At 39.1% G+C, this 72,089-nt stretch overlaps 1 protein-coding gene across 3 annotated transcripts; it reads left to right on the forward strand.

The window, feature by feature from the left end:
* The first annotated feature begins 5,218 nt into the window (after window positions 1-5,218).
* LOC133126346 (V-type proton ATPase subunit H) lies at window positions 5,219-59,575 on the forward strand. 3 transcript variants are annotated; one of them, XM_061238488.1, is made up of 15 exons: window positions 5,354-5,374; window positions 7,532-7,642; window positions 9,036-9,159; window positions 11,979-12,078; window positions 12,862-12,951; window positions 15,478-15,591; window positions 20,830-20,934; window positions 22,330-22,377; window positions 26,522-26,619; window positions 27,824-28,016; window positions 37,828-38,006; window positions 39,477-39,602; window positions 40,922-41,023; window positions 49,868-49,981; window positions 59,244-59,575. In XM_061238488.1, the coding sequence occupies exons 2-15, from the start codon at window positions 7,609-7,611 to the stop codon at window positions 59,305-59,307; spliced, it is 1,491 nt and encodes a 496-aa protein (XP_061094472.1). In that variant the 5' UTR covers window positions 5,354-5,374; window positions 7,532-7,608; the 3' UTR covers window positions 59,308-59,575. The 3 variants fall into 3 exon arrangements, with proteins under 3 accessions (XP_061094474.1, XP_061094472.1, XP_061094473.1); XM_061238490.1 differs by lacking the exon at window positions 7,532-7,642 and having other exon boundaries at window positions 5,219-5,374; XM_061238489.1 differs by lacking the exon at window positions 22,330-22,377 and having other exon boundaries at window positions 5,357-5,374.
* The last annotated feature ends 12,514 nt before the right edge of the window (window positions 59,576-72,089 follow it).

Below are 72,089 nucleotides of genomic sequence, written 5' to 3' on the forward strand. Positions count from 1 at the left end.
AGAAAATAATTAAGCAGACACACACATACTATGTGCTTGTATTGTCAGTTGTGATCACGAGAATGAGCTGACTGAGCATTTTTTACAGTGCGCCAATAACCTTGTTATACCACTCATTTCATTAGTTTTTATGGATACATACGGACATGGGTAATATACATTTTTAATTGAGTAATTTTGGTAGTAAACTAAATGTATCCAGACTGTAAAATCTGTCAGCATAAAGCTTAATTATGTTTGTTACAACAAGAGGAGTGAAAATGAGAATGAGTGGATAGAAGAAGGACACTAAAATACATTTACTATTTCCTGCCAGGGTAATGGATGGTCTGTCAGAATGTGAATAAAGGACCACTGACAAACCAGTCTCCACTAGATGGCAGTAAATAACTATATATTTCAGGATTCCTTTTGAACGTTCCCGTTTTCTTATTGCCACAGTTCCTCTAATTGCTGTGGGTACTTTCCTTTAATAACATTGCATTCAAACAAAGTTTTCTATTATTCTGTGTATGAAGCCACATCCAGACAGCCTCTCGGAGTACCAGACAAAAGATATATTCATTCTGCCCTCTCTGACCTTGTATTTTACCAATTGTGAGGCTCTTTTTCAACTCCATTGACCTCTGGACTCATTTCCAGATGGGTATGAGTGAAATTGAAACCTTGTGTGCGAGTGCTTCCTGAGATCCCAGACTGCCACATCTATAGCACTCCACCAAGGAGACTGGAGGCCACTGCAAGGGTCTGCCCAGGAGTGCACAAAGAATCTAACAAAGAATACAGCAATGGAAAGTTGTAAAAAATATATATAATATAACTAACTTAATAGAATTGTCAAAATCTTAAATCATAATTGTGTACGCTTAAAAGTAAAGACACATACATGCACACACTCACACATCCACACACACACACACACTGGGATTCTTCAACTCATACGATTCCAGATTCCCAGTCAAAGATACATCAAATATAGCAAGCACAAACAATTCTCCCAACAGACTTATTGAGAGTCAAGTGCAATGTTTTCTGAATGCATTAAAATAAAAAGCAAAATAAAGAATAATACTTCCAACAGTTGTTGGAGAGACACAACCACAACACTCATTCAGCAGCATTCAGAGTTCTGAGAAAGCCAATCAAGGTAATTGAAACAGCTCCATATTGCCTGAAAAGGTTACAAGGTACTCCACATTGATTGTAATTCTGCATTCAGCGTCTCTTCCATAATTACATGTGAAGATGGTTCCTAGCACTCTGTTGAGTAATGTTTTTTTTTATCAGCTGGGCACCAGAGCCAAGATCCTAGAGACAGGACTAAAATTGTGGCGTCAAACAATAGATTTCCCATTCAGTGTTGTCCTTTGCTTATGAGATTTAAATAGAGGCAGTAACACAAATTTTCTCCATCTTGACAATGGCAAGCACAGGGGCTTTTCAATGTTTTAAATGACATGGTTCGAACAGTCCTGAAAGTCAATACAGAAGTGTCATTATAAGAACATGATGACTTAGATTCAACATGACAATGGGGTTTTAATCTCAGTTAATGCACATGCTTATTTGTCCATCTATATTAATTGATTCATTGATCTGTGGTCTGAACGCAGAACTTTGAAAAGCACAAAGAAAAAATGATGTCTTAGAGTATGTTTTGCTTGTTTAAAAATTCCACTAATTTGGCTAGTCAAGTTGACTGTGAGCCTTATAAAATTTGATATTTGTGGCGCTTTGCTAGTTTGCTAATATATCTTACCTTTTTCCTATTTTCTAAAGCTTCATTTCATGCATTTAACTTATATTTCATTTGGGAGGACCAATTAAAGTATCTTTACAAACATCACCTAACACATACATAAACTTCTACTTCCAGCAAATTATGAAGTCTCTGTTTAAAGATGGGTCTTGGTTTGACTGTGTAGAACAGAAGAAGGATTCAGACTGATTTGAGATCACATTCTCTTCAGTCTGTTACTCTTGATTTTAATTTTAAATATTTCACTGGCTAATTAAGACTAATTAAATATTCTGCTGCTGTAGCCTATCTACTTAGAGGTTTGACACGTAGTGTGTTCAGAGATGCTCTTCTACACTATTGTAATGCGTGGTTATTTGCATTGCTGTCAACTTCCTGATGGCTTCAGTCTGGCCCTTCTCCATTGACCTCTCTCATTAACAACACATTTCTGCCCGCAGAACTGCTGCTCACTGGATGTTTTTTTGTTTTTCTCACTAGTCTGATTAAACTCAAGAGACCGTTGTGCATGAAAATCCGAGGAGATCAGCAGTTACAGAAATATTCAAACTGAGTATGGCACCAACAATCATGTCATGGTCGAAATCACTGAAGTCACATTTTCCCCCAATTCTGATGGTTGATCTGAATATTAACTGAAGCTCCTGACCTGTATCTTCATGACTGTATGCATTGCACTGCTGCCACATGATTGGCTGATTAGATAATTGTATTAATAAGTAGATGTCCAGGTGCTCCAGGTGCCACTGTATACATGTATATGTGATTTGAGCAAAAATAAGATAAACAAGAGTGGATGACATCATATGAAGGCATCAAAGGCATCTTTCTTAAAATCTTCTACTTCAGCTGTACAATGCACACAGTCTCTTGTTTCCTGGCAACTGGTTCATAGACTTGCAAAAATAATGTTTCAATTATAGAAATATGAGGAAGGCAGCGAGAGAAACCTTCCGCAATAAGGTCATTTTGCTGCATTTGCTAATGCCCGGTCAATCTGGCAAATACATCTGTAACAAGATTTGTGAGAGTAAGATGTTTCTAACCAAATATATATTGACCTTTTTATCACATATAAAATTCACTCATTTTGTGAGGTTTCAATTATACCTGTAATCTCTTCCATTTAATAATTTCATGTATTTGTTTATTTTATAGGGGTAAATGCATTTTAATTTTGGAGCATTGTTCAATGGAACTATCACATGCATTGTATCAAAATGCTGCAAAGTATGTGCTATATATTCTGCATATTCTTACTATGTGCATGCTCTACTGTATTGTTATGTATTATTATATTATTTGCTAATGACTTATTTTTACTGATCCTAACCCTTTTAATATTTTTATTATGTTTTTCATAAACACTTAAATACAAGTATATACTGTTCACTGTGTAAATTCTTCCAGCACATTCCAACTATTTTGCATCTATAGGAAAGAGAGCAGGAGATTTCAAGGAGCTGAAAAGTCAGCTTGTCCTTGGTCATAGCTTCATTTGTTTGTTTTTTCCTCGCAAGACTCCCTTTTCAATGGAAAGGCCCTCCATTGTCTGACAACCTTCAGCACTGTTCTTAATCTGCACGAGCTGCCTCCCTCTGCAGTCGATACTGAGAGCAAATTCTTCAAATGAATGCCAAGGTCAGTGTTCCCACCTGAGGAAAACCAAGCTCTACTTTCAACTCTTCAAACTTAGCAGGGACAGAGATTTAGTTGCTGGTTAATATTGTAGCAGAGCAGCAATTCTTAAAACAAGCATGAATCATTCAGTGGGGTGAACTGAGAGGGGATAGAATATGCGCTATGCATTTTTGTTGCATCTCAGTGCATCTGTCACTCTTGTAAGGTTGCAATGCAATGCATCTCGAGGTATCTGGAAAGGCACACCATCTTTTCCAATCATAAAATATTGCAATTTTACATTTAGTAAGTCCACTGTTATAAAAATCAGAAAAAAGAAAAATGCAGTATTCTTTCTTCACCAATATTTCAATTATCATAAGTGCATTTTTGCGGTGTGAATTGCAAGTCCCCAAATAACAATAACTATTTATTTGTCATGCTATCTGACTGTTAGGGTAGTCTGGTCAGCACAATGCATGTAGAGGCGAAAATGAACGAGAGTAGATAACTAGTTATTATGAAATTAAGTACTTATGTCTATACCTTCATATACTGAATGTTTGTTTGCTTTTGTATTACTCTGTACTGTTTGAGCAAATAGGTTACTAATTTCACTTGCAAATAATTGATACCAATTCAGTTTAATTTGATGCAAAAATAAGTCATTGTGAATACAGAAAAGTACAGACACTTGCACATCCATTCCTAAACAATGATACCCACAACCTACTTTCAAAGAAAGAAACCTGTAAACTCAAACAAAAACATAAAAAATAAATCCAGCTGACCTTCTTTATTTCTATTCTCTCAATTTCATGGTACAGTAGTTTCGACCAAATCTGATTTAACTCCAAAGCTGAAGTTGCAAATATGACACAAGGAAAATGATAAATGAAAGTAATCAAAATATGCTGCAGACAGCCAACATCTATGCCTTTCTGTTTGGTGTATTGTGCTATAATATATACACAAGCAATATTAAAATGATGTATCTGTCACTCTTTCCGTTATAAGCACACAGCCTGTCTGGTATGAATTGACAGGTGGTTACCACCATGTCAAACTGACTTTCTATTTAATGGGCCAGCGGAGGCCATTGCATGTTAATCAACTCATGTTATGTTGTATAAAAACACACAAACTCTATGTTGTATTTAAGGCCACACAAGGGGAATGTTTTACTTAATAAGCTAATCAGCATATTAGCACTCACTATCAACCAGTACATTGAGCTGAAGTACTGTGATTTATGTTTTTTGAATTGTAATTTCGATCAAGAAAATATTTTATTGGTAGCTGTAAAAATGAAACTGCCTGTAACTCATAATAAAAATGCAGTCTGAGTAGCTAAACAAGATGGATGGAGTTTATCATAACCAAATACATTAATCCAGTGAAGGTTTTGCATACAGTAATTGTACTGTAGGCAACATATTGTAAATATATTACTATAACAAACTATCAACATGTCTGTTTTTCTGTTATGTCTCAATATGTTTACAAATTGTATGGTAAAGTAAGTAGCACTTTGATACAAGTGACATAAAATTAGTCTGAAGTAGGCTATTGTCAGTGCATCAAATGTTCAACAAGCTTATTTCAGGGGGCATGATAATTATTGTCGACTGTTCACGTATACGTTAAGGATCCCATAGCCTACATTGTTACCCGAATGCCACCACAGAATTAATCTACTGGGGATTTAGGTGGTGCCACGGAAAAAGAATACTGATAGTGTCCACGCCAGGGATACCTTCTTGATCAGTTCACACTTCACACATTTAGGCCTGCGAATAATGACGCCAGGGACTTGTTTTCTATGCGGTGAAGTGATTAAGCGCGAGTCACTGCTGTAACTGTACCTAGTTCAGTGAATGCGACTGCAGCGTGAAGCTTCACGGAGCTGAGCTTGCCATGGCCGTCTCCCACCATGTGACACGCTAATCACATGATACGGGTTGCGTTGTGTCAGAGTCAGCTGAGATAAATAAGGTAAGAGGAGCATTATATTCAGTTATATCTTATCATATATTTCTTTGTCTATGTAATTCATGGTGGTTTAGTACGAGATTTACTGAAATTACTTAACTAGATTGGGTATTTTATTATCGGAATATTCTGTAGGTGATATAATATGACAACTTTGATATCAGGTCCTATATGCTAGGCAAGCTAAACTAGCTGTAGCTGGCTAGCTAGCTCGAATCACTGCAGGCAGTAGCAAAACCACAGATTATACATCAGAGATTGAAGTGATCTGAATACAGTGTGTTTTGGCATTTATATGCTATATAGCTATTTTTTACAAGGTTGCCGTTGGACGTAAATTACTTGCCATCTAGCTAGTTGGCTTGAAGCTTATAGCTAATGTTTAAACTACGTTCCTAGTTTAAAGTTAGCTAGCTACTTCTCAGTATCTCAATTTACAGCAAAATAGTTTAACACCACTCGTCCGGTCTTTTTAAAAATGTCTTCCTTAGCAGCGTCTAACATTGATTGAGAAAATGTATCCCTGGCAAACCATTAAAAAAATGCCGCCAACCCCACAGTTGGCTTATATTCATATGTTGTTTTTATTTGATTATCTGAGAATTATGTACAGCCACTGACAACTGCGTTGCAGCGCAATCGCAACTGTCTGTGAAAGTAACATGAAAGTTTGTCATGTGATATTACAAAACTGAACCGGTGACTTTAAATCATGCATTTAAGTGATGTGGCATGCTCCTAGTGCCATTAACTACTGAATTGTTGAGGAATGAGCACAGGCAATCTTGCACTTGTTACAATCTTGTTAAAATCTCACACTTTCATTCTGTAAAAAAACAACCAGAGGTGTGGGAGTTGACCACTCCAATTTTGGCAAACTTTATATATTCGATAAAGAATATCCAAATATTTGCTGTGATTTTGCGACAGGATAATGTGCATTTCTAAACCTAAACTTCACTTCTGCCTGTGGTGCAGAAGAGACTTCTGCCCACTCACGGGTATCAGGAAGTGGGTGCTAAATTCCGGTGTGATTCCAGGAGACTCCCGGACCGGAGACGTGCTGCTAAGGGGAATCCACACACAAACACTCAAACGCACTCACTCTCACAAGCACACATTTTCCTCTGAACAATGTGATGTTACCATGTGATGCTCTTTCTTTTCGCAGTATGGCCCAGGAGCCAAGCTTGCACAGACATGAGAAAGTGTGGCTGTGTGGCTTTACTAAGCAGACTGCACTTTGATCCCTGATCTTTGCACCTGATCTAGATAAGAGTGACAGATAAATGTCCATTAATGTAATGTATAATGTCCTGGTTTGTGATAGTTACTAGTGGTTTTCTGGAATATACACTCACTGAGCACTTTATTAACACCCAAAGGTGTTTGATTGGATTCAGATCTGGTGATAGCCGCTGAAGAACATTGAACTCATTGTCATGTCCATGAAACCAGTTTGATGCCACCTTTGTTTTGTGACATGGAGCAATATCATGCTGGAAGTAGCCATTAGAACAGGGGTCTCCAATCTTATCCTAAAAGGGCCGGCGTGGGTGCAGGTTTTTGTTTTAACCCAGCAGTAACACACCTGATTATACTAATGAACTAATCGTGGTCTTTAATCAAGACCTAGATGAGTAGAATCAGCTGTCTTAGTCCTGTGCTAAAACAACAACCTGCACACACACTGGCCCTTTCTGGATAAGATTGGAGACCCCTGCATTAGAAGATGGGTACATTCAGTGGTGGTTCTAGCTTGTATTGCACCCTGGGCGAACTAACTTTTGAAACTATACATATACAAAAATAAGACTCATAAATATCAAAAAGAAGTAACAAAGACAAATAGAAACAAATTGTACGAGCATCAAAATGCATTGCCCATCCCCCAACTCTGTCAACCAAGAGTCAAGACTAAACCAATTCACCTTGGTGGTGTGCACAGTTTTATGTTTATTCTTAACAATTGTGGCCATGAAGGGAAGCACATGGTCAGCAACAATACTCTGCAACAAAGCTGAGGCATTCAAGCGATGATTGATTGGTATTAACGGGCCCGAAGTGTGCCAGCCTGTACTTTTGGCAGAAGGCAGTTCGGCCCATGGATTCATGCTGTTGGCGCCAAATTCTGACCCTACTATCTGTATGCCTCAGCAGAAATTGAGATTCATCAGACCAGGCTATGTTTTTCCAGTCTTCAACTGTCCAGTTTTGGTGAGCCGTCGCTGACAGAAATGGAACCCAACGTGTTTCCTAATAAAGTGCTCAGTGAGTGTACGGTCTATGTATCTTTTCATTTCATCTTTTTGAAGAACTGAATTATCTTATTATTAATGATTGCTAGGGGTATTGATCGGTCTGGGTTCTTTATTTGTGATTTGGTGTCTCAAATTAAAAAGAAAAAGAAAGTTGAGTTGGTCTTTGTTTCCTTTAAATGTCGCAATATTCGAATGACCATGAGGATGTGAGTCTTTCTGTATTTTTCAATGCTGTCTTTCCACATAGAATACCAACATTGTTCTGTTTCCCCCAAGGTGTCTGAGCGACTCTTTCCAATTGTCATGCTTCCTTTATTATTTGTGGTTCAGTGGGCCTCTGCAGATTGGTCATGTAGCAACATTTGAGCCCAGCCACAGCTCAAAAGCATCCTATTTAGCCTAACACATGAAATGTGTGTTTTCTGATGCCTGCTGTAGGGCCTTCTGCTTTCACCACTGTCTCTGGTTATTTTTGTCGCCGTACTACAGACTAGAGCTCCAAAAACACATGCTACCATCTGCTAGAACGCTACATTGCTGAGAGGTTATAGTTTATTATTGCCCTTAGGAGGTCCTCCTTTTGTAGTTTAGCCTATCAATCTCAATTCCTTCATTCAATTCTGGTAAATGGAAAATAAAACATGATTTGCAGGAAGGTGTTGGAAAGAGTGATTGCGGTAGTTACTGAGCTCCTGATAAACTGAGATATACAACATTAAGCCAATTTACAATGTTCGCTGGTAGGCCTATGCATCCATTTTACGATGTTTACTGGTAGGCAGCAGTTTTTGTAGTTTAGTCTAACAATCTCAATGGCTTCCAATTCTTGGAAATGGAAAAAATATGACTTGCAGGAAGTCTCATTTCAGTAGGTAAAAAGAGTCATTGTGGTAGCTACTAAGCACCTGACAGATTGTGAGATGTACAACATTAAGCCAATTTACAATGTTATGGAAATATGGGCTAGCATATCTAGCCCTTAGCCTAATGGTTGTAATTTGTCGGAGTGAAATAGTGGTATGATGGTTTGGATTGTTTATGCTGCTGTCGCACTGTAGCCTGTAGCCTTCTCCACATTCCAACATTACCTTTGTCTATAGCCTGCTGTGTGCTGCACAGTAAACTACAAAGGTTACTGATAAAATCACTTTGAGTGTTCAATTCTGCAGTATTGATTTAATATGGTTTGCATGAAAGTAATTCTATTTCCATTTCATTGTTCTTGACTATAATCTGTTTAACCATTATGTTTACTATTTAAGCATTTGCCCCGTGCACTGTTTTATGAGCTACACATTTTATTGCTGAAATGCATTTGAAATGGCAGGCTTGTTCAATATATCACAAGCTATTTTCATATTTTTAAAAAATGAATAATGAAAGAAATCCTGATTTTGATCTAGTGCAGAAGAAGCTGATGAACATGGACATCCGAGGAGCTGTGGATGCTGCGGTCCCGACCAATATCATCGCCGCCAAAGCGGCTGAGGTTCGCGCTAACAAGGTCAACTGGCAGTCCTACCTTCAGTGAGTAGTCTAAAGCCCAGGCCTAAAGCCTAAAGCTTAAAGCTGTCCCCGCATAACCGCAGGGTTAGCCCGAGTTTTCAGACTAGTGGGGCTTAAATGGAATGACAGGTGGTTTTTCAGTGATTCTTTTGTCATGGCTGAATGGGGTAATGACATCCAATAGTGCCTTTACATTAACAAATACATGTTGTTATTGTGTCTTAGGCATTTTGTACATGATAATGTATTATTTTCAGTTATTATTTTTGGAAGAGTTGCATGAATAAAAATTGTATGGGTTTGACATTTTTTATCTTAAGAATTCCAGAATGCGACTAAATGTGCAACCATTTAAATTTAACTTATTTTTTAATTTTTTTTTTACAAAAATTTGCAAATAGACAAGTTAACACATTTTGGAAATTATTATCTCAGGCGTTGTTCATTCCCCCAGAAAATGATGCAACTTCTCGGTTCCTCAATTCACTACAGTTCATTAATTTGCGACAGGATAATTCAAATTTCTAAACTTTACTTCCACAAGCAAAAATTGAGCAACAGTCCTTTTGATAGCATATTACCAATTAAATTGCAATTTATTTATCTGTATGATGAGGAAGTGGCCTATTTCATAGCCATATTATGGCTTCCATCTGTAATCATGAGAATCCACAAAAAGTCAAAGAAACAATGGTGACTAAAGTTAAATTGGCCTAAAATAAATAAAACCACTTTGGGCAAATAGCTTTGTACTACCCTATAATAATTGAAGATTGAAGAAAAAAATGCCAGTTTAGTTCCAAGTTGAATGCTGCAGTTTTGCACATTGTTTATTTTTCTTTCTTATGATGCAATATTATTTTCTATTTTATGACTGTGATTTGATGGTTCAATCTATGCAATGTGTCTATTATGCAATTCATTTTGATATATAGAAATTCCCTCAATTTCAATGCACATGTGTAATAGCATATTTTTCAAGTTTTTCAATTTATTGCTTTAATTTAATGTAATACGCTCAATAAATAACAAAGCAAGCAATTCATGGTCTATAGAATATAATAACCTTTTTATTTTCTGTAGATGTCACACTCATATGTTTCTGGTTTGCTGAGAATTGTTTATGGCACCAGCACCACCAGTTGAAAAAGTTAGTCTGGAGCCCTGTGTTATTTATTTTTTTGTTGGCCTGGCTTTCCCTATTTGTGCTCATTATGCACCTGGCTGTCGTGGTGTGAACAGAACATAATCTCAATATGTGCCTATCTCAGTGGACTGTATAAGTAGGCAATTTGGATGCAGGTTCCATATATGGTTATGGATTACTCCTACTCAACCAGGATGAATGTGTAGTAGATGTAATAGGAATGGATTCTTTTGTTTTTGTTTTTGTTTAAAATCTGTGTGGTGGCATCTGCTAAATATGGAAGGGTGGGGACAGACGACAGAGCTCAAATGAGTTGTTCCTTATTTCCATTTGTAAAGTTGCTGCTGAGCCTCAATTTAATTCAATGAATTATTAATGAATTATCAATAAACTGTTCTCTTTTGTACATGATTTATGTGGTTTTGAAAGCTCATTAATAATGAAAAATAAACTCATATTTAAGCGGCCTCAAGATGCAATGGCGCAAAAGGAAATGCCAAAAGTGGAACGGCGAGCATTGGCAGTCCAATGCGTCTCGCACACATTGTCTTGTCACAGGCATATATTATGCTGCAGTATTATCTGTCATGAGAATGTGATGCATGACTGAGTGTACATGTTGGGCTCTGAATGATGTGCCCTCTGCTTTGCCAGGCACTTGTGACTCATTGTCTTGTGTGTGTCTCTTCACCAGCCTTTAAATATACAGGATAAGAGTCTTGCGCCTCTGTGTCTTCCAGTTTCCTTACTGGAATGTCTCTCAGCGTAGCCTGTGCTTAAGTTATTAAGGTGCCTGCCTTCTCCATTTTACAGTTGGCTGCACACGGCCGTCTGAAGTTCCTTATGATTGGTGTGCTTGCTCTCTGTATTAGCTTGCTGACCCTTACTGAGTGCAGACGTTCAAGAAACTTTTTCTTTATTTTTTTTTCTTGACACTGATTAGTTTGCGGGCCATTAATTCATCTGTTTTCTGTTCCATTCTTCCCATTCTTCCCCGTTAAGGACATGAACTACGACAGTTAAACCTTTGAAGAAGACAAGTATTTTCAATGAATTTTAATGAATTGAGAAAAGTCAAGTTTCCTTATCCGTTTTAGCTCAAGTTATCCGTTTTAGTTAGAAAAAGAGGTATTCAATTAAATTTCAGAGATAGGTAATCATAATGCTTTGCTTGTTTGTGGATTGGTGTTGCAAATTGAAGACGCCTTTATACTTGAAGGGAACAAGGTTACAAATGACAGTGTCATGGTGTATCTATTATTATGAGAGCAGGGTAAACAGTGTATTCACATCATGCTGAAATTCAGCCGATTATTCTGCAGTTCCCTGGGGTTTAACCTGGGGACGCTTTCAGTTTCTTTCAGTTTCTTTCAGTTTCTTTCAGTTGTTATGACACATCAAGGTAAGGGCCTGCATTCTTGGTCTGGATATTTCTATTCGAGAATGCTTGCTAAAAAACATGTCTATATGTCTATGACGAACATGTTTTAAACATATATGCAGGAGAACATGTTTTGTGATTGGTTTACCATCTCTGTTCTTATTTTGTCTGTTTTGTTTTGTTTTATACAATTGCATATTTTAGCTTGTGTGGTATAACAACTTTTGGTACAGTGATTAAATTCGGTATTTTAAACAGACTTAGTGTGTCGGCTGTGGTTCATGGTGACATTCCTTTAAAAATGTCTTTCAGGGGGCAGATGATTTCTGCAGAGGACTGTGAATTTATCAAGAGATTTGAGATGTCTCATTCTGAGACCAAGCAGGCTATCCTGGCCAATGAAGGGCATCAGGTAAATCCACCTCAAATTCTCCTGAAAGAGTTTGTGAATAGGCAGGGCCCACCATTTATCATTCTTTGAAGTATACAAAATGCCTGTCGTGGCCTGACTGGTGCATCTGAAAGCATACTCATTTAGGGTCCTGACTTGAGGGACACTATGAAGTGCTTTTCGGCACTCCCAGTTATGCTGAGATAAATTAAATGAATAAGTGTAATTCATGGATTCCATATGTTGGTGGGTAGGTTAGCTTTTTTTATCATACCTTTTTTGTGCTCGGTAATTAAAACATCAGCCAAATGACATGTAAAACCCTTAAGTCTCAAGCCAGTATGCACGCAACACAGAATTTAGTTGGACACACTCCACCCCAACCCAGAGGTATTTATCACATCCCCACTTAAAGAGGTATAGGTAAAAATGCCGCTTACCCAGTGGACTGCATCCATAATCCGTCACATCTCAGCAAAACTATCTAAATGAATATAGTACTTGAGGTACATGGACACATAATTTCAGTTTGGGGCAAACTGTCCCTTTAGGTCACCCAAAAAAGAAAATAAAAAGAAAATAAATTGTGAATGTTTGGGTTAAGTGTGTGACAAGATTAGGCCGGTAATATTTTTATATACAATGCCAGGTCACGCCACGTCTTTGGTTCATTGTGATTACTCATTTTCTATGGTATTAAAACATATTCATGATAACCTTAAGAGACTTGCTCTCCCACGGTTGATAGGACAGTTGTTTTGTATGTGGGAAATTAACCATTGAGATTGCGTTTCTCTGTTCTAGTGCGCGAAAACCTTCCTTAACCTGATGGCGCACATCTCGAAGGAGCAGACAGTGCAGTACATCTTGACACTGATTGATGACACGTTGCAGGTAACATTGCTCATTCTTGCATATCACAAGCTCTCCTGGTAAACACATAGCTTAACTGACAGAGTTTATGCTTTGTATTTCAATATATTTACAGCGTATTTGCATTCTGCTGGCTCAGGTTGTGCATTGTCACCACCCTTTCTGAAATATTACACTGTGAAGTGGAGCTATTTTGCATAGAATGTAAATAATGAAGCTGCATTTTTTATGAGAATGTTGCTAACTAGAGCCAAATGGGCAGCAGCCTTGAGGTATGGACCCAAGTGCATCTCAGAACAGTGCTTGAAGTCTGTGACAATGACTTTATAATAATCACAAAGAAAGATTGGGAGTGTAATGGAGAAATCCTGCCCGTAAAAAACGAACAGCCTGGCACCAGTTGGCACATCTGACACCAATCACCAAGAGAAGTATTGGTGTGGATGAATGAATTTATCTTGCTAAATGCAGCATCAGTTTTGCTGATGATGGCAATCCATGTGGACCACTGACAGTATTTATTACTGAAGGAAAAGTTGAATATAACCTCTAATATATTCACCACTGAGCCTGTCACTGGAGCTGATTCAAATGTAGACGGGGAATGGCTGGTAGCACTGTTATAATTCTTCCCCTCGTTTGGTGACCAGTCATTTTGACTGAATACATTTCTGCTCTCTTTCTTTCTCTCTCCAGCATGCTGTCTCTTTGAGCCTTTACATTTCATCTGTCCAGCATTCTCACGTGTCCAGAACATTCCACATCCCTTGTCTAATTTGTTCCTGCTTCTCATTTAGTTAGGGGCTCTTTTGTGCTCTGAGCTTTTCAGAATAAAACAGTTGTCGTAATTGCCTCAGTCAAAATTGATTAAATAGATTTTTATAATAGGTTTGGTCATGGGTTTTTAATGTTTATTTGAGCGAATGAATAATTAATACAATGTTGTTGTGCTGTTTTTGAAAACATTGGAAGGTTAGATGCCTCAATGCATTTATATTTTACCATTTGTTTTCCTTTACATCAATATTCGATTCTGCAATTACAGCTTTGCAGGACACTGTGGGCCAGATTAACTAAGCACTGATTTTCAGGTGCATATATGACACATTCTGCCCAGGAAACGCGTAGTATGTATGAAACTGGCTCACGGTTCTTGAACCACAGTATGCGTGTGATCTGGGCCAGTCGTCGCAAGGTGCGTTTATGTCCTTAATGCATATGCATTGAAGGGTGGATCGCATCCGCAAATAAACGGCCGAGATATTATAACTGTGGCTGATTATGTATTCCATGTACTAAAGTTCACGCAGTTAACGAAGGTCGATTTGTGCACAAAAGTTATCCGCCTCTAAGTAGTAGACCAAGGCGCAAGCGAGACAGACACAGGCTCCGAATCTTGAAATCAATTAAAAGAATTACTTCAACTCCAGGAAATCATCAAACTGATTATTACTAGTAAATATTAATGATTGCAGCAAAGCAATAATTAAGGCTGGGTGTTAGTGACAGTACCAAGTATTTGAAGTGAAAAAAACCCTTGCCGCTAGTAAATAATATGAGTAGGCTGAATGCATTGATATGCTGCTTTTAATTTCTTTGCTGAAATACATGTTTTTTGCCTTTAACAGAACATTGCTAGAAACAGAGCATGCTCAACTGGCATTGCTAAAATAATAAAAACAGCGTTGTGCGTTTGTTTTGATTGGTTATCCTCCTAAAAAGCCACAGAAAGGGAACAGGGAAAGACTTTTGTGATGAACAACCAGCCATACAAATAATTGCACTTCTGAGAGGAATAAAATATGTCATGGAAACGACACTAGCCAATACGGCTAGAATATGTACACATTTTGTCCTACGCTGGATACGCTTTTACGTGGCAGCCGTTACATGGATATAGCCACACGCAGTTAAGTTCTGGTCACCTTGTGGTTCCCTCACTACGAGCACCTGGCGGTCGAGTTGCACGTTCACGCCTGTTTTCCATTCTGGTTCCTCAGTGGTATAATGACTTGCCTACCACTGTCAGAACAGCAGAATCCCTCCCCATATGTCGACGCAGACTAAAAGCACACCTTTTCAAACTATACCTTAGTTCTCCCTCCTGATTCTTCCCCCCTTCCAATATCCTTCTTGTCTAAAAAAAAGAAATAAATAAAAATTGCAGGATGACTGTCTTTTTGTTTTGAACAGCCGTTCTTGCGTATTTTACTAGTTATGGATTTGATGCTTTAACCTGTGGAATAACCTATTAGTCTGCCAAATGACAAAAAAAAACATGTAGAAGTTATATATATTAAAGTTATTCAACGCACTAAATATGCATTTTAACAGCACTGTTTAAGATCTGTCTCTTTCGCAAAATGCCATTCGTAAGACGTTAATTTCAGGCAGACTGCGACTGCACCAGCACTCCCTCGTCAGGCCGCATTTCCCTGTATGTAAATCTGGAGCTATAAATCTGCATTAAGACAGCCTATGTCTGGCTGTACACTTTAAAGCACGCTTTCAGTTCCCCGATGTTGTGTTTCGTTCTCAACCGATCAGGAGAATCATCAGCGAGTGAACATCTTTTTCGATTATGCCAAGAAAATGAAGAATACCGCCTGGTCGTACTTCCTCCCCATGTTGAACCGCCAGGATCTATTCACCGTCCACATGGTGAGTACCCATAGAGAGAGAGAGAGTCCTGGCCTTCGGTCACCTGGGGCCACCTGTCTAGTCTGTTGCTGTGTTTAACACTCAGAGACCTAAGCATATTTTGGCCAGTTTTCCATATTCTTACATTTTGACTCAAAAATGTAATCTATCTTTACATTTACCATCAATCCTTTTCAAAACGGTGTCAGCAATGTGAACAAACTGCGATGAAGAGCCAAAAAAGAAAAACAAAACAAGTGAACATCTTGTTTTTCATTACACACAGTCACACCCAGTGCATTATTTACAAGACTTTTTATTTATTTTTCTGTCACACTAAGGTCTTGGCATGAGAAATGTAATGTAATGTAAAAAACTATAAAAAATGAAAAAATCACACATCATACAAAACATATAATTTGATGCAGACCAAATCGCAAACAAAACTGTGTCTGGCATCAGTCAAATATCAATAAATATAACCTCCAGCAATAATAGTAATAAAAAGAACAATGCAACTTTTCGATTGGTTCTACAATGTTCTCCATCAGACTTACCAACCAGAGACTGGAAGGAGTGCTTTTTAACTTGTCTGCTTTCATTGATTGATTTATGGTCAATCCCACCCCATTTGAATCCTGATATCTCAGCCTCTGTTTACCAAACTAATGTGAAAATGGCCGATGGCTTGGCGAGAATCTTGCCTCTCAAATACTGTGATCCTCACACCAGGGCTGTGCATAAATCTGAAAAGCTATTCATAAATTTCTTTTTTAATTAAAATAATAATAATATTACTTTGTGTCAGTTCAGTACAGCCGCCCTGTTGTGGGAAAGAATCGATTGGAAGCACTTTGAGCTTGAAAAATTGCCACTCACTATAATGTAATTGCAGCTATTATGAGCCTAAGCCATTTCCCCAGTATTCTTGTAGAGTTAGCGGGTGACACTTGACTAGCCTGAGGAGGTGCACTTTTCACCTGTCTGAAGCAGCTTGTTAAGGTGGGTGGGAGCCGGCTGAGGTGGCATGTAACTGTCTGGGCCTGAATCCAGTGTCATGCAGCCTGATCAATGGGAGGGCAGAGATCCAGCTGGGCCGCCTTATTACCTCCTCTCATTAGATTCCTGTAAAGACAGGAAGTGTGTTCTCCATGGATGACACTGCAGGCTAAAGGTACAGAGGAAGGTCAATGCAGACGCATACAATAGTTGGAGGACATGGTTGCTGGATGAGAAATTAGCATTTAGATGAATATTCCGGTTTTGCTTTGTGTCCATGAGTGTGTGTGTTCTTTGCAATCCATGGGAACTCTGTGAACCAAATGGAAGGAGCACAAAAGATGAAAAATGTAGCACACACTCGCTCAACGCTCCTAAGACAAATGGTGATATTTTTTGTTGCATCTGGATGCTACAATAAATATCATGATTTGTTTTCGGAGCATAAGTCTTTTCATCTTTTGAGTCCCTGTATTCCTGGGACTCGGTACCTTGCGCTACTTTCGCTGGTGTGAGTCTGCTCTCTTTATAAGCAAATGGAAGGAGCTCAGGGTTTTTACATTGTAATATTGATTTGTCTAGTCTTCTATGAGCAAGTACAAAGTTGTCAATTTTAACATCCCTATTTGGCATTACATGAAACTATTTTTCTTTTCAATTTAATTAGTTTAGCAATTTTTTTATATTTATTTCTCTCTGCAGTTGCTTGTTATTTTTTATGTTGTTTTTATTATGGTTTATATCACATTCTTGGTTTGATTAACAATAATATGAGGCATTCATAGAGCAGTAGGAATTAACTTCAGTGCCAAATAATGTCTTCCAATCACTGATGCAGCCTTAGTGGGCTTAGTACCAATGAGTCTCTGAAGCTTAGAGGTATTCAACTCATGTAGCGGCTCATTGTTGCTGTCAAGTGGGCTAGTTGAAGGTTATTCAGTATGAACCAGCCTCTGAAGTTAATTTTGCAGCCCATTTAGATGTGTCAGTAATTGCTTCAAAGGTAGCAACAGTTATTTTATAGTCTTTCCACAAACGAAAGAAAAAAAGATAGAAAGCTGGTTTGGTTCATCTGTCTGATCTAATGAATTGAGTCACAAACAGTTGTGCAGTGGGCATATAGAGACAGCTGAACCCGTGAGGATTTCAGTCCTATTTATGTAGCTGTCAGATTTCAGTGGCCCAGAGCACTTCAGCTTCATTCCTGTTGGAACACCTGAATGATTTATCAGAGCACTGTGAACTCCTCATCCCTCAACATGACAATGTCACTGAAACCCAAAAACACTCCACCGCTGATTTCTGATTCTCCAGGCCAGGGGTGGCTACTCGTCTGTTTCTGTTTCACTCTGTTTAATAGATATGGGCCTGCTGATGTAATATTAGCCATAGAACAAACAGGCAGAGTACAAGAAATGGTGCCATTTCAGTTAAAAGTGTTTTGTCTCAGACAGACAGAGAAATAAATAAAGAATGATCCATTTAAATGGCATTGAAACAGGTATTTGGCTGTACTACTGTTTTTCTTTCTCATATTCGTCAGCATTAATTAAGTTATTAATGCAGTATTTAATATTCATTTTGAAAATCAGCAACAAAAACAAGTGTGTTTTTTCTTTCTACAATGGCTTCTTAGCTATTGGGAAGCAGGAAATGTCCCAATGATGAATTGACCGTAACAGGTCCAGTTTGCTCAAAAGGAAAATACATGCAGTGTATAAAACAAAGTGAAATATGTCACATCTTCCAGTGGGGGGCAGCACACCCAGGTATTCCTATCTGACATAGTCTCCATGTTCACGTGACATCACATGAGAAACATAACATGAATTTCAGAGTACATTATTGGCATTTGGCGGACGACGTACAGTTGATTAGACTAAGGAGGAGACAATCCTCCCCTGGAGCAATGCAGGGTTTAGGACCACCGGGGATCGAACCACCGACCTTGCGTGTCCCAGTCATGTTCCTTAACCACTACACTACAGGCCACCCTACAGGCCACATACAAGCTGTTCAGTAAATTCAGTAAGTTGAGGGACTAATACTGATCCAGTAATTTTTTCAGCAGAAAATTTTTTTTTGTCAGAAACCTTTAAAAATGACTGTTTGTCAGAAAGTCACGAACGTTTTCACTGAATGTGGTGGAGCAGTCGATGGCAGAAGCTTGTAAAAACACTTTTGTGTTAGGGAGTATCGAACAATGGTATGTCCTTGGAATATGTTCTTCCCTGATTTGTATTACAGCGAAACTGCAGTTCAGTTAGCTATCTTTAATTTATGCTATATTGGTATTGCATACTTGTGGTGTCGAGATATATTGCTTAATATTATTTGAAAAAACATTTTCACATAATGAGCAAAAAAAAAATAAAAGATTCTTTGTCACCTTTTAGGAGCCAATAGAAAATTGAACCAAGCTTCTTTTGAGTGAACTAATATATAACGGACAGGATGTATTTTGTGAATTTTGATCCGTCTGGCTGGGCCTCAGGTGGCTCGGGTAGGTCACATTCTCCGAGCAATACAGAGAATACAGCTATTTCAGCAAGCACTGCATATGTTTATTTGTGCTCCAATCAATCTCAAGTTTGTTTGGGAATGCGAAGTTGTCGAAATGCATTTTTGGGGCATCTTTTCACTGTGCCCAAGAACCTGTTCCTGTCTGTGACACAGTGATACAAAAGTATTGCCTCTCAAATATTCAGAATTTGTCAACCCTTTCAGACTTTATTGAGGACCAAAAACTTTTAAACCATTTATTTATTATGCTTGTCCTAGGTCCAGGTTTCATATGCTAATTTCTTGTAATGGATTTGTAGGTTTTCATATTCTTGCACTAACTGTGTTTCCTGCCTTGGGGGACTGCCAATTTAATGCAGCTACAAACAGTATATCATAAACCGCAGTGATAAAGACTCGGTTTTTCCATTGTAATTTGGAAAATGCAGTATATTCGGTTGCTGTCATAACATTAAAAATAACAGGTCTTTATTCATGACTTTAAACAGCTGTTCAGTGTGAGCGAGGGCCTTGCCATTTTGTGATGAGACAAAAGGTTTCATCCTTCAGCTCTGCTGGCCCATCAAAAGCCTTTCATCCTCCGTTCATTCCACTGCAGGGGCACTGTCCTGTTTTTACTCACGGTTCCTTATGCAGAAGCATGCCAATGGTGCCCAATGGCTTAACTGTAGGTTAAAAATCAAGATGGCGGTGTGTCCTGTTGCCAACTGACACCTCCTTATCCTTTCTTCAGCATTGTGACTGATGTGTGACTGAAAGATTATGTTGTTGCTCATCATCAGTACAAACAAACTTCTAATTATATAAATGGCGGTATAACACAGTTTGCATAGCCCAGTAATCTCCAGATGTCATGGCACAGTAATGCACATTAGCAATATAATCCATAGTCATAGTGCTGGAGTTCCAGTGAGTTTAGATAAATACAAACTGTAAATCAGTTAGACCACAACACTTACATGAATCTACTATATATATCTGCTGAGGTCAAAGACATTTTTCTTTTTTTTTTTGCTGGCTGATATTGATTGAATGTATCCAAGGTTGTAATGTACTGTAAGTGGCTGACATTTTTAAAATAACCATGCATTTTCACAAGGATCTATCTGCACATCTAGCAAATATCTATTAAAAGTAATGTAAATAAGTACAATAACACACAATTCAAGTCAGACATAAATTCTGTATGTCAGAATTGTATGGGCATGATCTGGACTGCCTCACCGCCCCACCTCCCTCCTCAACTCCTCCCAAAATGCACCACCAACAGGTAAACTGTACTGGAGAGACAGAGAGGGATAAGGTCAGGAGAGGGATTGAGAGCTGTTAAATAGCAAGATGTAACTCCACGCAGAAAGACCCACAGTCAGGATTCAAAAACCTTGACGTTGTTGTTGCATGGCAACAGTGTTATGCACTGCACCACCATGCTGCCACACATCCCCTGCTACAAATCTGTCTATAAAACATCTCTATATACAAATCTCATGAAACTACTAGAGGAGATGTGCAATGACACTAAAACATTTATTGGCCATTAATTCTTGATGTCATCAAGGTACCGGAACCAATAGGTCAGAGTCCCCAAATAGGAATAGATGGAAATGTTTACACTGATATAAGTTGACATTGCAATGTATTTGATTTATCTTATTTTGCTGATGCTTCATACATCCCATAGAGGGTTGATTAGCCGTTTGGCCTGCAGCTAATGAAGGTGGGTGTTCTCTGATCTAGGCTGCCCGGATTATCGCCAAACTCGCTGCCTGGGGACGAGAGCTCATGGAGGGCAGTGACCTGAACTACTACTTTAATTGGATCAAAACCCAGCTCAGCTCACAGGTATTTTATTCTTACTGAAATTAAACTCTCTACTTCCATTTGCGCTGTCTGCTCTTAAGCAGCGGTCTGTCTAATTGATGATGGCACATTTGCTCTCACATTTACCTCTCAGACTAACTCTGACTCTACTCCTCTACAGGGTTACCCCATCACTTTCATGTTGTACTTGTATCTTCATCTAGCACTTTCATGTTGTACGTGTATCTTCATGTTGATAAGGCAGCTCTTGTAATCATTCTTCACGTATGACTTGCCATAACTTTACAGACTTAGCCAATGCTTACCATGTGAACTAAGACATTATGTTCATGGCTATGGATCACTGATACTTTGTGAGAATTGTACCTTACCTGACCAGTGTTCTTTAGTTGTTGCAACAACCTTCAGTAGGCAATTATTGTACCTCACGTTGGATATAAGCATCTGCCAAATACAGTAGCAAGTATCTGCATCACAGCAGCACATCCAACCTCATAATAGAATTGATACTAGTCTAGCGAGGGCTTGGCAAACACAAATGGTGTACTGGGCTCTATTAAATGAGAAGGAAAAAGATTAATCAGTTACACTGGAATACAGTAAATGAAACGGGCTGTTCATGTTGTTCTCATCACTGGCATTTCCTTTCATGATCCTCCATGTACCCAAAATATTTATTTTGACTGTCTTTCTGAGTGCTACAGTGTAATGTTCTAGTCTTTTAGTTCATGTGGCCTTGTCTGACCCAGTGATTGCTAAACCATATCATGGTTCAGCTGACCCTGTTGCTTTCTTTTCATCGTCTGTCTGTCTCCTGTTTTTCTGTTGCCATCTTCTGTTTTCCTTTTCTCTCTCTCTCTCTCTCTATGACCTCGCTCTGCCCTCCTCTTTTTGATTCCACATTTTCATGCTCAGACAGTAAATCACTTTGCTTCTTTCCATTCACAGTGCATACTGTGAATTAACTGAAAACGTCGAGCCCCAAAAATGTGTCTAATCATAGTGATGTGAGCTGCTTTTTTAATTGTATTTTTAATTGATATTTTTTTATCAGCCAAACAAACAAACTGAGCTACACAAATACACAGAGATTTACGGTAAAACAGGGATTCACACAGCTAAGTAAATGCAGGACTAAATGGTGAAAATTTCTGAAAGGGGGGGGGGGGTTTGTTTCGCAAACTGTTTGACATTTTCCTTTAAACTAATCATACTAATAATTTTTCCTCCACAGGCATCATTGTGTTATTGCCTTGCAGGAAATGGTCTGAGCAGGACCACATGCCAGAGCAATACTCGCACAATTCACCGGCAATAAAACAGCAGTGTTTGGATAGAATGGTACCACCTATAAACACAGAGGGGGTAGTGCAGGTTACATTGCTTTCAATCCTTACTTTTTCCATCTGTTGTTAGAAACAGCATCCTGCAGGTCCAGAAACAGGAGCAGTGTCTCCCAGCGATGTAAGTACTTAAACTGCCCCAGTCTACTGAAATGAACACTGGAATGAATCCCTTTCTAGTGCCACTGCGCCTCCTTCCCTTTCCGGCTACACTTGTTCCCTTCTTTCTCATTCATATCTCTGCTGCTGTACTGTGCTCTGTGAGCAAATTAAGTGGCCATTTTGCAGGTTTTGGGAAGATGAGGCCTCAGTGGAAATTACTCATCTATAGTCTGCCATGTACACAGTATGTCCTGTCAAATGGATTTAGGCGTGTGTTAGTATTCAGCTGTTGGCCTGTTATCAGTATCACCTGACGCTGATAACAGACTGACAGTGACTTTCCGTCTACGCCTCAGCAGCAGCTCCTCATGGGATTCATGCCTTTCCACTATTTCACCCCACAGTACAGTCCACACCGCCTGCTGCTTCACTGACAGCCCTTCGAGTCAGAGTTACCAGATGGGTAGACTCTAAAGTAGAACTGAAGGCCACTGAACGGAACTGAGAGTAAAAATGGCACATTGTTCTTAGTTTACAACCCTATTCTTTTTGTTTGAAATTATACAAATTCTAATGCATATTAAATTAAAATCGAGGTGCTAACACCAGCCTTGGCTGAATAATGAGCGAGGTTAACTTTCGGAATTTTTTGGGTTTTTATTTTCATTTAAAAAAACGGATGGAAAATATGACGTTAAAAAAGGACAAAAATAATTTTATAACAATTCAAATTTCTGGGATAAATCTTTTATTTTAATTTTAACCATTGTCCTTCCTTCTATAACCATATGCTTTGTTAATGGAGCAATGCGCATTGCAGGAGAATTGGGTCTGCTATTTCAACTGCACATTTAACGATGGTCGCCCAGTGACATATGCAAGAAATAGGCCATGAGGCAAGTAGGCAAGTAACATGGCCGTGATAATGATGTCATTCTAATACAGAATACTAAGGAATCCTGCTTAATCCCTTAAGCCGCATGGCCAGAGTGCGTTTATTTCCATTCGATCCTTTCTAACTGGGAAACAATAAAACTAATGGTTGTATTGGCCCACTCTTAAAGCTGCATACCCTCATTTACCAAAAATGGCAATGGTCCAGAGACCCAAATCCATAATAGATTTGAATTCCAAAAACATTTCAAAGACGGTCAAAATGCCTTTTGCAATTCATATCTTAACGGAGGCAAACCTGACCTCTAAATGGTACAACGTTAAACACGACACATTTATTCAAATTTGAAGCAAGATTACTTTTCATCTTTATTTTTTTAAGCTTAAAATAATAAAAAAGCCCTATGCAAAAGTTTGGGAACCCTGTCAGTTAGTACTTTGTAACTCCTCCTCCTAAGAGTTAGTCAATTCTCGTTTGTGGAATTTTTCCACATTTTCCCTGGCAGAACAGCTCTAACTCAGAGATATTATTCAGCCTCCTTCCACATACGGTGTGTTTAAGATCTCTCCAAATTTTCTAAAATATTCTAGTCTGAGGTCTTTGTTGTTTAAAGTACTATTGTTGTATTGTTGTCCTGTGAACAGCTAGCTAAAACAGTAACAAAGAATAATCCAAAAGGGTTCTCAAACTTTTGGACAGGGCCCTTATCCTTTTTTTATATTCTATAAGCAGTAAAAAATTAAAATAAAAAGCAATCTTGCTTTAAAATAAGCAGAAAGGTCTCATGTTATGGTTCAGGTTTGCTTTCGATCACATACAGATTCATTGTAACGACATTTAAACCGGTATATGTTATATGCTAATCGCTATAGCATGCACATTGATGCGGATTAATTCATGCATCTGTCACATTTCATTTTATAGCTTGGCTACTCTTAACCAGCTAAATGTTGGGAATTGTTAGCCAACCTCCTCACAATATCCAGCGCTTCATAATTATGTTTTACATGATTATGAATCACCAAGTTGTAGTTATATATATGTTGGGGTATATGCATTGAATTCATGTTGCTTTTCATAAGAAGCTCTTTCAGCATTGCTCTCAGTTTGGTGCACAGGCTACAAAGAGGTTTTTAAAGTATTTTTCTAAATTATATTTTTCTTGATGAAATTGAGAGTCAGCATAATTAGCTTGTTATTTCCATTTTATATTTAGATTTCTTCATCTGCGTAGTCTCTAGCATGTACCCTATTACTGTCCACCCTCAGAGTCAATGATGGATTATCTGTCAGGTTGTGGTTAAATGAGAAGCATAAATATCATTTCAGGAATACAGATGACTATGAATTAAGGGAATGGAAATCTTGAAAAAGAGAGACCAACAGAGGAAAAACTGCTATTACAATTATATAAACAACCAAATAGGGAAAATTAATGTCATATTTTTGGCAAGGTCACTCCTTTCACTCTTAAATAATTTACTTTTAAATAGACTTTTTGTAATTGACAGATAATATCAAAATGATGGAATATCCAGAAATGTCTTGTGTTTAATTCACTCAGTAACCAACTAAGAGATTTTGAATAAATACTTTACATGTACGCTTAAATGTTCTACTCAGTGAGTGTATATGGATTCAGCATATGTGTAGTTTTAATCTTGGACATCAGAAACAGAAGAAAAAAAAACTTTAAATGCAGTATCATTTGAAACTGTCATCATGTGTTGATAATGTCTATTAATGGTCAATACCAGCTGTTTATTCTGTTAATTCAGTGTGTTATTGAAATATAGTTTTAGCCCTCCACCATCAAATTATAAATGAGTTAAAGGTAGCATCGATGGCCTGCCTGTTCTCAAAAATATCGCTGCCATATGCAGTTTCTCCCTGAATAGCGAACAGCAGGCAAATGGTGCTTTTGTCCTCTACAAGCCACAGAACGCATTGCCAAAACATAGAAAATTAATTATCCAGCAGCAATAACTTTGTGCCATTCTGTCAGGGTGTTTTCCCTTTCTTTTTTGTCCTTTCAAATAACTTCTGATCTGCCTTCGCCATGCTCTCTGTTTTTCTCTCCCCGAAGGCCAGCAACACATATACACATTAATACTGTATCATACATTTATTTCCTGCCTGTATGCTCTGCCTCTTTTATCATATTCTAGACAAAGCTTCACTTTTAACACTGTTGTTGAACTAACATCAGAGAATATGCTGTGTATTTTGCACACATTTCCTCTCTTAATTAATTTGATTGTGATGCTATGAATAGTCTCTCAAACTTTTCAGAATGCAGCCCTCTGTCTTTTTTTTTCATTTTATACAGCCCTTGAACCGTAAGCTCACTAAATTAGGTAGGGTTGTCTGGATTCATCTGCCTCCCTGCTTAAATGATGGGCTTTCGCTTTGTGCTTTATTTAAATGCCTGAAAGCCTCACTGACTGTTCCTTCAGGTAGTCCTTTATCCTGAAAGAATGCAAAATAGCCACTTATAAATGAATGGGATTACTTACTAAATTTACGGTGGGAAGGGCACTACGGTTTGTTTCTTGAACTGAATTTACGCCATGCTTTATATGGTGAGGATAAATATACTTAGGGCTTGAATTTTAAATGGCTTTGTCAGGCCATTGTTCTTTGAGATTCACCTGCATAGCGTGACATTTAAACACTGTTTACCCCTCTAGACATTGCACTGTATTTGTGAAACGGCTTTTTGTTTATCAGAAAGGGCTCAGAAACAAGGCCACTCACAGCTGAAAGGGTTTGATTTCACCAGAACCTGAAGCAAAACTCAATTATTTTTGAAAATATAACGTAACCACAAAAAATAACAACAAAGAAATCTGTGGAGTACAGTATGAGCTGTAGTTACAAAACAATCAAAATGTACTGTACGCAACCCTCTATTCATAGTCTAGAAGTAAATAAACTCTAGACATATTAATGATAATTAGATTACTTCAGATTATTTGGGGGGGGAAATAACATGGTTGTCTTTTAAAGTAATAGGTTTCATTCTTTGCTTCATTTCCATGCCTATGTACTTGGGATTTTTGTGCCTGAATACCATTTCTCCACATTTCTCCACATTTCTCCTTTCTTCTTGTGCCTTTTGTCCTCTTGTTGAATGCATATCCTTTTGGAATATGGACCCCGAGGCCGTTCTGAAATTCATCATTAAGCTAATTGTCATGTGCAGATGAGCCATCTTCTGCTTTCCCTCTCTGTAGACTCACTCATTTCTGTTCTGTTTTCTCCTCAGAGCTCCCAGTATGTTCAGTGTGTGGCCGGCTGCTTGCAGTTGATGCTCAGGGTTAATGAGTATCGATTTGCCTGGGTAGAAGCTGATGGCGTCAACTGGTAATGCAGGATTTTTTTTCTTTCTTTTTACTTTGTACAGTAAACATGTCACTTGGGAATAAAAGATAAGTCATGTGTTATTTATAGGAACGTATAATTTAAGCTATAAATGGTTCTGTGAAAACAAAATCACAGCATTGCGGTGGCCATCTCAGTCTGCAGACTTAAACTCTTATCAAAAACCTGTCACAGTCCAACAGATCTTGAAAATCTTTTGTTTAGAGGAATGTTTGAGTGTGGGTATGAGTGTGTGTGTGTGAATGGGTGAATGAGAAGCAGCAATTGTACAGCGCTTTGGATAAAGGCGCTATATAAATGCCAACCATTTACCATTTACCAATGTTTCAAAATCCTCCTCAGGTGTTTTCAAACCATATAAAACATTATGAGAAAATTTCTTGTGGTGTTGTTTTTGCAAGGGGCAATAATTGTGCCTATGACAGTATGCCAATAATTGTGAAACAGTATATTTGTGTGTAAAACAGGTGTTTAATTAGACATTTTTTTAAATTTGGTTGAGACAATTAAATTTATAACCTACAGTATCTTCCATAGTGTGTTCCACAACATTAAAACATTACAGTATATCTCAGTAATGGTGATTGTAATGGCCTTTTGTGTACAGCATTATCAATGGTACCAATAGGCTATGTGTGTGCTACTAGCGTAAAATGAGAACAAGGCTATGTGTGTGCGACTAGGATAAAGTAAAGACCACGCTGTGTGTGTGCGACTATCGTTAAGTAAGAACAAAGCTGTGTGTGTGTGACTATCGTTAAGTAAGAACAAAGCTGTGTGTGTGTGACTATCGTTAAGTAAGAACAAAGCTGTGTTCGTGTGACTATCGTTAAGTAAGGACAAGACTGTGTGTGTGACTATCGTTAAGTAAGGACAAAGCTGTGTGTGTGTGACTATCGTTAAGTAAGGACAAAGCTGTGTGTGTGTGTGACTATCGTTAAGTAAGGACAAGACTGTGTGTGTGACTATCGTTAAGTAAGGACAAAGCTGTGTTTGTGTGACTATCGTTAAGTAAGAACAAAGCTGTGTGTGTGTGACTATCGTTAAGTAAGAACAAAGCTGTGTTTGTGTGACTATCGTTAAGTAAGGACAAGACTGTGTGTGTGACTATCGTTAAGTAAGGACAAAGCTGTGTGTGCATGTGACTAGCGTAAGGTAAGAGCGAAGCCTTCATTGCATTTTGCAGCATCACCGCGGTGCTGAGCAGCAAGTGCGGCTTCCAGCTGCAGTACCAGATGATCTTCTGCGTCTGGCTGCTGGCCTTCAGTCCGCAGATGTGCGAACACCTGCGCCGCTACAACGTGGTGCCGGCGCTGTCCGACATCCTGCAGGAGTCCGTCAAAGAGAAGGTGACCAGGATCATCCTGGCCGCGTTCAGGGTGGGTCCCGGCTGAGCAGACAAACACACGCATACTAATAATGAGATACTGTATAATTCATTAATAAATAACTGGCAGCTGAACATTGTTTGATGCAGTGCACATGCAGACATAGCATTTGTATGGTATTTACCTATAATATAATATAAAGGAATATAATGTGATACAAAAGAATATTCTAGAAAGTGTACAGTGACGCAGTATAGATGTTAAATTAATGAATAGGAGCATGCATAATGCAAACTATTGAACATTCGCCACTGTAAAATGAAACTTAAGAAAAATAATCCTGCAGGCTTGCACAGTGGGCCTGTTGTAAAACATAATTTAGCAAAGTATTTTGTGTAGAGTGGATGCTGGATCCTTTGGCAGTTTAAGATGCATTAAGAGGCTGTGGTCGTACAGGGGCCTTGCATTATTATTATTCCTCCTGGCCCAGTGTGGTCACTTTCCCCAGAGCTGCATAAAGTAATACATGATTTATGTCCTGCATAACACCATCAGGCAGCCACCCGGTTGCACTGTTAGCTCTGATATACGTCATTTGCATGGCGGTAAATTGCTCCAGTTGAAAGGAAAACAATAGCACTTAACCCCCAGGGGGGTCAGTGGACGTGATTGGTTTACAGCAGTGGAGTGCAAAAGAGAAAGCATAAATTTAAGGGCCTTCATATCTCAGAGGGTCTTAGACGATGATTTGTGTTTGGCTTTTAGTTTCACAAGCTTCCAGTCAGTTTCTGCCTTCATTTTTTTGGGACCTAATTTGAATACTTTGCCGCTAGAGTGGCTGTGTGTAAACATTTTGCTGTATGTAATATGCTTGATATTGGATTACTATATTTTCAAACGTAAGCGTGGGATATTACTCCGGGCTTGTGTTTTCCGTTTAGATAACACACCCTTAGCCCTTTATATCTCCTGAAACACAGTTTTTATGAGTCTGGGTTTAATTAACAAATGAATCAAAAACATCAACCGTTAATACACTCTGGCCACAAAGGAAATGTTATCACCTCTCTCACTATCTGTTACGGATTTGTATACAGCTCTTTTAATGAGTTCTCAATATGCCACGCCACCATTTTCATTGATGTGCAAGACACAGACTTCTTAGGGATCGAAGTTAATAGAGGTCATTTTGTCGGTGCCATTTAAAACGATAGTCTCTTCTATCTGGAAAAGTGCAAACCTGCCATGTGTGCATTCCCCTTTATAAGTACGGAATGCACTCACGCTGGTATTGCCTTGCTGTTTGCCTAATGGCCCAAGTTACACTCAGTTGAAACACCAACTGCCTCACTTCTGAATCTTGCATTCCAGACCCACAGAAGAGCTGGTTGGCAAGCTACTGTGGTGGTGCCTAAAGTCTTAACACAGGCTTATGTTTATGATTAATGGCTGGAAGCAGATAGAGACCATTGGGAATGGCGCTGGCCATCTGTAATGATAATTCATTGCTTCCTCTATGTCTTTTGCAACTCTAGCCCACATTTCTTCTCAGTCACATTTGGCAACTGCTAATTTATGCGAAAAGCCTCCTGGAAGTAAGGACTTGTTGCTAGTCATAATTGTCGTGCAAGGGGACAGCTTCTTCCATTAGAACTGAACAACCGGTGCATTGAACGCAAAATCATCTCCGCCTCACTTTCATTTATCATCATCGCTGTGGAGGTGGCTTAGTATCTGTGCTTATCAAGAGCAGCAGCAGTAGGGAGAAGTATGTCCACTCTTAATTGCTTAATTGCATGAGAAGTTTTATGGGGTGGAATACGTTTCAGCTCTTTAAAAGCTGTGAGAATGCAGTGAAGTGGTTTAATGTCCCCTCTGCAGTATCTCTCTATCTCTCTATGTTCACATGCTCTGGTGGGGTGGTCAGCATCTTCAGCATCTTGAATTATCTCTAAATATTATCATTCATAAGCTGTGAATTATAACATTGTTGACCAGCTTTCACTATCAATTATATACAGTGGGTGTATATAATCCTGACATTTCTCACATAGCCAATAAGAGGAAATGCGAGAGACTTATCCAAAGTGCTAAAATGCACCTTAAATGTCAGATTTAAGGAAGCCACGTTTCACCTTATAAGTCAATAGAAGACACTGTCACCCAAGCCAAAGCCAAGAATAAAACTGTGAGACTGATTGCCCCCACTCCCAAACTAACGGACTGCAACTTGCCGATGATCGCTGTGCTTTGTCGGAAGCATGCAGCTCGGAGTGCTTAAAAACTCATTGCCACGAGTCACACGTTGCCTTCTGGAAATGCTTCAGGTCACTCACAGCTTGTACAGCTCCGATGAAAACAAAATTTTTCCTAACAGCCCTTTAACTTAATTTCTTGCCGCAGTAAGTTTTTACTGTTTTGGCAATGTATTTATATTGCATGAAATATATGGTGCATTTGTGGGCTGCTATGTACATGCATACATGTTGTTTATTCTATGCATTATTCATTGTACACTGCATTTGTAGATTCAAAGTAATAGCAAACTCCTATCAGCAGCTTAGGATATGTTATCTGAAAAGCCTGAGGGTTCAATGTGAGAGGTTCTGTGGCGTATTTAAAATGATACGCTTCTCAAATCTGAAAAAACTCGCACTCAACTCAGCATGACTGCTTGATTTCATAAGCTTTCTGCCACGACTACATACCCAGAATTTCATCTGGCAAATGGAGCGCAGTCCAAGTATTTGAATGGTGGTAACATTTCTGTTTTGGCTCTGTACTCCAGCACATTGGGTTTGAATATGATTATCGATCTATTGACATCTATATTACATCTACATTGGGACATTGTAGGAAATGCATCCCTTTTATACATAGTCCAAAAGTAATTGGACAGTTGGCTTCTCAGCTGTTTCTGATTAGGCAGGTGTATGTAATCAGTTCCATAGTGCAGGCATAAGACAGCTTTCATGATCTAGTCTTGAGGCTTTTGGTTGCCTTTGGAGTCTGTTATTGGTGTTTGGCCATATGACGACCAGAATGGTGCCAATGACTGTGAAGGAAGCCATTGTAAGGTGGAGAAATAAGAAAAAAACAGTCAGAGACAAAGACTAAACAAAATAGGCTTACCAAAATACAGTATTTGGAGCATTATAATAAAAAACACTGGTGAGCTCAGTAGTTGCTGGTAGGGGCTGGTAGGCTAAGGAAGACCTCTACAAGTTGAGGAATTCTCACTACAATGAAAAAACTCTCAAACATGTGCCCAACAGTTCAGAAACACTCTTCAGGAAGCTGGTGTGGATGTGTCAGTGACCACTGTCTGCAGAAGACTTCACAAACAGATCTGCAGAGGCTACACTGCAAGATGCAAACCACTACTGAGTTGCAAAAACAGGATGTCTTGGTTACAGTTTTAGTACCTCAAGGTACTACCTAAAAAAGAGCCTGCAGAGTTCTGGAAAAAGCTCTTGTGCACAGATAAGACCAAGATTCAGTGTGATGAGAATAGCACAGTGCGCAGGCTACAAGGAACTTCCCAACAAAAAAAGCACCCCACCCCCCCATCTCTGAAACATGGGGGTTGGGGTGTTACAGTATGAGCATGTACAGTGGCCACTGGTGCTGGCTCACTTGCCTTAATTGATAAGGTAACTGCTGATTGCAGCAGCAGAAAAGAATTCTGAACATTACAGAAGCATATTATCTGCTCAAGTTCAAAATCAAATGCCTCTAAACTCATTGGACAGTGCTTCATCCCACAGCAAGGCAATGATCCCAAATGTACACCAGTGCTCTTTCTTCTTAGTGATGTTCCAAATAGTTTGTTTCAGAAAGACTGTTGTTTGGCCAATGTTTTTGTATGTTCTTTCTCTTATTTCTCAGCCTAATACAAATGTAACAGACTCCAAAGGGAATCAAAAGCCTAGAATCAAGAGTCGATATTGCGTGCTTTCTGATATGTGCACTTAGGAAGTGATTGAATACACCCGACTACTCAAAAAGAGCTGTGAAACCAATTGTCCAATTACTTTTAGTTCCCTAAAACGGGGTGACTATGAATGAAAAGGGATGTAATTCCTATACCGATCACACAATATGGATGTAAATACCCTCAAATTAAAGGTAACAGTCTGCACTTTAACCACTTTAACCATTAATTGTTTCATTTCACATCCAATGTGCGGGAGTAAAGAGCCTAAAGAACAGAAATCGTGCCACTGTCCAAATACTTACTGGTTGCACTGTACAAAGAGTTAATAACAACAAAAACTGCAAATTTCTGTGATGTCAAGGAGCATGATCATTTTATCCAGATCACTGCTGGAAAAAAGTGGCATATTTTTGTGCAAATGTGAAGACACTGGAAAATCACAAATTACTTTCAGATTGTATAGGTGTGCCTTTCTGGGTTTATTGTTTTAATGAGTAGGGCCTTGATTTTTGTATTGATTGCAGCATGACAAACAAAACTGGGGAATTGAAACCTTGGGTATCGAATTTCTGCTTTCAGCTGAATTAGACAAGTCCAATTTTAATCGGCAAGTTTGTTTGGCCATGTAATATAATTCACAGCAACTGACACAGTTCCATTGTCTGAACCCGTAGAATAGGGGGGAGGTGTACATATTGACTGATACTTATCTATGCTGCGCATGAAGCATGGCTTAATGTCCATTGTGGTCTGTGCAGAGTATGTGCTGGACGAAACCTTTCCTCAGCTCAACAAGCACCCCTGCAGGAACCATTTTCCACCACAAATACCTGCTTGGACAAAAGCGCTCACTTTTAATGATTAGAGCAGGAAAGCTGGAACGCGTCTCCTAAACAGGTCTGGAAAGCCTGGTTAGGAGATGCTGTGTATTGTTGTGTAGAAAGTCTGTGGGGAAAAAGTCCTATTCACCTCCTTATTCCAGGTGACTTTTTGAACTTTGTTCTTATCATAGGAAACATCTGAGTGTGTTTATTGCATTTTATTGCAGAAAGTGTTTCACTGCAAACAATTGAGTTGTCTTATTAAATAAATTCTGATGTCATCAGATAAATGCCATTTTTTTGAGACAATACATTTTGGAATTTCTGGGATATATAAACTGTTGCCATGAGCTGTTTCAGTAATAATGTAAATATTTGCATGAAAACTTAATTGTTGATATTATTGATGATTGCTTCTTCCTTGAATGTGTCTTGCATTATCTGTGGAAGAAATATACTTAGAAATGAACATCACAAAAATAATTAATAAGTGACTAATCACTTTTGTCTTTTGTTTAAATCTAGCTCAGTACCTTTCTTTGATGTTTTTTGGGTTAATTAAGGGATTTATGTAATTTTGATGTGAACAGCAAAGGGAATTGCTGTTATTTTTATCCCTTGAGATACAAGCCTGCACATAAGTATCTTGCACAGCATGTGGGGAGATGTATGCTGGTAGTAATTGTTCTGTGGAAAAGTTCAAAATTTCACAGTCAGAAATTGAGTCAGATGGAGGCATTGTCACTGTGAACATGACGCTAGTGCAGATACAAAGAGGGAATCGTGTTGCTTGCTGTTATTCTGGAGGAGAACATTGTTTGTGTGTAATCCCTTTGGTGCTGTTTGGGGCAAAATGAAAAGCTGTTTTCTCAATGGAAGGTGAGGTATGTGCTGGGAAGATGCGGTACCTGGGCCTTAAGCTGACTTGTAAGGGGTTTTGAAGTGAGCCCTTCTGGCTTCATTAGTTTCCATGCTGGGAACAGTGTTTAACACCCTGACCCCCTGAAGCAGAAGCCGGGATGTGGGTGGATCTCTCCCTGCAGAGTAAGCCTGGTTCATGACTCACTCCCGCCTCTGAGATGGGAGCAGATGAAGGATGGGGGAAGTGTGTCTGAACACCAGCAGTCTCTAGCCTGTGATTTAAAGACCAAATTAAGGCCTTTTTCCATTTACATGGCCTCTAGCACAGGCAGTGATGTTAAAATATATCCAGTTGATGGAGGAGAGACATTACACTGGAAGGCACCGACAGCATGCCTTTACTCACACTTTGCAGCCCGAAGAAGCAGATGGCATTAGCTTCCATCAACTGTCCATCTTATGGGCGTTAAAGCACTAGAAAAAAGTTTCTCTGGGTTTGCTAACTTTTGAATAGCTGTGTTTCCCTAATACACTCACATGCTTGGGGTTGTTAAGACTGAGTGATTTGTCTCTGAAAGTATATGAAGGATCCTGGCTGTGTCTGTCATATCAGTGAACATGCAGGAATATATACAACTGTAAAAAAAATATTAGTCAACTGTTATTTTGCTTGTGTTAGGGTTTTTTTTGATTTTCTGATCCCCAAGGGATGCATAGGCTGAAAAAAAAATAAAAAAAAATTAACATGTATGAATTCACTTCCATTCCGACGAAAGGCAAAGAAGAAAGAGTACTAAAATACCATCACACACATCACATATTTGAAATGGCATCTAGTTCTAGCATCTACATTTTGAAAGTTAATTAACACACATTTCAATCCTGGCCCTAAAAATGAATACACATTTCATTGGCTTAACTGGCATTTCATTGTCATCCCCTCATGCAGTTTCAGCCATTTTCCAATATTCAGTCAGTTCAGTCAAGAAAGAATACGACATGAAGATGAAAATATTGAAGATCCGTAATCTGAAGCGGAGCTTTGATGTGACACCAGAATAATCAAAATTGACAAATTCTGAATAGGAATCTGGCTGTCTGTAGCAATGGCAAAAGATACTACCCCAATGAAATGTGAAATGCGGTTTATCTTCAGTGGGTCTGTAAATGTATGTGACACCTGCCAAGGACATGCAAGTGCTCATGCCAAAGAGAACATTTCTCTGGGAAAGGCCAAGCGGTATCTCATTTCCATGTATACATTGTATTTCTTGTTGAATGTGTAGATATTCCTTTAAAGACCTGTGGAATATTCCCTCAGAATGATAATGTGACTGCATATAAAATCCGGATTAAGATATCCAACACTGTGAATAGGATCCCATATTAATGGTGAACATTTACCGGCTCTGTTAAGTATGAATCACAATTTACTGAGGAAGGAAATAAAGGTGATAATAGTGTTCTCTTTCACAAGGATTTCATCATAGTAGTAAAACATTCGTAAGGCCTTTATGGTATTTCTCTCCCATTGCTGCCAGAACTTGTGCACAGCAACAGTGTTTGGTCTTCAGTGTGAATTCAGGCTACCTAATCTTGGATGTCTAATCTCAATATCCCCATAAGGCTGCTTCCCAGTGCAGTCTCCAGAACTGAGCCTTATGATGGAAAATCCATCAATTTCTCCATAACCTCTGTCCTCCCCACCATATCATCACATGCATACCTCTACCTGATGTTGTCTTGTCCTGTGCATGTTACAGTGGTTTCTGGTATGTCAGGCAAAAATCTACTAGTGGTTATGCAACCATTTCTATTTCTATCCAATAATTCATCATTATCTGTTAATTACTAGCTTTTAAAAAGTATAATTAATCGATGTGGTAAACTTGACCAGAATTAGAGTACAAACTCTTCCTCATTTTGAGCCAAGGAAAACCCTGGAATTGTCCTAACATGTGTAAGGGTTAACGCCAAGGATCTGGTGTTTTTATGGGTCTATGGGTCTGAGTTGGCGTAAATGTAATGCCTTATTGATGTTGCACTTACTCTGGCTGGTGAGATTATTTGTTTCCAGGTCCAGCATTATTGCGCATTGTACTGTAGTTTCATCTTGCGCATTGTGCTTATGTTCTCTTTCATTTTTTGCTTGCTCTGGGTGGGAATTGTAATTTACCGATGATTATCTTAAAGATAGATGAGAAGGAAACAACTAATATTATTTTAAATGACATTAATTTAATAAAGCATCACCAAAATAATTTCACAGGTGAGTCAGTGGTTCCATGCCTCTCGCTGACATCTCTAACCACCTGCAGTGCCACACATTAGTTGCTAGAAGACCCTGTTGGAGGAATTCTACTTGAGAATTCATGACACTTGGTGATGAGGGTTGTCATCTCTTTACTGAGATTTCTCCGTCATCAGCTGGCGGGTTTACGCATCTTTCTGTACGTAGTGGTTCATTGATCAAATGTCTTTCTCTAATAGAAAGATTTCTTTCCAAATGAATGAGAGCTTCTTCAGCTCTCCAATCCCAGCACGTCCCCAAACCTGTCTTTCCCCAAGAGGGACCCCAGCAGGCTTCACTTAATGTCTCCAGGGTAATTACTTCACTAAATAGGAATCTAATCCCAAGACCATTATAATTACAGGCACTCAAGTGAGGCAACTGCTGTATGCTTGACTTATTAATGAAATGCAAACTGTTCAATGTCTTCGGCATAGCAATAGAATGGAGGCCTTGGTTTCTATGAAATATTTACAAAGTTTGTAAATGTTTGGGGCTGATGTAATGTTGCCATTGTGACACTGAAGCTTTCACCTCCTGTCAAATGGAATTCAGACAAAGGCAGCACAATGGACTGCCTTTGAATATCAGTGAAATTACCCGTTGGAACATCATGTGTGTGTCTGCTATATTCGAGTGATCAATGTTTGATTTCAGAGGGTGAAGCGAGTCCTCTTTTTCCTCTTAAATGTTCTCCAACTGTTCTACAAATGTGTTTGCTTGTGAGAATACAGAATGTTTCACTTCTTCTGCTGTGCGGTACTTAGTGTGCAAGCATTAAAGTGTATCCATCGCTGTAATTCAGCTGACATCTTTGCCTCCAAATGCACTCAGCACTTTATTTCAGCAACCATTAAAGAATGACATTCATCACCATAGCAACATTTCAGGCATAATGTAAACAATTAATCGCGTAGACAATGGTTTCCTCCAGATGTAATGAGGGAAGCCATCACCAAATATTATGTGGAAATTAATTATTTTTGCTGAATGGGTAAGTAGAATTATGTGTAATGTGATGTGAAATGCCTTTGAGTGTTCAATGTTTTTGAGAAGTGAATGACCAGTTCTCTGAATCTTTAAAAAAAAAAAAAAAAACTATAGAAGTATCAAACAATACCTTTATCTGTAATGTCACGTTCGTGAGATCACCTGTGTATTTACATCTTTTTTTCATGATAGAACCTTGTAAAAATTGTCATGTGGTAGAATTACCATCATTAACTATATCCTTAAAAGATAATTATCGTATTTTGTTAAGTAATGACGGAGAAAAAATATAATTGTCTTTTAACCTAAATTTTATTCAGTTGGACAGTTAAAACATTATCTTTAATACATGTCACTTGATATGAAATACTACTGTACTTTGCATGTACATTTTTAGCTTGTTTACGGTGCAGGGTTTTTATTAATGTATAATTTTTTTTACATACAGTTAATAACATGTGCCGAGCTAGCACAGTACATGTATTGCCATTATACTGTCAGGTTGTTGCTCCTAGACTATGTAATCAAGTTAACTGATCAACAGTATTCTGTAACTTTTATTTAGCAGCTTTTTGGTTTGGAAATTATTTTTGTATGCATAAATTTCATTAAAAGAGAAGTATATTTTGAAATAAATAAGGTGAAAATTGCAAATGGCTTCTTGAGAATTCAAGCGTTTAATTGTTGTGTTGTGTGCTTGTTTTCTTTTGCCTTCTGTGCATAGAACGTGTCTCTTTGATGTCTAAAAATGGAGTCAGGGGACTTATTTTCTTTGTCTGTTGAAGATTGCTTCTTTTGACAGTTTATTATATTGCATAACCTGGCCCTTTGATTTTATTCTTTGAACCTTTTTCTTTCTTGTTTGAAGAAGGTGGTAGTTTGATTGCTAGTTTGGTCTTGGTCTGATTTCCTTTCAATTTCAGCAAATGTGGGCACACATTTTTTTTAATATTGTTTATTCAGAATCTTCTGGAGAAATCTGCTGAGAGGGAGACCCGGCAGGAGTACGCCCTAGCCATGATCCAGTGCAAGGTCCTGAAGCAACTGGAGAACCTGGAGCAGCAGAAGTACGATGATGAGGACATCACTGAAGACATTAAGTTCCTCCTGGAGAGGCTGGGAGAGAGTGTGCAGGACCTCAGGTGGGTGGGAGGCCATTTTGTGACTGTGGACAACTGTGCTTCTGAATTTCCCTCATTGCATCTACTGAATGCTAAAGGATTTTAAGTTGAACAGTTAATAAGATATCCGATATTCCGTTGATACTGAGACCTATTCATCCATTTTCACCAGTTATGATGACATGATGACACAAAATGTGCTTTTATTTGTAAGCACCACTCAAAATGGTAATGACCCCTGTCGTGATCAGGCTCTGCATGACAATGATGTGGTGAAATTGCCGCCGATCCTGTTGTTGTAATCCATGAACACAGGTACTGTAGTATTGGCATCAATGGACACGCAATGTGCTTTACCACCGGGTAAATCAGAATTGATGCTGACCTTCAGCTGATGTCATTAAGGAGCTGCCTCTTGAACACAACACCCTGAAGCAATAAATGACCTAGCCTTCCGTTCTTACAATAGCTAATGGCTAATCTCAATGATGACTGATTTATCCCCTGCTGACTATTGCTTGCTCTGATAATTGCCTCTTTAGTGTGAAAAGCTGTACTGTACAATGATTATCTTGTGTGAATGGTTTCAATCGAACCACTGCAGCATGTTAAATGCTGGTATTATCCCCAGTACAGCTTGTATGAAGGACCAGAGAATCAGGAGAGTTAAAGAAAATATTTATTTACCATATGTATTATGTGTATACAGATCATGCGACTCCACTTTAATGTTTCCAAAAAGTGTGCCAATTATCGTTTACTGCTGCCAAAAGGTTTTATTTGTAATTACCTGTGATTTGTATCCCTTTTCATTTCTCGAACAGATTTCTCAAACTGAGACCTCTAGAAAATAAAACTGTCAGTCTTACACTTGCACTGCTAAAACGGTCGTTTACTGACAAATAACTGCAATAGCTTGTGTTCTATGTGCCGTTCACTGACTGATGTAATTAAATGTTCAATCACATTTTTAATTCCAGCGGTCTCCTGAAGTCATTGAAATGTCTTCCTCTGCTTATCAGGGAAATGACTAAGTTTAAAATATGGAGTACAATTTTGTTTACGTCTTAGATTGGGGATCACTTGTAATTCAATGTGATAACATACCCACAGATAGTGTACATTACAGCCAAAAGGGAAAAATACATTTGAAAACTGTCCTTTCACCTCAAAGTAGCTGAAAAGTTCAATTTCATTTCAAAACCATGTTCTTTTCTGTGTTTGAGGTGAATTGAGGGTTTGCATAATTGATGCTTTTTGTGGATTACTTTCATTACAATCTGCTGCTCTCAGTGCAATTTATTTGAAATAAATTATATCATTTTAGTTCTTTTTAGTTTGCGTAGTCTTCAGAAGCCACTCAAACTGGCCCCTCTAATCTGCTGGGAGCTCATTTGCTTTTGTTTCCTTTATTTTTATGTTATATTGCTTGCGTCCTGTAGTTTTCTCACAGATGGATCTTATGAATTATAGTTGATTATTTATTTTCAGTTCCTTTGACGAGTACAGCTCAGAGCTGAAGTCCGGCCGCCTGGAGTGGAGTCCTGTGCACAAGTCAGAAAAATTCTGGCGTGAGAATGCTGTTCGGCTGAATGAAAAGAACTACGAACTTCTCAAGTAAGGAGTTTGCCTGCCTACTTTTTCATGACTCTTGATAAAATAGAGTTGGCGTTCCCTCAAGAGGCTTTTGGCTCACCTGTAAACAAGTTGTAAATGGTGCTGCCTGTGCAGCTATTTCTCTGACTGCTTCTTAGTTCTGTATTTCAAACCTCGATAAGAAGATGGACAAGCAGATAGTTGTTGTTGTTCTTTTGTTGTGTAAATCAGAGACTTGTGTCCTGTGTTGTGAAGCTGCCAACAGGAAGTGCAGTTGTGCATTAAAGCTGGAGCAAACGGACTGGGATCGTGTTAACTAAAATATTTATAGAGGCCCACCAAGCACCACTGAATCTCATCCGTGTACATGCTTGACCCAATTTTACTGCACCCTGCAATATTCAAAGTTGCTCCACCTCCCATTCTCTGAATCAGGAACACAGGAATCCCAGTGTACTGCACTATACCCCTGGTATTAAGGCTGATACTTTAACATCGGACCAGATGTTAATGCTCCTTTCAGGACTGCTTATGATGGTTTGCAGTAGTAGTCGTAAATCCTTTGCTGAGGGGCATGGTCATTGATTTGTACTGGTGGTTTATACAGTTTTGATGTTGTGAAGTTATATTTTCTCTGTAATGTATATTCACACAGGGTATGGCTTTAACAGATAAAGTTTTTGATGAGATTAAATTTAGGCAACTTGGACTTCATACATACTTGCATGCATACACGTATTTCAGGTGTTGCTTTCTTAAGTAAAATAACTTCTACTATTTTATCTCATTGCTTAGAATCATGCATGAATTTAGAATTCAGAGTAGTGAGAACATTAGGGTGTATAGCTGTTGTTCAAAAGAGAACTTGATGCTGACTGAAGCAAAATGACAGTTAGAGTTTTTTTTCTTCTTTTTTTTAAAGTGATGTGAAGAATGTGTTTTAAGAGAATATGCATGCATGAATGAAATAAAATTGTCCTCTTTTGGGGAGCATCTTAAAATGCAAATTACATTTGAGAACTTAACCTTACCCAGGAGAAAGATGAAATCCGATTAATCCACCAGGAATGTAATTACTTGAACTGAAAACAAGAGACATTACTGCATGTAATTAGGAAGTTTATTAACTCTAAAGCTTTATTGACTGAGGCATTCAAAAGAACAAATTGACCCATTAGTATATCCATCCGTCTGTTCTATCTGCATGTCATAACACCTATGATATTGCATGCACAATAAATGTTAAATGTTTTTTGTCATTCTTTGTCACTTTGGCACAGTGGCATGCTGTTGTAAGATGCAGTAAATTAGATCTTTGGCCTGTTTGGTTTCTCTGATAGGATCCTGACCAGGCTTCTGGAAGTTTCTGAGGATCCACAGGTGATTGCGGTTGCAGCTCATGATGTTGGAGAATATGTGCGACACTATCCTAGAGGAAAACGGTAGGCGAACAAGTCCCTCGATACTGCTGTTTCCATTAAAACGGTTTTCACTGAAGCACTTTGAATCCACACTTTTGTCCATTCACAGGAACAGTAATAATAATAATTTGCATGAAATATTTTCGTATTTTAGTTAAAACAACATAAAACAACATAAAGCAACATCCATATTCTGTGTAAATCATTTTGTAGCCTCTTCATCCATGTGTTTCTTGTTCATTCATTGTAATAATCATAATCATAATGATATTCTTATTATTGACTGGCATTTTGTGGCCAGATTTCATGCCATCAGCAAGAATCAATCTGTTTTCAGATTTGTCGCATGCTACAAAAATTACTATAATATTATAATTTAAAATTATATACAAGATATGCTATTGTCAAAAACTGTAACTGTCTTTCTTAAAGTGCCTCTTCCTAAGGTCTTGCAGTGCTGAGATGGCTAGTATCTTTTTTTCATTTGGGTTGAGTTTTTGACACGAGAAGGGGCACTGTGTTTCTGCCGTTTCCTTCAGCCTGTGAAAGCAGCAGTTGAAAGGTAATGGCAGGCAATGAGAAACACTGTCCATTCCAACATTTAAAATGGTTAATTCATAAAAACCGTCCATTACTTCTGGAAATGAGCATAACCTAGGCCTTTTTAAGTGACCGAGTTCACGGTTAAAGAGAAGTCCTTCGAGTGTGTAATGTAAAGGGAAAGTCTGTCTGTGAAGTGAAAACAGTATGTGTGTGAGGAGGACCGTGGAGACCTGCATGTATAACTGCTTTGCTTTGTGGGAAAAGCCAGCAGGATTATAATGACTGCCTCTCACTGTGGATATGAGTACACCGCTAATCTAGCTTGAGAATGCTTTTGATCAGGATCTGAACACAGAACCCATAACTAGCGCTATGATTTAATCACTGCATCCCTGCTCATTCTGAAGAAAATGGCACGTCTACCATAGCGCAGCGTCTCACTGGCTCAGACCTGCTCGTTGGGCTGGCCGTTGGGCTGGCGGGCTGGGCAGTTTCAGTATGTTTGCTGATTCATGTTTTTTAGCTTTTTTAAATAACCATCCCTTCTATAGGATGATTCAGACAGTTGATACACTGGTTTTAACTAGTATTTACTTATCTTTCCTTCACTTGTTTAGCTGCCTGTACCATTATATGCTGCTTTAATTTGGCTACTCATTCATTTGATTAAAAAGAAAATTCAAGCTGGTAGATGCGTTAGTCTGACACACAGTAGAGCATATGCAGTGTGCTAATGGATAGTGATTCTTTACTGATGACTAACTTGATTTTTTCCTCTTTTTTTATACAGCAAATTGTGCCACTCACTCTAGATATGCAAATGTTGCATAAGTGTCAGAAGCGTTAACATTATGTTATGATATACAGTATGGTTAATGTGTGTACATGCATACAGTAGATTGTTATGAGATAGATTGTATTTGCATGTCACTGTATATTCAAAGCATAATTATCTTTTGTTATATTGTCTTTGCGGAATTCAGACCATGAACAGACAGATAAAATATGTATTTAAGACAAACCAGGTTAACTAAATATGCAGTTTGCACCTTTTATCACTGGCACACTGAGATGCCATCGGAATACTCAAAGGTGCTTCTATAATTAGGTGATAATCTTGAAAGTGTCTACAATAAAGGCAATCGAAAAGAGTGTGTGCCTATTAACCTTTATCAATGCATGTGAGATGTTTTTTAATGAGTGCAACTGACATTAAAGATACAGGCCATTGCCCTGCCAGTATTCCAAACACAGTGTGGATCTGTGCCAAAGTCTTAGGTAGCCTAGACTTTATTATATACATGTTTCTTTTTTTGTGTGTGTTGATATAAAAGAACACATTTGAGATTTCCAAATATTCATTTTCCTAAATATTGAATTTTACAAAAACATTTTTGTATTTAATTTTTAAAAGTAACATATTAATGTAAGCAATTGACTACTTTTTACATAATCTTATCTGCACAGAATGTTATACAGGTGCCTAAGACTTTTGCACAGTACTGTATATATCAACCACCGGAATGGGGAAAAAATGTGATCGAAGTGACTTTGACCATGGAGTGATTGTTGGGGCAGAAAGGGTGGGAATGATTGTTGGTGGCAGACAGGGTGGGAATGATTGTTGGTGGCAGACAGGATGGGAATGATTGTTGGTGGCAGACAGGGTGGGAATGATTGTTGGTGGCAGACAGGATGGGAATGATTGTTGGTGGCAGACAGGGTGGGAATGATTGTTGGTGGCAGACAGGGTGGGAATGATTGTTGGTGGCAGAAAGGGTGGGAATGATTGTTGGTGGCAGACAGGGTGGGAATGATTGTTGGGGCAGAAAGGGTGGGAATGATTGTTGGTGGCAGACAGGGTGGGGCACCTTTTACATTACATTATTTGCATTTGGTAGACGCTCTTATCCAGAGCGACGTACAGTTGACTAGACTAAGGAGGAGACAATCCTCCCCTGGAGCAATGCAGGGTTAAGGGCCTTGCTCAAGGGCCCAACAGTTGTGATCTTCTTGTGGCTACGCCGGGATTAGAACCACCGACCTTGCGTGTCCCAGTCATTTACCTTAACCACTACGCTACAGGCTGCCCCTTTGGTGTGTTTCCATTATGGTAAGCTGACCTACTGTTACTGACAGATTTCAAAAGTATCTTTCATCTGTCTACACAGTGAGTAGTTCAGCGAGCACAGTCCATTTGAAAGTTGACAGATAATTATCTGCCATCAATGCTAATTATCTTACTGGAATCTTGCATAACATTTCAACCCAGGCAATCCATCAAAAGATATATTAGTGTCAAATTAAGCAAAGTTACTTGTATATCATGAATGTCCTTCTGGGGCTCAGTTCACCAGTTTAGCAATACATTTGATCTGTTCCCTCTCCACAAAAGAGAGAACAAAAATGTGTTTTCCACTTCTGCAGAATTTATGTTGATTTTCTGTTTATAATTATTTTACCATCTTGTATTAATTCCTTGGTTTGGCACTGTCATTAGCCTATAATGTAAACTTGAAAATGATCTCATCATCATTTATCCTGTTGTCATGTGTTGACAGAATACACTCACTGAGCACTCAGGTAGACCTGTACACCATCTTGTGAATGCAAATATTTAATCAGCCAATAATGTGGCAGCAACTAAATGCATAAAAGCATGCAGACGTGGTCAAGAGGTTGTTTGTTGGTGCGAGAAACTGCTGATCTCCTGGGATTTTCATGCATAACAGTCTCTAGAGTTTGCAGAGAATGGTGCGATAAACAAAGAACATGCAGTGTGCAGCAGTTCTGCAGGCAGAAACCTTGTTAATGAGAGAGTGGAGAAGGGCCAGACTGGTCAAAGCTGATAGGAAGGGGACAGTAATGCAAATAACCACACATTACAACAGTGGTATGCAGAAGAGCATCTCTGAACACACAACGTGTTAAACCTCTAAGTGAATAGGCTATAGCAGCAGAAGACTTAATAAGTCTAATAAATAAGTCTTAATAAACGCCTAATAAAGTGTAGATGCTGTGCCCTCTCTTTGGTATTTTGTCATATTTTGCAGTTCTTTCTACAGGGAATTTTTTGCCTGAAATTGCCTCACTCTATTCATCCTATTATGTGAACTTAGAGGGCTTCCCCTGTCTTCAGACCAGCAGGGGCTGAGATGGAGTCTTTCCAAGTTTTTGTCTGCCTCTGTACGACGGGCAATATGTATTATGTGCGCACTGAATGCAGAAAGCGCTGCAAATCACAAGAAATCTGTTCCTCTACAATGGGAGGCAGCTACTTGATTCACCTATGGCCCAGGCCATTGGTGTAATAGCCATGTTTAAGCATGCTATTAGCAGGGCTGCTGTTGACAGAGGGTCATTTTACTTTTCTTGGTCACATGTCTTTTTCTTTCTTTCTTTCTTCTTATTTGTTTGTTAACAATTTCTATCAAAAATCATATTTAAACAAAGAAACAAACAAACCGTAACAGATTGTTAAATGAAAATTAAATAGGCAAAACAAAAATTAATTGTTGGAGGAAATATTTAAGCAATTTTACCCTCTTCCTCACCATGTCTTACTCCTCTAGCATGTTGGTGTGAATTCTAATGTAGATTTTATCGTAGTCCCACATTTTTTACCACCATAGTTCGACTGTTTGCTTTGCCCTCTTTGTTTGGTGTGGACATTTCATATTGATTCCCTGGCTTCTATTTCCTTGTATTTCATTATTTGTAGCTAGGGTGGTAATAGCATTGGCACGGCATATGCAGTCCAGTTCCTGAAGTCCAGCCATAAATTATTCAGGTTCTCAGTTCTGACCTTAAACTATCCTGTACTTTTTTCCCCGGGCCTATCTGCGCATTCACCTTTCTCCTCTGCTTCATATTTCAAAATGGTCCCAGATAATTGTACCCCGCCTTCACGGTCACTGTGTTGACTGTACAACACAATTTTAGTGTATTTGGAACAGTTTGTGAATTCCAAATTCAAGCCTCATTTTCTGTGTGCACTCTGCCTTTATTAATAGTTTCTTTCTCAACATATCCATGTTCACCTTCATACCATCTGTGAGCTCACATAGTGTTGTTTGGAATGTACTGTACTGTATTTCTCTAACTGTAACTGTATCACAGTGCAGGCTCATTTTTGCAAAACTGCTTTTGTCTGATTCTGGTTTCCTTAGCTGCCTCCATGTTAACACCCCTCCCATGTCATTAACCCAAGTGTGTTTTTCAGAACTGTTTTCTTCCTGGAGTTGCTGAGGCTCTCCAATTAGAAATCTAAATCCGCTTTTATTATATGATTTTAGTATAGGTCAAATTGCTAAGTCATGTCTGCAAAAGTTTCATAGAAGGTTTGTGCCGAGGAACACCAATCAACAGTTAACTTCACCGCTTTGTTCGTCAAATACCATAAACATTGTTGCTGCTTCAATGTCCAAAAAACACCGGCTTTAAGCCTGTCTGCATCGTTTTAAAAGATATAAAATGTTACGCAGAGTGAGAGGACGGGTGGCATCAAGCAGGTGATTCATTCCTCAAATCCAATTGGCAAAGATGGTTGTAACTACTGTTACAACTGCCATTAACACGTTAAATCATGCCATCAGAACCTCTTCCTTTACCATTATCATGACCCTTTTCTGCCTTGAAATCCATAAAATAATCCTCTTGCTTTTAAGGCTTGAAACCCACCCTTGTGGCTATACTTTCTCAATTCACTTGTCTGTTTCTTTTCAGCTTTGTTATTGCCTAGCGAGGTCATCAGACCATTCTTCCCATTTCTTTAGTTTTTATCACCATGCTCCTATCTCCTGCTCTATTATCTTGATTGATCTTGGTTTGATTCCTTTCATATTTGACCGCTACATTTGAATGTTATCCTTGAATTTCCTTCTTGTGAAATTGATCCTATCACAGTCTTATAAACCAGGGCACGTGAGCCCTGCTGTAATATCCCACTTGAAAATTGAGCTGTTCATGCTGGTCATGAGCCGGTCTAGCCGGGTATGAGCTGGTCAACTGCATGGTCAAGCTGGCCATAAACTAGTCTAGCTGGGTATGAGCTCTTCAACCAGCATGGCCAAGGTGGTCTTACGCTGGTCTAGCTGGGTATGTGCTGGTCAACTGCATGGCCAAGCTGGTCATGAAGCTGGTCTAGCTTGAGCTGGTCTAACCATATCAAGCTGGGAGCTGAAGTTGAGTTTACTTATCAGTTTCCCAACATAAATACATAAAATCATGCAGATTTGGCTTATGTTTGCCCTGCATATTAAATAGGGTGTGGTTGTTTGAACTGAGGAAGGATGACTTGTAAATAATTGAAGAATCTTGACATTTAAAACCACTGACAGCATTAATATTTCTGTATGACATTCACTCAAAATAAACATAGTTCTATTTTTATATGTTGTTGACATCAAACAATGAAGTGGTAAATGGATGAATGCATATGGCTCTGTCCAATTGATCTTTCCAAGAATAAATGTATCCTAACTTTACAAAATCTAATTTTTTATTCCATTGTTTGAAGTTATAGCTACAGTCTTTCGCCCCCTCATGTAAGCATAAACTCCCCCTATGAGTAATACTGGTTAGCTTACTTAAGGATCAACAGGATTGTTAAAATATATTTCCATATCACAAGTTTATTTCTTGTGTGTCCCTTCCCATCAGTCATGTGCAGACACAGTGCTAGACCTTTCACAAAAAGGCTTATGTTTTAAAGACTGAAAAGAAGGTTGCATGCATTTTTATTTTTTATTTTGTTGCTGGTATGCTTGGTGACTCTTAGTGACCTAGAAATGATCTTTTTCTTTATCTTCACTTCTATACCATACTATACCATATTGGCTTTTAAGTTAACTAGCTAGACATCTCCTCCAGCTTCCTGTGGCAGTGTAGTGTAGCAACTACGAAACTGCACTTGTTACTCATAGGGTGTATATTCAATATATATGTGGGAGGACCAGGCTGGAATCAAACCTGGGCCCATTGGCTCAGTTAAAGAAAGACAGGGGGTCAGAGTTGATCAAACTTAGTTGTATTTCCTTCACTGTGTTCTCAAGACGTGAGCCTTCTATTTTCCCAATGACTTTATATTCTTAAATAGTTATGTTGCTCTACCTGATTAAGGTGCAGCTGAGAGGGAAAAAAAAAATGTTTACTGATGAAGCAGCATCTATCATTGGCAGGTACTAAATTCATATTTTATATTTAGCCATTACCATCACAGTGCCTGTCCCACTTTATTAACTAGAACTTTTTAGATAATGGCCTAATTAAAATGTCACCCAGAAGAGTTGGTTAGTCACTCAGAATCTAACAGAATTAATGAAGTGCCGTTAGCCACTGAACATGTCAGCGAACAGTGAATGTTGCAAACTGGAGTGCACAGCCGTTAATGAGGCTGATGGATGTTGTGAGGGTGCCTGTTTGTGTCCGGCAGCGGGGGCGCTAGAGCGAGGCCAGAGCATAAATCCACCCTTATTGACCCGGGGAGAAGACGAACAGCTTCGATTATCTGACTCCACTTTAGTCAAGGTGGTCCGAGTGAGGTAGGAACGCATTACCACCGGCACAGATGAATGCGTCTTCGATCCAGTTGATTGCCATGGATTCAGAATTGGCTGTTATGCCGTTTGTTCCTCTGTCCGTTTTACTTTATTCACGCCCTGCATGTTTGTGGAAACCGTGTTGCTGTTTTCACGCTTTGATACTGTGATTACCATTGAGTTAGCATACTCCTCTTGGCCTCTTGACAAGTAGGTGCTGAATGTTGTGTCATATTGAGAAAGTGTAGAAAAAACGGTGCCTACATCAGCCTTGTCAGTGATGCTGATTGGCTCAGTGTGAACCCCTCCCACATTCAAAGCTGTTGATCATGTGGAATTGCTGAGGTCACACATGATTGATGGCCAGTCTTTCCCACTGGTATCACATTCCAGCCTGGTAATAAAAGCCCTCTGGCCTGTAAAGAAAGACCCTTATTTTCATTGGGAATTAAATTCAAACGTTCAGAAATTAATACAATGAATACTTTTTCCACCACTATGGGAATACTGCACACTAGATTGTAGATAGTTTTTTGAGGTCTATAGGTCAATGCCTGTTTCACTGTTCATTTGTTGTAATTGCATGTCTTGTGTACTGTTAACTGTTGTCCAATCACCTAAAACAGAAAATGATTTGGGAACTGCAGGATTTTTAAGTGGCTCCTGACCAATACATTTTACATAATTCTACGTTTTGTTGCTGTCCCCTTTTAAAATATGCAGTGTCTCCTCCCTCCAAAGAGTCAGTTTTCAGAAAGATGGCGCTAATGTAGCCCTTGATACCCGACGAGGGTACAGCAGATGTTTATTATCCCCCGGAGTGTCTGCTTGAGAAAGGCACCCAGGGGCTGTGCCATGCAGTAAGTCAGAGGAAGACGCATTAAAGCGGTGGCATGCCGCGTCAAGGGGCTGCTGAAACCCAATGAAAGAACATTTCCATCACATTTTCTGTCTCTGCTTAACTAAAAACCCAATGAATCTGTCCAGCCATTTAAGTTTCTTTGGGGAGGCGCCTGGGAGATTTGTGGCATCCAGTAAGCTATTGCACAGTGAATGCTCTTTCTCCTCTTCAGCTCTTCTGAGTGGGGGAATGAAAGAACCCTGGGAGATGGCTAGATATCATCTCTGAGATGTCCTGCCTTTCTTCTTGTGCTCAACTCTTTGTTTTAAAGTTTTTCCCTCACTCTGAAATCCCTGGTCCGCGTTCTGCTTCTCCCATGGGTCACTAAAGACTGGATGTACTAATTCTTCACTTATCTTTGTTTGGGGGGATATCTGTTCTCAAATATAGAGAGGAGTTATCTTTGGGGCTTTTATTGTTTGTGTTTTGGCTTTGTCATTATGAATCTGCATATTAAAACAAATAGCTCTCTAACATCAATCTCTAACATCAATTGATCCTCTGCATCTGTAAATTTGATTGTTAACTAAAAAACAAAAAAAACAAAAACAAAAGCCTTTGTGTGTATTTTTGAAGATTGCATTACGGTAATTTGCATTGGTAAGTGGAGAGTTGCTCTATCAAGTATTCAAGTATGAGATGCTTTCAACAAAGAGAGTGCCTCTCTGTTCATAATCACTGTTCTAGGAAAACAATTTCAGTGGCAGTAAATACCTCTTAAAGTACTTCCAAGAGCCACTTTGCGAAAGGGCCGCGGGGTCGGAGGTTTTGGCGTGGGCTCCGGTCTGCTTAATTCTGAGCGAGAGCCAAGTGTGTGCATACCCATAGATCCTGATTAATATGCTAATGGGGGGTCCTCCTCTGGCGTTAATTGCTCCACAGGGTGATCGAGCAGCTGGGAGGGAAGCAGCTGGTGATGAGCCACATGCACCACGAGGACCAGCAGGTCCGCTACAACGCCCTGCTGGCCGTGCAGAAGCTGATGGTACACAACTGGTAGGTTCCTCCCGCTGGGCGCTCCTCTCCTGTCTGTGTGCCGGAATGAGGCTTCAGCTTTGAAATCTCATGTTTTAGATCCAAGAAACCAGGCGGTAAACCGGTCAATCTGCGGCTTTAATGAATCGATTACATTCTGTTAGAGAATTGATTCAGTTGTTTATGACCACAAAAATCTGCAGGGCCTGTGCACTTGGGGGTAGGGCCACTGTGGTACATTGATGCAATTTTTGCTCACCGATGTTTCTGGCTTCACGGCTGTTACTGTGTGTTTTCATCAGAGGACAGCGTGATGGTAAATGGGAGCCACAGGTTTATTGCACTTTTTCATGAACGAGGCACTGTCAACATGGAGCTGTGTGTAGGTAGATTAATAAATACTCAAGTAGTCCATGAATCAAAATGGTGGTTGCAATTGTGAACCTCAAAATTTGAATGTGCAGTGCCTCTCCGATTAACAGCTGACCTGCTCTCAGTGCGTTGAGCAGTGCAGACCACTGACTTTTACAGCTGGTGCCAGTCAGTTATGTCCATAACTGCAGACTGTCAGTTATAGCTGGCTAGTTACTCACACTTCTGACATCTAGGCTGTAGTATTAACCACCCTACATTCATGGCAAGCACATTGTACAACTAACCCACTCCGTTGCTTATTCTCTGCCCGAGATGTGAGCAGGAGTCTTTCTGCAAAGCTTTTGTTTCGTGTTTTTGAGGTAAGAGTAAAAGTTGTCAGTATAACTTTTGAGCTGAGGACAGTGTGATCCATAAATACTGGAGCTACAACGCTACGACTTTTCGTTTTCCATTGTTGACTGAAATTAACTGACACTGCTCTACAGACTTGAAGATAGGTGGGAAAGTATAATCTCTGAAATCTATTATGTGCACGAGTCACTGTGACTTGGAAAAGCACAACATAATTACTTGAAACCAGGCTATTTGAATTGGACAGCTACAAATCATGCATTTCAAATTAAGTGTCAAGTTCAAACCAAAGTCTTTAATCGCACAGCTCATCAGTTCTCTATTAACTTCAGCGAATTCGATAATCGTTTGATAGATTCTTGATTTTGTGCTTCAAGGAGTCAAATTGAACCGATGCTCATTTTTCCGTGTGGCTGGTTAGTAGCGATATTGTCCATATTGAAAGGATTAAAGGTGGAATGTGCCATTATTCAAGGATAAATCAATGTAGCGTTCTTCCCTCCCTTGACAAGGGCCAGTTATGGAGATGAATGCAGCCTATGTGATTGAGGGTGTTGCCACCAGATGAACAGGATTGACTGCAGTCCCCATCTCTCTCTCTCTCTCTCTCTCTCTCTCTCTGTCTCTCTCTCTGGCGTAACGCGATTGACCCCGCTGTGGGATGTGGGTGTAGGGAGAGGAGCCATGTCACACGGTCCTCAGACGGCAGTGTGAGTGCTGGGCTGAATCGGGGCCTGGGTCCTGGCAATGGATCTCCCACACTTAATCAGTCACTGCGACTGCTGGAGGCAGCGGGGGGTCAGAGTGCTAGCGGGGAGCGCTGGAATGACAAACGAGCACTCGCAGCAACGGCGCCTCCTTCTGGTGGAAGAACAGCGGTGAAATATCTCTTGATCAGGTGCCCTTCAGTGGTCAGTGAGGAAGATGTGTAGTTCTCTCCAAATCCTGAATCTCGGGAATCCGGGGCCGCCGCGGTGTATTCACAACAACATGGGCAATTGGAACAGATGGGGTACAATTCGCAACAAAATTTGGGATAAAACTGGGAAAATAATATTTTTTCTTTTTTTTTTTTTTTATCTAATCTTCTTCTCACCAACAGTATGTCCAATGGATGTCATATTTTGACATTGGACCTTAGGGTCTTTGTAAAGATGCAAAAGGAAGGTTTGTGGTTCGAAAGACTAAGCCCTACCATGAGCAAATTTGCACAGTAAAGTGTTCAGTGTAAATTGAACTCTAACAGACATATGCCGTACATATGAGTCCAATACTGACCATGCGTACCATGTAAGAGTTGTTTGAACACTCTGCATAGATGTTGATTGTAATGTAGAATATTAAATATTTTTTGTGTGCATTAAACTCATTTAACTGAAATGTTCATGCAGGTATGTAGGATGTCACCACACCGAGCTTGGCTGTTAATTGGTCACATCGCAATATCAGATTCTTCCCTTCATTTTTCACAAAACAATATTTCATAGCACACTACATGCATTGAAACAGGTTGTACTGATTGCAAATTTGTGGAATTAGTCTTGTTTGTTGTCTATGCATATAAACAGGCATTATTTTACTTTTTATCTGTTTGTCTTTTGTTCTACTCCTATTGTTTTAGCCCTGCTAAAAAAAATCTCAAAGGGTAACTGGATATTGGCTTTCTTGTTTGGAATTGAATTAACTCTGTTGGGAAAGCAGTGAAAAATGAGTTTGGCCTATTTGATTCATGCAAGATCTGAAAAGCTGACCTATCCCTCATAATGGCTGCACTTACAGCAGGTATCCTTTGAGTCATTTTGTGGGCAGTTTTCCGTTATCAATCTTGCTGCACTTTTGTTGGCATCAAAAGGAGTTCCTCTGGTATCTGATAATTGGAAAAACCGAAGTAGGTTAGGGTCCACTGTGTTCATTGAGATATTGACTTTGTTCACAGAATATTTTATATAGATGTTTTCTTCTTTCGGTTTCTGTGAACACAACCTCTTGCCGGACATAGTAGGAGACCGAACCAGTTAAGCAAAATGAGCAAGAAAATAAACTGTTGCACAGCGTGAATGTTAAATGAAAACAATTACAGGAAAACAACAATTCACAAGAATCTCCATGCATCATTTGACATTCTTGTTTTGCGAGATATGGGGTATTGGCTATGTAAACAGTGTCTTGAGATGACTGCTTCTCTTGTTCGCATTGAAGTGGCGTGATGGTATCGGTGCTTATGCTCCCTGCAGTGAAGTGAACCCTGCCCCTTGAAACGCATGGGGAAGTGTACATGCACCCTGTCAGAGCTTACAGAAGAAACAAGGTCTTAGGTCTTAGAAAGCATTTCTCTGTATGTTTGAAATGGTTGCCCTCACATGCAAACATTTCTTGCAGTGGACCATTCCACCACTTACTTTATCTGCAATCATCTGACGGCAAAGTAGGCGGTTTGGAATCAGGCCAGTAGCCTCTAATGAATATTTACAGTATAAGACCACTATCTCCCGAGGAACAGAGGTGTTCAGACAAGCGGCATGTGGTCTATTCCACATGTGCACATGATTTTAAGTTTGCTCATAATCTGTACTTTGTACTTTGTACGGTTATTTTTAATGTCCATCTAAAATAGGGCTATAATTCCTACGCAGCTCACCCAGTATGTAAATATGCTCAAATTAAAGCTGGCAGTTTGCCTTTTAACTTCATATTCTTTCTTTCATTTCAAATCCAATGTGCTGGAATCCAGAGCCAAAGTGACGTCACTGTCCAAATGCTCCCAGACTGCTCTGCATCATGTCTTGCAGTGTATTTCATCCTGCAATTCAGCTTTGATTGTAATGTGTGCATAACCACCCATATGGTGAGAAAAGGGGAAAATGCGGGGTGTGATTGCTGGTGAAAATGGAAACTGCATTGTCTTCCTGTAACAAAGACCTCACAAAAGAGTATCTTGAAAATAGCATGAGCCTGCATAATTTTCAGAAGTCTAGGCTCTTTCTGCTCCTTATGAAAGCAGGAAATTGAGCCAGTCAGTCAGGAGGGGGCAGAAAGGTGCAAAAACTGCATCCCTGTAATGCCTGCATCTTCCTGGGAGACCAGGTACTCAGCCCAAAATGTACTTCTAGTTTCTTAGATGCAATCAATTTGGTAACTGTGGTCGCTGGGTTTGTTTTTTGCCTCAGATTTGGATGCATTTTCTAATCATCTGTTATATGTGTATGGGTCAATCTAATTTCATTTTATAGTCTTAATTGAATTATCAATTGAACATAAGGGCAGGGGAAGCCTTTTGATTACACAGTTCTTGTTCCTCTTCTGTTTGTCTCCTCCCAAGGCCATATCACAGCCACTGGTCATTAATGATTTATAATCTGTTTCTATCAAAGTCATTAATAGTTTTTTGGAACCTGGACATCACCCTGCATTTTTACACTCACTTATGGCAGCGGTCCATGCAAGACCACCTGGAATACCAGACTGAATCAGGACTGGATTAATGTCCTTGTTTCAATTAAAATAGGGTTTACTTAAGGCCAGGTGCATCATATGGGTGTGTCTCCACATCCCTCCAACCGCACAAATTGGCTGGATGGTATTCCAATCCCCAGGTTTTTACTGCTGAGTAAAACCAAAGTTTTCATAATGTTAACCAGCACTGAAATCACTAGCTTTGAGTCCTCTTTTCTGGAAAAAATGCCTTCAAAAATAATGAAATTAAAAGTTTTAAATATTGACAAATGTACTACAGTGATCAGTTAAAAATGTACTATAAAGAGCAGTGAACAGTTTTTTCTACTAAATCAAATCAGTATTTGTTGTGACCACCCTATGGTAGCCATTCTGTAAATGTAAAATTAAAATTTAATAATAATTTAACAGCTATTCATTTTTCTCACTCTTAGTTTTCTTACCTCTTAGTGGTTAGTTACCTAACATAAAGGTAAATGTTATTAGTTATATGTTTCGTAGTTCGATTGAGTATAATCGTGAATACTCGTGAATAAGTCCTCACCATAAAAATCTAGGTTTTCAGAAACATTTCAACGTTTTCAGTCAAAACTGTCGTACATCAGGGCTGCTGTGTACAGCATGCAACAGCAGCAAAGAAAAAGGCATCCAAAGCTGGACGGGGCTATCACAGCTGTAGGAGACAATATGCTGTAACACATAGTGAACTGCCCTCAGTGCCCTCAGAGAGAACAACACATTCCCATAATTTGATAGAGCTCCTGTGCTGCCCACTGTACCCGGCCTGCCCCTCTTTCTTACTATATCATTTTGCCTCAAGGATTTTCTCAATTTATTGTTGTCCGTTGGACTACCTGCCCTCAAATTATATCCGCACAAATTATATTTATGATCTGGTCGGCATCAGCAGAAATCCATTTGAGGGAAAGTGCAGCAAGCCCAGTTTCCCTAGCAGGGGAACATCGTGGCCCAACTCACTGATTTATATTTTCTCAATACGGCTGAATGTTTATTATTTAGAGCTGTTCCACCCATCATGTTCCTACTTTTCAGCTTGCTACTCTAATCATTGTAAAGGATTTGCTATTAGTTTGATTGTTCATAGTGTTTCTTTTGGACAGTACCTTTTGAATGAATGTACCCCGTATTTTGCCGCTGTTATTTGTTCTGAGTGAAAGCCCACATTCACATCAGTGGAAGGAGCTCCAGTCATATTTTACCATGTTACCCGCTACCCCCGTCATGTGGCAGGGGATTATTTCCTGACTTTCCAATGGGCTGTGGATTTTTTCCTCAGATAAAAAAATATAATGCAGCATCGGTGTGAGAAATGAAGGGATTGCATCCAGTCACTTCTTAATAATTGATCTTTCTGTCAACGTTGGAGAGAGAATTTTTCTTCGTCATTTCAGGCTGAGAGAAGGTCAATACACCATCTTAAAATCGTGAGGACTTTTCATCTGTAGTTTCCATCACGGTTTAAGCACGGATTACTTTTAGGTGTGTGATTCTGTCATTCTCATTTCATCTGATATGGACACGGTGGTAATGAGAAACGCTCTTCTACCCATTCCCCACCTTTCACTGTTCAAATGTGGGTTCGTTAAAGTTTAAATACTTTCCTTTTAATTGTGGCATTCTCAATGTTAAATGTTTTTTAGACTGAAGATACCTTGGTTGATGAATAGTAGAACTTTTAGCTGGTGGATTATGCTGTAATTGCAGTCTCCTCAGCTATGCGCCTTTTCAGTTATATCTTACTGTCTCAGGCACCTGCCAGTCATTTCATACTGTAAGTATACCTGCCCCTTGGTGGTAGCTTCCGCATATGGTGCAACATTAATGGGGTTTTCATGCTTGACTTGTGAATTGTTCTCAGGGCTAAATGATAACGGATGTAGGCCAGCACAAAATTAAATATCAATGACTCTTCCATATTTATATTGCTGAATAATGAATCAAATTAAATCAGCCAGTATGTGCACTACGCTACTGCCATTGGCACTTACCGCCAATGTTGTTGATGTACCCTGCAGCTGTTATTAACAGGCTGAAGGGCGCTTGTAATGATGAATGTTGATTTGTAGCCACGTTGATTGTTGCAAAAGTAACATTATATTTATGATGTCAGTTCAGCACAAAAAGGCTTGTTACCTGTGGAAAAAGTGTCAGAATGTAAAGCTGATACTGTAAGTGCTTTTGTGCTACTCTTGGTCACTCAACTCTTTTATGCTAATATACGTGTATGCATATAGCCTGCATTCATCCGCAGTTCCCCTAGCTCATAATATACTAATATAATATACTAATATAATAATACTTTCATAACATACACTCAGTGATCACTTTATTAGGTAGTCCAGTACAAAAAAAAAGGTCTGATAAATGCCTAATAAAGTTCTCAGTCACTGTGTCATTTTAACACTCAATGGATTTACACTCCGCAATGTTATACAACTCCAAATGAAAGACTGAAAGAATGATTAAGTGTCAGTGTTGCTTATGATATTAATGAATATTCAGTTCAGAGATGGAGTGTCCTTGTTTCCTTGTATCGTGTCCAGTGATATGTCATAATGAGTACTTGATGTAAATAGGCTCTTCTCCTCTCAGGTAAACAGAGCTCTTATCAGCAGTCTGGGTCTGTGCTTGTCCATGTCCTCCCTCCTCAAGTGGCATAGAGAGACTCATTACGATAGTCGCTTCGCTGAATTTGCCAACCACAAGCAGTCCTGGATCTCTCCAAATTGTCATGGTGGTTATCCAAAGGTGATGCCATGGATCCATCCAAGGTCCTTGGCTTTTAACTGCAACATGTTTGAGTCTGTGTGCTTCTTGCCTGTACATGTGTGGGTGTGTGTGCGTGCCTGCGTGTGTGCGTGTGTGCGTGCCTGCATGCATATATGCGTGCGACCATGCGTTGGTGTGTGTGCGTGCCTGCGTGTGTGTGTGTCTGCGAGCATGGGTTGGTGTGTGCGTGGTAAATGGTAAATGGCAGGCATTTATATAGCGCCTTTATCCAAAGCGCTGTACAATTAATGCTTCTCCATTCACCCATTCACCCATTCACCCATTCATACACACACTCACACACTGACGGCGATTGGCTGCCATGCAAGGCACCGACCAGCTCGTCAGGAGCATTTGGGGGTTAGGCGTCTTGCTCAGGGACACTTTGACGGGGGATCGAGCCGGCAGCCCTCCGACTGCCAGACAACTGCTCTTACTGCCTGAGCCATGTCGCCCCTGTGTGCTTGCATGTGTGCTTGTTGTATGAAATGATTTGCAATAAGGCAATGTGCATTATGTAGCAAACTGGCACTTACCAGTTAATTGCAGTTAAGTAGGAAGGGAAAGCGTAAAAGGCTACCAGATCATCTCTTTGATGTTGCACATGATCTACTCTACAGTATGCCCGTTATGTCCACTGAAATATAATTACCATTTGAAAGCAGTACAGTAAAAGGCATCTATTCCTTAAAGCAGTGGTTCCCAGACCTGCCCCCCCAGTAGTGGCCAGGTATCCACACTTTCAGTAGTTAGGAGGCTAGTGATTTAACTTTAGTTCAGTCTTTAGTTTTATTAGTTCTAAACTTATGTAATCCCTCTAAACACGAAAAGCACCCAATTAAGAAAGATTAACAGCTTGCTAAAATTCTAGGATTGCAACTGTGCTTGGAACTAAATGAGCATGCACAGGGGGTCCCCATGATCAAGGTTGGAAGCCACCGGCTTAAAGGATAAATTATTTCTACTGCACATTTGAAAATACTCTTTACTAGATGTTAAACAAAGAATTATATAAGACTATCTGCTACCCAGCCTTCCTCTTTCAAGGCAAAACTCCCCAAGATTTGGAACATTGTAGAACATTGCCACAAATATCCCAGTCCCCCACTACTTAGTGATTTCTGAGTAATATGGTAGTACAATTATTGTAGTAGTGGCTACAATGGCTGTAGTGTTTGTAGTATTGCTCCGGTTGCACTGTGTGTCGCATTCAAACCCCCTTATTAGACTTAAAATGCTGGAGAAACATCATACATTTAACAAAGTGTCAAATAACTGTAAGGTAATCTATCAGAGCAGATGGTAATCTGGGTGTGAGAGCAGTGAAGGGCTGACAGTGTGACCATAAAGAGCAGGATGGATAATGCAGTGGTAAGCAGTGTGGAGTGAGAGAGGAGTGGGGGGGGCGAGAGCAGAGCTCTCTATCTGCTGAGGCAGACACAGACAATAAGGAGGAAGGCCAGCCTAGAGAAAATCACATTGCTCAAGGCCGAAAACTGAACAGGGAGCTTAGAATGCCTTGTGAGAAAATTGCAGTTTCCTACACTTTTATTTCCAGTGTGAGATGTCTGAAACACGCACTGAGATCTCGGAGGAAGTTTAAGGGTCAGGAGAAGATAAATCAAACAAACAACAGCGCATCATCTACATTGAAACTACAGGGAACCAATGGGAGGATTCAGAACACAAGCTAGCTCTGTGAGCTTCTCCAGTAGTGAGGATAGAGGAACGTTCCGGAAAAAGCTGACAGGTGCAGCTGTTGAGGGCAGAATGTGGATACTGTACCATCAGAGGTTCTCACATCAGTGAGAACAGACAGACGAGCTGACTGATCTACAGTATCAAAAGCAGCAGACAGATCAAGGATTACTGTAAGACAGTGAGGGGTGAGGGGAGTGTTTGTCTTCAGACAAGAAGAAAGTCTGTCCTGTAGGGGATTGCAAAGGATGCCGGGAAAGGTCCGTACAGCTCAGTGTGTGGTGGGTGATGCCTTCGGGGCTGTCAGTTGTGAGGGAAGTACAGAGACAGGGAGGTGGATTGAGCTGTTGTCAATTGTGTTTCATATTACTACAAATGCTAATAGGAAAGATAATGGGAGTGCTGTGCTCTGAGAACATTGTGTGTGTCATTCTGCAATTTTCCATTTTGGTATATAATTGGGCACACATTGGGTGCATATGACTATTACGGAGGAGGCACCATAAGCAAACACCCTGAGGTACAGTCGTGTATAAAAGAGCTCATGCTTGTGCATGTATGAACAGTGTAAATCTTTTCTTCCATGTCATTTACAATGTTTTCTTCTCCAATCCAGGGAGTACCTTGGCAAGCAGCTGCAGTCTTCGGAGCAGCCCCCGGCCGTGGCAGCTCGGAGCTGAGCTGTGTGTGTGTGCCCTCCACAGCAGACGCAAGAACCTGCGGGCGGACTCGCCATATGGCCGCTGCATTTCCCCTACAATTAATATGTATATCCTGAGGCTTGTTCACTTGTTGTCATATGGTAGGACCCGCTCAGTTATCCAGCGTTCAATCACCACGTGCCCCCCCCCCCCCCATGTCAGTGTTAGTTGCAGCGGACATATGTATGTCTGTAATGACTGAAAAAGTATGCATTCCAATAAAATTATTCCACTAACTTATTACTAATCAGTAGCTGTTGTCTCTTTCTTTCCATCGAGTGTATATTGGTATATGTACCAGATATGAATATATTTTTGTTGTTAGCTTGCTACGGTTGAGTTCTACGGTATTCCCAGCACTGAGTGAAAATGTCCGTTATGCAAAGAAAAGGATGTCGGCGAGAAGCTCACTGCAGCTATTAGCAGCTGCAACGTAGTTATTTATATTTGTAAATGGTACACGGGTTTATTGGTTGGTTTTACTGCCACTGTTTTGTTTATGATAACATAACCCAGACAGAATATTCACAGTAATATTCCACACTGCACTGAAATTAATGCTCACCCTAGAACCACAGTGCTATGGGAACTTCACAAATGTTTCATCTGGGAACCGTGATTTTAAAGTCAGACCGACTGATCACGCATCGTACTCTTAGATATGAAAAGCATAATTCTTTGGCTCTGTCTTCACACTGTAGGTCACATTGTGTGAGGAGGCTCTTATGCTAATGAAATTAATAAAGTAAAACCTTTCTCTGACAAAAGGCTTGAAGGGGGAGTACTCCATTAAGAACCACTGACTGCACAAATGCTGAGTGACTTCAAAAAGCCATCTTTGTAATGTATTCACGTCACTTTAATTGTCGCCGACTGCCCTGCAATTAGACGTTCACATTCCCTCCCCACATTTGAGAAACATACAGTGCCCTCTGGAATTATTGCCATGCTCAATATAATATGAGCAACAAATGCTGGATAACATTTGCTTTATCGTTTATGAAATGTTTTCTATGCTCAGTGATATGATAAAATTATAGCTTTACTGTGATACCATTGCTCAGAGAGGAAAACATCTAGCAGAAAATATTTTTCCAGTTTGTCAGTTATTGCCACCACTGTGCTTTGTGCACCTTCTCTTTGCCAAGATAACAGCTTCAACACATACTGTACCGTGTAAAGAGATCTGAGACTATTCCCCCATGCAATATTCTGTGGTCAGTTAACCATTTCTGTGTGGATTTGAAGGTATGCTTTGGATCAATGGTCCTCATGCAAGAACCACTCGTATGAACAGATTGTTCTTCTATCGCTTATATTTGGTGGATTCACCAATTGTCTAGTAATTCAAAATGTTTAATTATTTCCTCCATTTTAGCGAGCAAAAGGTTATTAGACAGTTTGGCTTCTCAGCTCTTTCTGATTAATCAGGTTTAGACCACAGCGTTGAAAAGTAAGCGACCACCTAGGACAAATACCACATTCTGATTGGTCAAGACGTGTGACGTGAGTGCATTTCGTAACTTGCTAACGAGAACGGATTGAACAGGTGTGTTGAATTTCACAGATAAAATATCTAACTAGAAAATATCAATGCGCGTAATATACAATATTATCATCGATAAATGTGTAACTGTATGCTATTGAATTACCTTTTGCAAAGATAACAATGGGATATGTTTTAATCCGAACGTTTTAACTAGGCAGTAATAATAAAATAACAACACCCGAGTGGGTGAGGAGGGGAGAATGATCAGACTTTTAGGAAGCAAGTGCTATGCGCAGAATACTTAGACACAAAACTCCCTGAGAGGCAAAAATATATTCAGTACACTTATATTCTCTGTAAACTACAGATAGCGTTAAGTAATAATTGTATATTGTTTTGGTATTTGTCATGCATGGGCCGCAGCAGAATTGCTAGACAGCCGGAAAACAAGAAAACAAGGGGGAAAGAGACACGAACACCTGAACTAGGAACAGGTCGAACAAATAGAAAATGACAGACAGGGAAAGAAATAACTACGTGGGCCGTTTTGCTGGACTGGTTGCAAGAACGAGACATGCGAGCTGATTTTGACCGTTACAGTACCGTGAAACTCAACGAGATACTGAGGTTTTCCTATGCTTAAGTTCAAAATGCGAAGGGCTCCGTTAAGTTGCGTGGCACTGAAGTCTGGAATACAGCGTCAATTTTCTGTGAATTGCTAATTACTGTTTTGCGAGCTAACATTAGTTAATAGCCTAACGTTGTATTTCCTTTAGGCGATGGTCCTTTTTTTCTCAGCAACAGGGACTATTTTTTCTCCCGTATAACCGAGATAATTGCCTACGAACGAGTAAGTTATGAAGAAATAATTGCACCACCCTGTCTGGCAATTATGTCATCATAACTGACTCGTTCATAGGGTATTATCCTTCACGTATTCAATCGCTTCCTTGGTGCAGGCATAAGAGATAAGATAAGATAATCTTATTTCTCAGCCTCTTAACTGCTTCCTTGACTCATTGGCACAACTCTGCTTGACTAACGCCAATTACAGACTCCAAAGGCAATCAAAAGCCTAGAACATGTCATTTCAAATCTAATATGCTGGAGTAGATAGCCAAAATAACAGAAATTGTAAGAAACTGCAGTACATATGGCATTTTTTGGAGCATTTGTTGAATCTGACGTGGCACACTCGTACAGGTCCATCGTATTAAAAAAAAATACAGATACATTTACAATATGATTACAAAAATGTTGAGGCCCATTGTCATGCTGGAAAATCCAACTGTGACCCAGTTTTAGCCTTCTGGCAGAGACAGATTTGCATACTATTTGATGGAGTCCATGATGCCATGCATCCTAACAAGGTTCCCAGGGCCTTTGGAAGTAAAACAGCCCCCACAACATCACAGGTGTAGCAATTCTTCCAGATAGCTTGTTAGCATGGAGCTGACATCTACTTATAATTTTCAAGAAGTGGTGACCTCAGGGTGTAACCAAATTCTGCAATTCTCCAAATGTGATCCTTGGAGAAACATTTGCCTCTAGAACTATCCTCCTCATTGCTTGGGGGCAAAATACACTTGCATCCTTGTTAGGGCAGGTTCATCACAGCTCTGGTTGTTTGAACCATCTCAGTTATTGCTTTAAGAGAGGTAAGTATTTAGAGATAAGAGATAAGTATTAACTTAGCGAAAAGTATTTCAGTTATTTAGCTATTTTTGTACCCATTGCCTGATTTATGAAGTTCAACAACCTTTTGTCTCATTTCAGTTGTGTAGTCTCTAATAGTTTGTGATGATGAATGACTAAAGGACTTTGACCTATGAGATTTGTGTCACTGTCACCTTCCTGTCAGCTTCAATCATCCTGGCCCTTCGCTTTTAACAACGCATTTTGCCTGCAGAACTGCTGCTCACTGGATGTTTTTAGTTTTTCACACCATTCTCTCCAAACTACCGAGACTGTTGTGCGTAAAAATCAGATCAGCAATTTCTGACATACTCAAACCATCCTGTCTGACACCAATAATCATTCCACGGTCAGAGTCACTTGGCTCACATTTCTTCCCCATTCTGACATTTAGTCTGAAAACCAGCTGAACCTCTTGACCACGTCTGCGTGCTTTTATGCATTTAGTTGCTGCCACATGATTGGCTGATTAAATATTTGAATTAACAAGCTGTGATACAGTTATACCTAATACATTGCTCACTGAGTGCATCAATAAGATCAATTTTAGCCCAGTTAAAGGTCCTCTCGTATTTTCAGTGTAGAATAAGCAAAAAGGCCATTTTTACAGCCATCTTTACCAAGGATGGCATTAATTCTGGAGGGTGCAGTAGATGAGCTGATGGCCTTTGTTAAAAACATTCTACAGTGTTCTAAAGATTCCTGTACAGTTATGGATGTGCAATTCTGTGCTCAAGGCCAGGAACATTCCAAGAACAATGTATTCGACTGTAAGAGGAGTAAACAATGACTTGCAAGTAAGTTTCAAATGCTGTTTGAAAAGGTACAGTATGCCACTGCAGTCCATGCAGGAAGACTTCAAAGAAGCTTGAGGCGATGTCCATCATGCACAGACAGCAGACTACGTGTCTGAGAGCGTAGGGACTAACTATGCGCCAAGTCTTCTTAAATCACTTGCACAGTATAAACAATTCAAGAACAAATCTGTTCTTGGTGACTGGTTCTTGCATCAGGCCTATTGATCCAAAGCATACCTCCAAATCCACATAAGATGGTTAACTGACCACAGAATCAAGCTTTTGCAATGGCCTGGAGAGATAGCGCATGGAGGAATGGACTCAGAGGTCTTTACACTGTATGTTTTGTCCCACCTCACCAGGCATTATCAGACCCTTCATAGGGAGAGGAAAGTGTCATCTCAGAATCGACCTTAAACAGGATTCAGTATTGTCCAGGTCATTATGTGGCAGGGGGTGAGTAGGTATTTAAGCAATACACAATTTCAATTGCAATTCTCTGGCCAGCATTTTCAGATGTGCAGGATAAAAATAGACAGACTCATAGAATTTGGCAAGTGAGCAGAATTCAGTCTGCTCTTGACACCCACGTGCATACTGTCACAAACAATAATCATCCAAATGTCATGTTTTGGAATGTTTTACTCAATGAGCTAGAAAATATAAATTCAAGACTGAATGCCAGGAAATGTGTCATTGATAAATGCAATGTATTGCTATCGCAGTACAAGCACAAGGAGGTATGAATAATGTTTAAATAAGTGAACTGTGTGTCACCTCTTATTTATACCCCATTTAAACAGGAAGTATTGAATGACCATTTCAAAGCTCCTAAATATTCAGGTGTACTTAAAAAGTATAAATTGGTATATACACTCAGTGAGCACTGGATTAGGTATTTATTAAGACTTATTCTTTAGACTTATTGGTCTTCTGCTGCTGGAGCCTTTCCACTTAAGAGGTTTTGACACATTGTCTGTTCAGAGATGCTCTTCTGCATACCACTGTTGTACTGCGTGGTTATTTGCATTTCTATTTCCTGTCGGCTTCGAGCAGTCTGACCCTTCTCTTCTAGCCTTTCTCATTAATAATCTGAAACAATCTCAAAACTGACCAAATTGTGCATTTCAAATCTGTGTTTTTTGGACAAAAAATAATTTAACTGCTGTATGGTTAAATTTGGTGCTGACCTTCCTCAAAGGCTTTAAGTCACAACTACTCAATGTACATTTAAAAAAAATTAAATAATTAATGTGTCTCTCTACACTGTCAATGTTTACAGCTGTAAAATGTGTACAGCACAGTATTAGCTTGTGTTTATTCTCTAGTATTAAATGTTGTTTTTTGCAATTTGACAGTAATATGTTTTCTAATCTCCAAACTAAGAGTTAACCTTGGAAAGACTTTGTGATGAATACATTCAGTTTCACCTTTGATCCATGCCTGGCCAATATTAATGGCCTGTCAGATATTTTGTCAGTTTTGAGATCATTTCCTTTCAAATATCTTAATTTAAAAATACTAGGAGATTGACAGTTACCACACCAAATCATAAATCATTTGGACAGATAGACCGAATACAATCTTACCCTTAGTTGTAATACCATGCCTGAAGTCATGAGTATGAGTTCAAACTTCAAGTTAATCTTCTTATAAAGTCTTCCTCAACGATCTGTATTCAACCAAATTGTATACATTCATATTGATCCTCTACTCAAATTCTACATATTATGTAAGGTCACTGATATTGGATGACCTTATTGCTATTTCCCCATGCATACACAGTACTGCTTTGAATACTTGATTGATTAAGTTGTTTGGTATGCAAATTAATGCAATATCACAATCAATTGTAATGTCAAAGTTATTTTGATCGATGCCTATTCTGTACTATACATCATTCATTAGTGGCATAATTTATTGAAAAAAAATCTAAAGTTTCAATCAATGTTATGATTGCAAGTTATTAATTCATATTTAATCACAAATGTCTATTTAGATGAATAATCGCAATTGTTTACCTTAATAAAAAGACTGATTCTCTGTAATAGAGGACATTGATAATCATCAATTCCAATCAGCCTGTAATTCATTTTATTCCTTCGATCATTTGTGGTGTAGTTGGTTCACTAAGGTTTCCTTTCACATTCCTTTTAGATTTTCATAAATGTTATGATTGCTGTGGTCTCGTTGTTATTCTTTCACACTGTTTGCATCATTGCCTTTGCTCTGCAGAACCTGTCTTTTATCAGGTTTATCTCATTATTTCATTTGAGCATTGAAATGTAATTAGTATTTAATGAATCCATAACTGATCCTCTGCTCTATTTTTGGTTTAATGCTACTGCTGTTACTACTCCTCCATCCACTGATCCATCTGCCCCCTCCCTGTGTCTCCTCTCCCAGCGTGTCTCATTCTTCGAAATGTCTGCTAAAATATCTTTCTTCCTGGCAAAGAATTCCACGGCACAGCTGCTCATCCATACAAACTACTCTATACCCTGCCTTCATCCCCTCTCTCTTCCTATTTCACTGCGGATGACTGCGCAGTATTCTTCTGGTAGTCGACATCTGTAAGCTCTTTAAGTACCCAGCTGCCTTAAATACACCCTCATACCCCCACCCTCACCTGGACTCTCCATATTCTCTGCAGATAAACTCATGTACCCACCATGGTGCCATCTCAGGAATCAAGCAGTTTGTTCTGCAGATCCTGCCGCCTCTTTAAAGCAGTCTCTCCATGTCTCCAAGGTATGTACACATAGACCCATCGAAGAATAGACTCTAAAATGTAAATATAGTCCAGAAAACATCCATTTGAAAAACATTAAGTATATGGCCATGATGAATTCTGGCCATATACTTTTGTGTTCTTGTGGAGAATGTAGCCCCCCTGAAATGAAGGTGAACCTCTTAATGTTTGGAGTTATACTCATCACACATTTACAGTGTGTGATTCATATACTTCCCCCCTCCTCGCCATCTGGTCTTGCCAGTCATGCCATCTCTGCTACCCACACTTCAGTGTATGAACTTTATATATTACATATATACAGTCACAATTATAGTTCCACAAGGATATCTTATTCAATGAGTAACTAGTCAGTTACTAACCTAACAGTGTTCCTTATAATAATTTCATATTTGATACATGAATGTTTTACATATAAATACACTAGTCATATGTACAATAAAACACTACTACTACTACTACTACTACTACTACTACTACTAATAATAATAATAATAATAATATTGATATTAATATTAATAATAATAATAGTGATGAGTATTATTATTTTAATTTGTATATTATTACTATTATCATTATGAATGATACTATGGATATCCATAATAACAACAGCAATATTAATAGCAACATTAATATTTATATTAATATTTGTATTAATATTTGTATTATTATTTACATGCTACTTATATTTCTTACCTGTTTGTGTGGAAATAGTCTCACTTCCCCAAACACAAAGAGTAGAGTAATTTCCAATTAGCCTCCCCCACTTCTTCCTCCTGACTGCCACTGTGAATGTAGCCCTGGTGGGTATGTTGTGGTGTGAGGTGTTTCTGTTACAAGCCACAAAGTAATCTCTGCTCATAAACATCAATTCATCATATGGTGCCTATTGTACTGACTGCCTACAGCTGATATTTATCCAAGCCAACTGTCTTATACATCAGCATGAAAGATTTTACCTGTGAGTACTCTATTCTGGTCACTTCAGGCAAAAGAAAGAGAAATTGCATTGTCCTTGTAGCTCTAGTCCCATTTCCAGATGGCCTCCAGCTGCCAGATATTGATCCAGAATAGCCTTCTCTCAATTAACTTCTTTCAAGAAGGAGCTATAATTTCCCTCAGCCATCTCTGCTTGTTAGTCATAGTGATTCCAATGTGGCTGTCATGTATGCCCACCTGAAACAATACATTGAGAAGTCAAACATTATTGGAATCTAATCTGGCCATTGTGTAAAATTATTTCCAGTAAGCTGTGCAGCTCCACTTGTGATGTATATGAACTTTCTATTCACGCAACTAACAGCTTCCAAAATTAGGACTAAAGGTGTGTGGTGCAATTTCCACCCGAGTTCTGTTTCAGTCTGAAAAAAAAACACCACACGGAAAAGGCCACATTGTGCCTATTAGAACCAAGTATGAATCATGTGGATTTACTTAATGTGCACATTAAGTGCAAGGTTAAAACTTACAGCTGCTGGATGCATATATATTCATTCTGGGCCCGAAAGATAGCTGGTTTCTTGGAATCTCAAGTTTTGGGTTTTGCGCTGGTTGCATTAAAAACGCTTCTTGTTCTGGAGCCCCTTTCCTCCCTCTTCACTGCATTTTAAATGGCATTGATGCTCCCTTGACCTTAAGCTCCCTTCCCATTGTATTATTAAAATGAATTATTGCTAATTCTGTCATCGTTACTGCACAGAATCTTGCGTATTAGTGGCAGCGAGCAAACTATGCATCATGGGAAAACATCTGGTTTCGAAATATTTGGGGGGTCAAATCTTAGCATTCGCATGAAGAAGAATAGTGACAAAAGCTAAATTAATTTCCGACTGTACAGAGTGCTTGTACTATCCCGCACTGTTCTGTTGTTTTTCAATAACCTTTGATATGCTTTTCACTGACTGCTACCAAGATAATGTGACATTTCCTGTACAAATAAAGGCCGTGTCCTGGCAACAAGTGAGACACCAAAAGCATGCTAGCTTATGGTGTGTATACTCCTACAGGTCAAAATATACAGCAAATACTGAAGACTCAATGCATCTTTTTTTCTTTTGTTTTGTGAAAATGATACTTATTAACCATTTCATAAATAATTTAATTATACAGCAAATAATATACATTTGCTGTGATCACAGAAGGCATTAACAATATAAATGCCATAAATAATCCACAAATATTTGCTTGAGGCGAGAGTCTTGTGTTAAGGAAACTCAATCTGATCCCTGTGACGTCCAGTAAGTCATCAACCATCAATACTTTATTGCCACAACTACGAAAGTACAGCAAGCAATAAATGGGATTAAAAATTAACTTATTAATACCTACAAGGCATCTTGATTGTACATGCAGAATCAAACTGGCAACATGCTGATAATTGTATTTTTTTTTAAGTCTCTATGCTGGATATGTGGTTGCATTCCCATTTCATAGAAAAATTGCCCTTTTGAATTCCACATTAGACACCATAAAGCACGTAACTGACAAAACTGTCTGTTAACAGTCTCAACACACTGCTGGATATATAATAGTTGATCATTGAATTCAAAAATATTACAGGCCATCAAATTCTGAAATATTAATTTAATTACCCACCAGTGATGTTCTCTGCCTCTGATATGAATTGATGCCAGTTCTTCCAATTACATATCTAGCAACACTAGTCATATTGTAGCTTCCTTGTATGGGTGAAATCACACACTGCATATTGTACAGTCCACTGTTATTTCCTTTATAAGTGCCTCCCTCACCCTAACAGTCATGATTATATTGCTTCAAAAGGACAGTTTGTCCACATAGGAATCTTTATTTGGCTTTCAGGCAAAAATGGTGAAAATATTTACAGCAATTATATCTTTTGATTCTAATGCACAGTTTCCATGCATGAAACATAAAGCTAAATGAGTATTGTGGCTATTTTTCCTCACACCAAAGTTAGCTGTTTATTCAAAAGCATGTCCTTCATTACAAGTAGTTTATCAGTTTATTGATTTTTTTTCTCATTTAATAGGTTTAAGAGATTGCCTCCAGAAGCAATACCACAGGAATCATTATCAATGTTTGTTGTCGCTCCATAAAATGCACATTGCACCATTTGCCTCAAATAGAAAGAAGGGAGACTGACAGAGCCAGTTTGCTGTTGGGTGCAATCAGGTATCATCCACCATCAACAGCTTCTGCAACATATTGCTGGAGAAAAAAAGACTATATTAGAATATTGTGTGGTCTTCAATGAATAATTAATTAATTGTGTGTGTGTGTGTGTGTGTGTGTGAGAGAGAGAGAGAGAGAGAGAGAGAGAGAGAGAGAGAGAAGAGAAAGAGAGAGAGAGAGAGAGAGAGAGCGAGAGAGAGAGAGAGAGAGAGAGAGAGAGCTAAGGGGGGGGGGGTAGAAAGAGACAGTTTTTGTTTACTGGATAAAAACTGGATTGGTTGTTGGAATGCAGTGGTACTTTATTCTAGATGACTATCCTCCTTACAATAGAAGCACTAGACCTGGCTTTTAGCAGAAATGGCTGTCTAATCCCAAAGAGTGCATGAGGAGGCTGGAAAGCTAATGGCCAGGGGATGAGTGAGGGTAATAACCACACATTCAAAAGAATAATCTGAAAATTACAAATCTTTTCGGCAGCAATAATAGAGGTTGGATTAAATAATGCAAGAGAAAAGGGGACCAATCCTTTTTAAATTTGACACATAAGCCAAACACACTGCATAGTTATAAGACTAAAGTAGTGGAATACTTAAAATCTAAAATTTAACTATTCATTGATTTACTGAAATGTATTTACAGTGTGTGTACTATATGTATCAATCACTCACTAATGAGTGGTATTGGAGCATAATGTTTTGGAAAATTTGCTTTTATGTGAATTGTTTCTGCAAATATCCAGCTGGACATAAGAGAGTCTGTGAAATGCATGATTGCAATAAAAATAATAATCTCTTTGGGTGTAATATATAAGGAGGTCTAAATCAAAGGCCACAGGCATGTTTTAATTTGACATGTTTTTGTTCGATGTGTCACCTCCTAAGCTTAATGTCAGCTGATAAAATGAGAGCCTACCTGAATACACTCAAGGCCAGTTTTGTGAAAGACTAATTGAATTTAATGTTTAGGCCACTGATGCAATTATAAATGAGCCTGAATATTTCCATAAAATATTATATCTCCATTTCTAAGCCACTCCATTTCTGAGCAGCCTGAAACATTTTGCCTAGACACTGTGAGTATATAATCATGCCTGCTTTTGCAATTATTATTATTATTATTATTATTATTATTATTATTATTATTATTATTAGTAGTAGTAGTAGTAGTAGTAGTATTGTAACATAACATTTACTTCTGTAGAGGAGAAGAAGAAGAAGAAGAAGAATATTATTGCACTCAGTGGATGTTGCGATGCAGATTTTATCCCTCCTTCCTCCATCTCCTCTGGGGTCTACGGGGGTTAACACTCTGAAGGCTGCAGCACGTTGCCTCTGTCTTTGATTAACTGTATCTGGAGGATAGGACTTAGGAAGTTCAGCTAGGATCATAAACGTCAGGCTTTCAACAGCACAGCATCAGTTTGTGAAGATCACCTCTTTCTGTTAGGTGCGTCAAAGGCTTAAGGATTGCTGACTTTACAGATGCAGGCACTCTGGGAGGAATTTTATGGAGTGAAATTTATAAATAATCCAATTATTTTACTCTTTGTGTTTTAAAAATGAAACTACAATTGTTAAATTGTTTTTGTTTTAATCAATTCTGTTGGAAAGAGTGCTCTCAACAGTCATTTATGGTAAATGTTTGGCTTATATAGCACCTTTATCCAAAGCGCTGCACAATTGAAGCTTCTCATTCACCCATTCATACACACAATTATACACCAACAGCGATTGGCTGCTATGCAAGGCACCAACCAGCTCGTCAGGAGCATTTGGGGGTTGGGTGTCTTGCTCAGGAACACTTCGACACACCCAAGGCGTGATCGAACCGGCAACCCTCCGACTGCCAGATGACTGCTCTTATCGCTTTTGATAGCACTATAAAATGCAATACAGGTAATTCAATACACTTACCAGAATGAATGCAAATGGGTTGTTTAACCCCTTAAATATCACCCTTTTCTTAACACAAGCTTGAAAATGACATGCCCAAAACAAAATGCCTACTTTTCCTTAACCCTTTTGACTACAGGTATAATCCTGGTGTCTTCCAAGAATTACTCTAAGTATTGCTAAATCAAAGTTACCGAAGCTCAAATATAGTGCAAGTGGAAGATTATTTTCTGTTTGGGTACAGATTATTATGGCTGTGCCTGGCACACTTAGAAACGCAATGGAGCCACAGCCAAAACACTGGACAAATCCCCTTTACAATCTGATAACAGTATCACCAAAAAGAGCATTACATTACATTACATGCATTTAGCAGACACTCTCATCCAGAACAATGAAGTGCAAATAAAACGCAGGGACAAGTACTTTGAAGACCCTACAGGAAAGTACAGTTCCGAGTCCTAGCATGATAACATAGATTACTTTGACTTTAACCCTTGAAGAGTACATCAACTTACCAACTAGCATACCACAGTTGGCAGCTAGAACCCCCAGAGTACCACAATAACTATACATAAGTGCTATCATAATCTATGGCATACCCAAGGCTAATTCTAGTGAGGTAGGGAGGGAAAGGTGCAGCCTGAAGAGATGAGTATTCAGTCTGCACCTGAAAATGGTCAAAGACATCCACAGGAAGGTCATTCCACCACCGTGGGGCCAGAACAGACACCAGTCATGACCGAGAAGTACAGGTGCGATAAGCGGGAGGTGCCAGGCGTCCCAAAGTAGCAGAACAGAGGTAAATTCCCTCTATTGTGGAGCCAACCGGGTTTTCACCGTTCCCCAAAGGAAGTCCTCTTTTTAGACGTAGTCATCAGAAATTTGTTGTAAAATGTCAACCTTTTGGCCATAAAATCTCAAGAAGAGTTTTTGCCGAAGCATCGCAGTCTCAGTGTGCTAACTGAAAATGCTACAGTTTC

This window comes from Conger conger, chromosome 4 (genome assembly GCF_963514075.1).
Source record: "Conger conger chromosome 4, fConCon1.1, whole genome shotgun sequence".
NCBI lineage: Eukaryota > Metazoa > Chordata > Actinopteri > Anguilliformes > Congridae > Conger > Conger conger.

What these genes read in the sequence shown, in the direction of transcription:
- LOC133126346 (XM_061238488.1), top strand. Translation starts at nt 7,609, where the DNA reads ATGGAACCCAACGTGTTTCCTAATAAAGTGCTCA. An exon ending in ATCTATTCACCGTCCACATG is followed by an intron (nt 15,592 to 20,829) that starts GTGAGTACCCAT and finishes TCTCTGATCTAG; the next exon opens with GCTGCCCGGATTATCGCCAA. An exon ending in CACTATCCTAGAGGAAAACG is followed by an intron (nt 41,024 to 49,867) that starts GTAGGCGAACAA and finishes ATTGCTCCACAG; the next exon opens with GGTGATCGAGCAGCTGGGAG.